The 60,948-nt window shown below is 44.9% G+C and overlaps 3 protein-coding genes and 1 long non-coding RNA gene across 6 annotated transcripts in view; 3 read left to right on the plus strand and 1 right to left on the minus strand.

Moving 5' to 3' along the window:
* Positions 1 to 19,347, plus strand: part of ahdc1 (AT hook, DNA binding motif, containing 1) — a 19,470-nt gene extending 123 nt beyond the window's left edge. The window contains exons 1-6 of the mRNA XM_020507277.2: positions 1 to 28; positions 11,211 to 11,372; positions 11,858 to 13,376; positions 13,514 to 15,261; positions 15,522 to 17,409; positions 18,169 to 19,347. The exon at positions 1 to 28 is cut by the window's left edge and continues 123 nt beyond it. Coding sequence (XP_020362866.2) covers positions 12,021 to 13,376; positions 13,514 to 15,261; positions 15,522 to 17,403 — 4,986 coding nt within the window. The 5' untranslated portion in view covers positions 1 to 28; positions 11,211 to 11,372; positions 11,858 to 12,020 and the 3' untranslated portion in view covers positions 17,404 to 17,409; positions 18,169 to 19,347. The remainder of the gene's footprint in view (positions 29 to 11,210; positions 11,373 to 11,857; positions 13,377 to 13,513; positions 15,262 to 15,521; positions 17,410 to 18,168) is intronic.
* Positions 19,348 to 21,754: 2,407 nt separating this feature from the next.
* LOC109907333 (methyltransferase-like protein 24) lies at positions 21,755 to 40,293 on the plus strand. 2 transcript variants are annotated; one of them, XM_020505238.2, is made up of 5 exons: positions 21,755 to 22,298; positions 35,189 to 35,287; positions 35,999 to 36,129; positions 36,534 to 36,726; positions 39,092 to 40,293. In XM_020505238.2, exons 1-5 carry the CDS (start codon positions 22,029 to 22,031, stop codon positions 39,401 to 39,403), a joined length of 1,005 nt encoding a protein of 334 aa, XP_020360827.1. In that variant the 5' UTR covers positions 21,755 to 22,028; the 3' UTR covers positions 39,404 to 40,293. The 2 variants fall into 2 exon arrangements, with proteins under 2 accessions (XP_020360827.1, XP_020360826.1); XM_020505237.2 differs by having other exon boundaries at positions 21,761 to 22,298; positions 36,474 to 36,726.
* LOC109907334 (uncharacterized) lies at positions 25,872 to 31,235 on the minus strand. Of its 2 annotated transcripts, none has more exons than XR_002257521.2 (4): positions 30,971 to 31,235; positions 29,411 to 30,886; positions 29,111 to 29,269; positions 25,872 to 29,009 (listed from the first exon to the last, which is right to left on the minus strand). It is a non-coding gene; the product is annotated as an uncharacterized LOC109907334 (long non-coding RNA). The 2 variants fall into 2 exon arrangements; XR_004203563.1 differs by having other exon boundaries at positions 25,872 to 29,024.
* A 436-nt stretch (positions 40,294 to 40,729) lies between the features above and the next one.
* Positions 40,730 to 58,285, plus strand: wasf2 (WASP family member 2). Its single transcript, XM_031793281.1, has 9 exons — positions 40,730 to 40,856; positions 48,441 to 48,604; positions 49,101 to 49,235; positions 49,613 to 49,766; positions 49,856 to 49,973; positions 55,813 to 55,934; positions 56,138 to 56,299; positions 56,496 to 56,983; positions 57,071 to 58,285. The coding sequence occupies exons 2-9, from the start codon at positions 48,472 to 48,474 to the stop codon at positions 57,226 to 57,228; spliced, it is 1,470 nt and encodes a 489-aa protein (XP_031649141.1). The 5' UTR covers positions 40,730 to 40,856; positions 48,441 to 48,471; the 3' UTR covers positions 57,229 to 58,285.
* Positions 58,286 to 60,948: the final 2,663 nt, after the last annotated feature.

Below are 60,948 nucleotides of genomic sequence, written 5' to 3' on the forward strand. Positions count from 1 at the left end.
AGGCCATTGGCTGCCTTCATCACGAAGGGTATGTACTGGAGTTCTGATTGGTTCCAAGTTTAGCAGTTCGGCCAATTTGCCTAAGCAGACAGAATGTTGATATTCTTTTTATGAGAAAATGTGCAAGAATTGATGGTGCCAACAAATGTTATAGTCATCATAAAAATGTTTTATTGTCATATACAAAAAATCTGCTCCTCCCTTGCCGGGGATTGATCAACTTCACGTTTTTCGGCTTTGGCCCACCACCTGCAGTATGACTGACATCAGAGAATAACTGCTGGTGCCCAACCAAATTTTGAATTTGCACCTTGTATATTTTACTACTGTAATTCTCAACATTAAGTTGAGACCCCGACTGAGTTTTATTGATCTGCAGGCCTACAAAAGGGGGGCGTGGCCCACGGGCCACCAGTTGCCCCTCCCTGATGTAGAGGGATTAGATATAGAATTACAATAACTACAACTGTTTACCCACTTGGATAAATGAATACAGTGATTTTATCTATAGTTTACCTCATTACCCTTTGAAGACTTCAATTTAATCCTATGACACATGCCCTTACTCATAGAAGGCCTTAGCTCTCAGATATCAGCTTCATTAATCTCTCCATTAATCTACTCATCTCCTCATAGTGTCTGAAATGATAGATGGGTTAGAGATCTGATGCTCTGCCTCTGTCAGACTGACACTCGTCAACAAGGTGTTTCCAAGCCCTGTCATGGGACCCCCAGACGTGGCACATATTTTTCCCTTCCAGAACTAGCACACCTGACTCATTGGATCAAGGGCTTCAAACAATGTTCAATCAACATTCACACTACCTGAACTCATCTGAGCTGATGTTTAGTTGCCATGGTGAGTGGCTTCAGCTGATTGGTAGTGAATGACAGGTGGGGGAGTTTGATAGGACAACAAGTCTAGGAAGGAGTTTTTGATTGGCCGGCCAAGTCTGGGTGTTTGGACAAACCCCATGGAGCACAGAGGCTGTGTGTAGATTACTGTGTGTGTGTGTGTGTGTGTGTGTGTGTGTAATTAAAACTTGTGTCCCAAGGTTAGGCTCCTTCCTGTCTCTGGCCAGATAGAACCTTAATTAATGAATACTGTTAGTTAGAGAGTGAGAGAGAGGGGAAGGGAGACCGAGAGAGATGAAGGGAGGGCCAATGAGAGAGAGAGGAAGGAAGGAAGGAAAGGAGGGAGAGATGGTGTTAAAGGACAAGGAGAGGGAGACAGGGGTCAATATGACACAGAAGTAGTACCATAGCCAGAAATGTGTTGGCCAAAAGATGAATGCAAAAAATGCAATTTTTGGGGCGAAACAGCTCATTTCCTACAATTCTACAAATTTTACCATAAAGCTCATTAAAACTGAAATATATGTGTGTTTATTGTGATAAAGGCACTGGATTATGAGCTGTCTTGTTTGCTAAATGAACAAATGAAGTAGGCAGTGACATGGTGCATATAGCCATAGAAGCACAGTGACATGGTGCATATAGCCATAGAAGCACAGTGACATGGTGCATATAGCCATAGAAGCACAGTGACATGGTGCATATAGCCATAGAAGCACAGTGGCATGGTGCATATAGCCATAGAAGCACAGTGACATGGTGCATATAGCCATAGAAGAACAGTGACATGGTGCATATAGCCATAGAAGCACAGTGACATGGTGCATATAGCCATAGAAGCACAGTGACATGGTGCATATAGCCATAGAAGCACAGTGGCATGGTGCATATAGCCATAGAAGCACAGTGGCATGGTGCATATAGCCATAGAAGCACAGTGACATGGTGCATATAGCCATAGAAGCACAGTGGCATGGTGCATATAGCCATAGAAGCACAGTGGCATGGTGCATATAGCCATAGAAGCACAGTGACATGGTGCATATAGCCATAGAAGCACAGTGACATGGTGCATATAGCCATAGAAGCACCGTGACATGGTGCATATAGCCATAGAAGCACAGTGACATGGTGCATATAGCCATAGAAGCACAGTGGCATGGTGCATATAGCCATAGAAGCACAGTGACATATGCAGACATATTAATGGATTAATGGGGGTGTGGCTTTCAGTTAGTTATTTTTTGCCACCCATCCCATGAGAGTGAATGTCATTCCAGTGCACTGCTTGCTATGAATTCTATCTGATAGTATTTGCATGTTTAGGTAAAAAGACAAATCATGTCCCGTTTGTAACACTGACACGTTAAGAGTATGAAAAAAACTATCTGATTGGGTGGGCCTGGCTCCCCAGTGGGTGCACATAGGGCATTGAAAGTTGTAAAAGATCTATGGGTGTTATTGTGTCTTTGTGAGAGTGTGTGTGTGTGTGTGTCCCAGTTTTGCCAGGAATGTAGATGTTGTTTCTTGTATGCAACCCCAAACTTCTCTTTCCCTTTCTCTCTCTCACTCTCTTTTTCTCCCCTTCATTTAACCTCTGCATTGCTCTCTCTCTCTCTTCTCCCCTTCATAACCTCTGTGTTGCTCTCTCTCTCTCTTCTCCCCTTCATAACCTCTGTGTTGCTCTCTCTCTCTTCTCCCCTTCATAACCTCTGTGTTGCTCTCTCTCTCTCTTCTCCCCTTCATAACCTCTGTGTTGCTCTCTCTATCTCTCTACTCCCTCTACCCCCACCCCCTCTGTCAAGTTGCTCTCTCTCCCTCTGTACTATAATCAGAGCCATATGTTGGAAAAGAAGGCTGGCTGACGATCAATGTCAGGGGAAGCTACTCTAAAATCATAGTTTACCAAACTACCAATTACTTCACACTAGAAGAAGTTAAACTACACTAAAGCAACCCTTACGAATTGTAATTTGTTTAAGTAGTTCACTACATCCAAGCTACTTGGGAAAAAATATAATATCTAAATCTGAAATGTCATAGATTACAAATTCCAAGAACAAATCACTCTGGGGTCAGGTGTGTCAAACGTTCAGAAACAACATTCTGTGGTAATTTCAGTACTTCAACATAACGTTTTCTGGTTACCTTAGTCATGTTCTCAGAACATAAACAACACTTTCCATAAAAACCACAAGAAAAACATTAGTAACGTTCTAAGAATGTTATTTAAAAACAAATACATTCTGTTCTCAGCATCTACAAAACGCTTTTCTTCTTCTTCGGTGGGGTTTAACGGTGGTTGGCATGCAATATTAATGATGCACTACTGCCACCAACTGGACTGGAGTTGGTGGCGGTAATGCACCATTAATATTGGATGCCAACCACCGTTTAACCCCACCAAACAAGAAGAAAAGTGTTTTGTAGATGCTGAGAACAGAATGTATTTGTTTTTAAATAACACTCTTAGGACATTCTTTGAATACAAAAAGGGGAAAAGAGAAAGAATTATCCTGCCAACTTAACCTTACACTCATTAAAACCCACCACCCCATTCCACTATTTTGACCCCATCTAATCCTACACCAGGCCAATGGCCCTGATGGTCCCGTAACTCTTCTGCAATAAAATCTCGTAATCCCAAGTACTTCTCTGCACCTGCCACCACAACACTATTTTCGGTGACTTCGATTCCTGCAGTACAGTTAATAACCATGACAATGAATGCTACAAAGCCAACATTACTGAAGCACATTTCATTTGTAGGCATATCACTCTGTACTGACAAAAGTCTCCTACTCACCAGGAGCCTCTTAGAATCCCTCACACTTGACCCATCTTCTTCTACTTTCCTCACTGCCTCAGCATACGACACCTTCTGTACAACTCTCACCCTGGCAACCTCAACCTTCCTCTCGCACCGGACACTTCTGATCCCCAGCAACATGGGCATCCCTACAGTTAACACATACCGCTTCTTTCACCGATACTACGCACTCCTTTGTCCCATGCCCTCTTGCACACTTCTCAAATCTAGGAGTTGCCTTCCTACACACTGCTGCGGCATGACCGTGAGCTTGGCACCTGAAAACACATAATGGGTTTGGCACAAAAGCTCGTACAGGATAACTGATATTTCGTAACATTACTTTGTCGGGTAACGACTCAACATCAAAACTCAAAAGGACAGAGAGTGATTCTACTGTTTCACCACGCTTGCCAACGGGTTTGTGTCGCACCAAATGGCGGGCGTCACAGACACCTGGAATCTTCAACTTCAGTTGATCCACCTGCACCATTACCACTACCCCAGTAATCACCTCAAGTAACAGGTCTTGTCCTCTTCCACGTGATGCGGACTGCCTGCTCCCTCTGGGCGGAAGAAACACAAAAAAAAAAAAACATAAATCCACTTCGGGTTATCTTCACCGTTTCAACAGTACCCAAAAAAGGGCAGGGGTCCACTTTCTCCAAAGATTTCATTCCTACTGGACCAGATTCATCTTTATCATGACCATCGAGATCTTCACCACACTTGCCACTTCAGATAATTCATCCTCATTCTCTTCCTTTACAAAGAAAGGGGATATCTAGTCAGTTGCACAACTGATGGCATTCAACCGAAATATGTCTTCCGCATTTAACCCAACCCCTCTGAATCAGCTCGGTCTGGAGTATAGCTCATTCTGGTTGTACTTGACACCAATCTTCCTCAACATACTTTTTCCCTCGTTGCTATCTTCATCAGATTCAAACTTATCATCTGCTTTCTACACTCTTCTTATGCTCTTCTTCTTTTTCTGTGGGGTAACTCTCCTCATTGACCTCAAGCCTGGAAATATACAGTGCATTCAGAAAGTCTTCAGACCCCTTGACTTTTTTACATTTTGTTACAATACAGCCTTATTCTAAAATGGATTAAATAATGTTCCCCCTTCATTTAACTAGGCAAGTCAGTTAAGAACAAATTCTTATTTCAATGACGGCCTAGGAACAGTGGGTTAACTGCCTTGTTCAGGGGCAGAATTACAGATTTTTACCTTGTCAGCTCAGGGATTTGATCTTGCAATCTTTCGGTTACTAGTCCAATGCTCTAACCACTAGGCTACCTGCTGCCCCTCATCAAACTACACAAAATACCCCATAATGACAAAGTGAAAACAGTTTTTTGTATTTGTAATAAACACATTTATAACAAATAAAAAACATATATCTTATTTACATAAGTATTCAGACCCTTTGCTATGAGACTCAAAATTGAGCTCAGGTGCATCCTGTTTTCATTGATCATCCTTGAGATGTTTCTACAACTTGATTGGGGTCCACCTGTGGTAAATTCAATTGATTGGACATGATTTGGAAAGGAACAAACCGGTCTATATAAGGTCCCAAAGATGACAGTGCATGTAAAAAAAAAACAAGCCATGAGGTCGAAGGAATTGTCTGTAGAGACAGGATTGTGTCGAGACACAGATCTGGGGAAAGATACCAAAACATTTATGCAGCAATGAATGTCCCCAAGAACACAGTTGCCTCCATCATTCTTAAATGGAAGACTCTTTCTAGAGCTGTCCGCCAGGTCAAACTGAGCAATCGGGGGAGAAGGGCCTTTGTCAGGGAGGTAACCAAGAATCCGATGGTCACTCTGACAGAGTCTCAGAGTTCCTCTGTGGAGATGGGAGAACCTTCCAAAAGGACAACCATCTCTGCAGCACTCTACCAATCAGGCCTTTATGATAGAGTGGCCAGACAGAAGCCACTCCTCAGTAAAAGGCACATGACAGCCCACTTAGAGATGGCCAAAAGGCACATAAAGGACTCTCAGACCATGAGAAACAAGATTCTCTGGTCTGATGAAACCAAGACTGAACTCTTTGCCTGAATGCCAAGCGTCATGTCTGGAGGAAACCTGGCACCATCCATATATGGGGCGGCAGGTAGCCTAGTGGTTAGAGCGTTGGGCAAGTAACCGAAAGGTTTCTAGATCGAATCCCTAAGCTGACTAGGTGAACATCTGTCATTCTACCCCTGAACAAGGCAGTTAACCCACTGTTCCAAGGCTGTCATTGTAAATAAGAATTTGTTCTTAACTGACTTGCCTAGTTAAATAAAGGTAAAATAAAAAAATCCCTACAGGGAAGCGTGGTGGCAGCATCATGCTGTGGGGATGTTTTTCAGCAGCAGGGACTGGGAGACTAGTCAGGATCAAGGGAAAATGAACAGCGCAAATTACAGAGAGATCCTTGATGAAAACATGCTCCAGAGCGCTCAGGACCTTAGACTGGGGTGTTGTCCAACAGGACAACGACCCTAAGCACAGAGATGAAGACAATGCAGGAGTGGCTTCGAGACAAGTCGCTGAATGTCCTTGAGTGGTCCAGCCAGAGCGCAGACATAAACCCCATCTAACATCTCTGAAAATAGCTGTGCAGCGATGCTCCCCATCCAACCTGAGAGTATCTGCAGAGAATTGGGGGGAAAAAACATTTTAGAATAAGGCTGTAACAAAATGTGGAAAAGGTGAAAAAGGGTTCTGAATGCCCTGTATATACTGAACAGAAATATAAATGCAACATGCAACAATTTAAAATTATTTTACTGAGTTACAGTTCATATAAGGAAATCAGTCAATTGAATTAAATTCATTAGGCCCTAATCTATGGATTTCAAATGACTGTGCAGGGGCGCAGCCATGGGTGGGCCTGGGAGGGCAAAGGCCCACCCACTGGGGAGCCAGGCCCTGACAATTAGAATGAGTTGTTCCCCACCAAAGGGCTTTATTACAGACAGAAAATCTTCTCAGTTCACCAGCTGTCCAAGTGGCTGGTCTCAGACGATCCCGCAGGTGAAGAAGCTGGATGTGGAGGTCCTGGGCTGGTGTGGTTACACATGGTCTGAGGTTGTGAGGCCGTTTGGACGTACTGCCAAATTCTCTAAAACGGAGGCGGCTTAGTGTAGGCGGCTTAGTGTAGAGAAATTAACATAAAATTCTTTGACAACAGCTCTCGTGGACATTCTTGCAGACAGCATGCCAATTGTGCACTCCCTCAAAACTAGAGACATCTGTGGCATTGTGTTGTGTGACAAAACTGCACATTTTAGAGTGTCCTTTTATTGTCAGCTTCTTGATATGCCACACCTGTCAGGTGGATGGATTAGCGCAGCTGGCGCTGTAGTACAGCGCCCTTAACCACTGCGCCACCTGGGAGGCCCTATCTTCACTTTCTGAAGATGTTTTGAAATCAGTGGAATTAGAGTATGATAGGTGAGGAGATTAAGAAAACACCTGTCTCTGGATTACATCTTCAAACTAAGGGCAACCATGGCATCCATGACAGGGAGAAGCATCCACCAATGATGTATACAGGTAAGATAGTCTAGCTAGCTACATTTTCAGATATTAAACGTTTCTAATTTTGACAGAAAGTCGTTTTCATTTCAAGTTAAAGTGTACTGTTAGCTAGCCAGCTAATGTTAGCTGGCTGGCTCGCTAGCTAACGTTATGTGTATGATCTTATTATTTGTATCTCAGAGCCAATTGCTTTGCTAGATATAGCTTAATGTTAGCTAGATAACATTGAACCTGGTTGGTTAGCTACCTGCAGATTCATGCAGGGTTATTACATCATGAGTTGGGATTATGGTTCATTGTTTAGCTAGCTAGCTACATGCAAGTAACCATTTCAATAGAATGTCACTGCGAAAACTGTTGATAGACGTAGCTGGTAAATTCGCTCTGGCTATCTACTCCGAATTCAGGGCTTGAAAACTATTACAGATTACAAAGGGAAACCCAGACACAAGCTGCCCAGTGACGCGAGCCTACCAGATGAGCTAAATTCCTTTTATGCTCGCTTCGAGGCAGGCAACACTGAAGCATGCACGAGAGCACCAGCTGTTCTGGATGACTGTGTGATTACGCTCTCGGTAGCCAATGTGAACAAAACAGGTCAACATTCACAAAGCTGCTGGGCCAGACGGATTACCAGCACTTGTACTCAAAGCATGTGCGGACCAACTCTCAAGTGTCTTCACTGAAATGTTCAACCTCTCCCTGACCGAGTCTGTAATACCTACATGTTTCAAGCAGACCACCATAGTCCCTGTGCCCAAGGAAGTGAAGGTAACATGATTACCGCCCTGTGGCACTCACGTTGGTAGCCATGAAGTGCTTTGAAAGGCTGGTCATGGCTCATATCAACAGCATCCTCCCAGACACCCTAGACCAACTCCAATTCGCATACCACTCCCAACAGATCCATAGATGACGCAATCTCAATCACACTGTACACTGCCCTTTCTCACCTGGACAAAAGAAACACCTATGTGAGAATGCTGTTCATTGACTACAGCTCAGCGTTCAACACCATAGTGCCCACAAAGCTCATCAATAAGCGAAGGACTCTGGAACTAAACACACCTCCCTCTGCAACTGGATCCTGGACTTCCTGACGGGCCGCCCCCAGGTGGTAAGAGTAGGAACAATACTTCTGCTACGCTGATCCTTAACACTGGGGCCCCTCAGGGGTGTGTACTTAGTCCCTTCCTGTATTCCCTGTTCACCCACGACTGCGTGGCCAAACACGACTCCAACACCATCATTAAGTTTTCTGACGACACAACAGTGGTAGGCCTGATCTCCGACAACGATGAGACGGCCTATAGGGAGGAGCTCAGAGAACTGACAGTGTGGTGCCAGGACAACAACCTCTCCCTCAATGTGAGCAAGACAAGGAGCTGATCGTGGACTACAGGAAAAGGCGGGCCGAATAGGCCCCCATTAACATCGACGGGACTGTAGTGGAGTGGGTCGAGAGTTTCAAGTTCCTTGGTGTCCACATCACCAGCAAACTATCATGGTCCAAACATGCCAAGACAGTCGTGAAGAGGGCATTCCAAAACCTTTTCCCCCTCAGGAGACTGAAAATATTTGGCATGGGTCCCCAGATCCTCAAAGGGTTCTACAGCTGCACCATTGAGAGCCGCCTGGTATGGCAACTGCTCGGCATCTGACCGTAAGGCGCTACAGAGGGTAGTGTGACCGGCCCAGTACATTACTGGGGCCAAGCTTCCTGCCATCCAGGACCTATACAATAGGCGGTGTCAGAGGAAAGCCCATTAAATTGTCAGAGAAAAATTGTCAACCAAGTTATAAACTGTTTTCTCTGCTACCGCACTGCAAGCGGTACTCGCTGTTTATTATCTATGCATAGTCACTTCACTCCCACCTACATGTACAAACTAATCTGTACCCCTGCACACTAATTCGGTACCAGGGCCCTCTGTATATAGCCTCATTATTGTTATTCTTTTTGTGAAACCTTTCATTATTACTTTTTATTTTAGTCTACTTGGTCAATATTTTCTTAACTCTTCTTGAACTGCACTGCTGGTTAAGGGCTTGTAAGTAAGAATTTCACGGTAAAGTCTACACTTGTAGTTTTCGGCGCATGTGACAAATAAAGTTTGATTTGATTTGACAAGTTTATACATTTTCAAAGCAGAATGACTTTCCCATTGTTCCTCAGATGCAGTGTATGATGTACCATGTTGTAGCTCTGTGTCTCTGCTTTTATCCAATGTAAAAAACACAATTTCAAATTTTGCTACATAAGACCGAATCAAGGCGGTCGGTCACATATACATAATGCCCTTGACTGCTAATCTGCCTGCAAGGAGCTTGACCCATGAAACAGCCAAAAGGGCAGAATCCTGATTTATCAGCCTCTAAGGCTGCTACTGTATCTGATCAAGCACTGAGGCTGCTACTGTATCTGATCAAGCACTGAGGCTGCTACTGTATCTGATCAAGCACTGAGGCTGCTACTGTATCTGATCAGCCTGTCAGGAATGGAGCTCACCCACTTTGTACTTTTAAATATTATCCATAAAACATGGTGTCCCTTACAATTATACACATACTGTATCAGTTAAGCAAGCTAGATAACAAGATAGATTACAAGCTCGCTAGCTAACAAAACTACCTAGCTAGCTTACCCAACCACAAGACTAGTCAAGTTAGTTGTGTTGTTGTTTGAATGCGATTGGCTGTGGTTTTGGGGTTGGCACACAGACTGGGAGACAGGGCTGCCTGTCAGCCATCATTCATGGCTTAAATGCCCCACAAGGGTTTAGATGCCCCAAGAGCTCTTAGCTCAAGGTGAGGGACATTTAACTTGCTAACATTCTAACTTATAAACTGATAATGAGCTCCAAACACAAATGAAAGCATGATGTTAGCATGAAATGTACCATCCCTTAGTGTAGCAATCAATAAAAATGTATGTGCTGCCGTCTCAGCCATACTGTCAATCTGTCATCAATACGTCCACTCCTATTTATAGTTTATCTTGTGATCTCGACAAAACAACTTTTGTTATGTCGTGATAATGAGATAAATAAGTTGTGATCTCGACATAACGTGGGAATAATTGTTTCATTCATATGTCCTCTCTGGACTTCCGTACGCTGACGCCGTGCCACAATAAAAAAATATGTGTTTGCATGATGAAGCAAATTCATTTAATGTGTCCTGTGCTTCGAGTTCAAAACAGTTAACCTAAGCTAGCAGTGTTATTAAAAGTATTTTTGAAAAGTGTTTTTTAAACGTTCTGTTTTACCGGTCAGGAAACATATGGCTTCATTCCCAGAACCAATGAGAAACCAAAAACAGACGTTCCCCAAAACTTCCAAGAAACCAAATGTGCTAACTAGGAGGTTTGTAAATATGAAATAAATAGTCTTTTTCACTCATATTTTCTTATCTTTTTTTGCAAAACCAGTAGTGTGTACAGTCGTTCCAGCTGTTAGCTGCACCACTACATGGCAAAAAGTACTTTTGAAACATATAACTTATTATTATTATTATATTATATATAATAACTACTAAGATTTTTATTTAGTTCAACCACCACCAAGCTACGAAAAAAATGTATTTTAATTACTAGTTGAACTACATGTAGTTCACTACTCCCCAACACTGCTGACAATGGAAATGATTGTGTGTGAATGTGGTTTTTAAGATACCATTCCACTCTCATTTGGCTTTTCATTTTTTTTCCACAAGGTCTTACTGTGTTTCTTTTGTATACATCCCTCCATCTCTCCCTCTCCACCAAACATAATCTGACTTATATTCATCATTTCTCTGCCTCCCTCTGCTGGTTATTCACACATTTCTCTTTCCCTGTTTGGGACTGTAAATTCACAATGTGTGTGTGTGTGTGTATGTGTGTGTAACCTTCTAGTCAAACATCACGGTTGTCCTGTTAATGGCTGTCCATCTCCCTCTTCCTCCTTTTCTCTCTCTCTCTGGCTCCCCCCCCCTTTGTGCTTTCTCTTTCTCTCTTCAGAAGTGATGGGCAGTCAAGAGCATCAGCTGAGAAAGAGAGGAGAGTTTATAGTGTGTGTTAGAGACGAGTGTGTAGTATGTGTGCATGAACTGTACTGACATACTGGCGACCCAAAGAACCGCAGCAGACAGACAGCCGGCCTGGATAAACTCTACCAGAATGGTAAATGACAGCACTGGGATGTTATGATGTGTCAATGTTCGATCAACGTTACTTCTTGGTAACAGTAGAGGAACACTTCACCCAAAAATGAAACTATCATACATCAAAGTTACTGATTTGTTACATTAAAGTATTTGTGGTCCAAACTATAGGCTCTATTCAATCTAGATCGCTGAAGCCTTACAGATTGCTCGATAAAAATGTAAAAGGTCATTTTCGATTGAGCAGACATATGCCGCCTGTACTGTGAATGCAGTCTCCGCTAATGTGGGAACATTGCCTTTAAATTTCAGTCTCGCTGTAAAGCTAAACGTCTGAGATATGGATTGATTGGAGCCCTAAATCTGTTTACAAAATGATCCCAATCCTATATGAATGAGAATGATTGACACCTAATCCCAACTTCTCCCTTTAACATTACGTTAATTCTCTGTTAGAATCTACTGTTCGGGGTGTGTTGATCTTATGTATCTCGCTCTCCTCAGGTCCCCAACCCTTCAGGATATAGGTCTGTGACTTCAGAGGAACACACATAAACACAGACAAACAGAGAGAGGGAGAGAGCTCCCTAACCTCTCCGAAGAGGATCACTGGGGCCCAACACTGACACTCTCACTTTGACATTATCATCGCTGTCGCCCTGGGTGGATGAGCCGCCTGTCCGGACGCCTGCGGTCGGGGGGGGGGGGTAGGGTAGGGTGCGACGGCAGGGCCGTAGTGGAGGAGCAGGGGTGCGAGGGGTCGCGGGTGGCGTTTGAGGGGGAAAGGGCTGTAGGGGTACAGGAGGAGGTCACAGTGGAACCCAGCGCTGAGGCTGGAGCTCAGGAGACCCTTGAACTTTTACCCTCCCCCTCACCCCCCTCCCTGTCTAACGGTCTTCACCTGCACAGGAGGCCTGTCCTTGGAACACGCAGGCGGAGGCAGACAGAGACACACACACTCAACGACGCTCCAACACACACACCTGGACAGACATTCATAGGCATGCAGACACACAAGGACATCCAAATGCAGACACCTGCAGAGACGTGCATGGACGCTCACACACACACAAGTGCTCACAGACAAATGGATGCTCACACACACTTGGACTCTGCCGGTCCAGAGCAGCCCAGAACTGATTCATCACCAGAGACACACACCAGATCACCTCAGCGACAGGTCCTCCTGCCTCTCAATCATTCAGCCTGCACCAATCAGCAAGCTGCTTTCTCTCCCTGCAGCCCCGCTCCTTCACACTCTGCAAACAGAGACATGCCCCAAGCCATTAGCCCTGCCCCTAATATTAGTTCAACACCTCTAGATCTCTCTAAACCCTCAAGAGCTACTGGTCCAAATCCTCCAGGCCTTTCTCCTATCGGTCCAGCCTGTCCAGACCTTTCTACTATTGGTCCAGCCCCTGTAGACCCCTCCCCTGTACCTGTCGAAGGTGAGAGAAAGTATGCACTTCGTAGCTCCGGTCGACCTCGCTTCCCCTGCCAGCTACGCAAGTCTTCCCGCATCCGCCGATGCACTGAGGATGGAGAGAGGAGGGGAGGGAGGGAGAGCGAGAGGGAGGAGGAAGAGGAAGAGGAGAAAGAGAGGGTGAGTGTACATGTGAAGGTAGAGCGCCCCACAGTGGAGGAGTGTCTATCTGTAGCCTTCAAGCCTGCAGCCTCCAAGCCTGCAGCCTCACCTGCACCAGTACCTGTAGCACCACTCCCCTCAACACACCCCTCATCACGCCCCTCCTCTCACTCCGCCCCCCGGCCATCGCCCAAACCCCAACATAGAACTTCAACCAAACCCCAACCCAAATCTTCAACCAATGCCAAACCAAAATCCCAACCCAGACCATCAATGAAAGCCTCGCCCAAACCTTTGCCCAGATCAGCAACCAATCCCAGACCAGCAACCAATCCCTCGCCTCGTCCATTGACCAATACAGGAGCCCGGCCGGCAGTGAAGAAGGAGGAGCCTGGTGAACTAGATCCCCTCACCAAACGGAAACGCCGGTTTGTTGGTGTAAGTTCAAGTTCTGTGATATTATTAATCACATAGCAGTCTAAAGAAACCAAAACCCATCTTGTCATGTTGATTTGACATCACTTGACAACTAGATTTCACCCGGGAAATAATATTTGTTTGTGTTTGTTCCCCAGGTGAGGCGTATCGTGGTGAAGGTAGCTCGTATCCCAGTCAACCTCAGCCGACGCCAGAAGAGCTACAAGATTTCCTCCATGGAGACAGTTGAGAAGGGCGGGGCAGGTGGTGATTGCAGGTTGGAGGGAGCCGAGGGGGGGACAGCGGTAGTCCGAGAGCCGACTGCGCTCCTCCGTATGAAGAACAACGGGAAGAGTGTGATGGTCATGTTCCCGCCTGGAGAACTTCCTGTGATCCTGAAACGTCGCCGTGGCCGACCTCCCAAACAGGTTGTACCTGGAACGCCGGATAAAACCACCGGTGGGAATGGCGAGCCCAAGAAACCTCGTCGGCGCCGGCGGGCCAAGCTCCCGTCTCCGCAACCGTCGTACGTGAACGACACCAACGACGTGAAGACGGAGTACGGAGACGTTCTGTCCAAACTGGCATTCCTCAACCGCCAACCGCCGGCCACTGGCCGCTGCTCCCCACCACGCTGCTGGACACCCAGCGAACCGGACAGCTTTCACACGCCGTCCGACAACCCTGGGATCTCCGCCCTGCTCCACCGACTCACAGGGTTCAGACGCAGGGGAGGCAGGGGGGGAGGTGTTGGAGGCAGGGGAGGAGGAGCAGGGGGAGGAGCAGGAGGAGCCGGCGGAGAGGGCTTCAAGAGCTCCTTCAGTGACTTTTTTGAGACGATCGGGAAGAAAAGGAAAGTGACCCCCGCTCTGTCAGAACCAGGGTTACTCAAGAAACGTGGGAAGGGTGGGGGAGGCAGGGGAGGAGGGGCTGCAGGAGGGGAGATGGGGGTTGGGGGTGAGGGGGGGAAGGCGGTTAAGAAACGACGCTCGCGCAAGAACGGGGTTCTAAAGGGGGAGGCAGGGGGGCAGCTGGAACAAGACTGGTTTAATGGGGGAGGTGTCTGGGGGGAGGAGGGGGGAGGCATGAGGGAGAGAGGGCCAGGAGGGTACCAGGTCTGTGGCTCCCCGAGGGGGGGCTTCCTGTCTTGTGAGGGGGGGAGAGGGAGTGCGTACAGCAGCCCTGGCGGAAGCAGAGGCGGTGGAGGTGGAGAGGAGGCGCAGGGTTTGTTCGCCGGATATTTCCGCTCCCTGCTGGACTCTGACAACTCCTCAGACCTCCTGGACATCTCCTCCCCTCGCCCCGACCCCAGGAAACCTCCTCCCACCCTGAGCTACGACTCTTCCAGCCCTGCCCGCGGACCAGGCCCTCGCTGGTCCCCAGCCTGCCCCAAACGCAGCCCCAAAGGAGAGCCAAGGGAGAACCCAACCCTACATCATCCCTCTTCCTCCTCCTCTTCCAGACCTCCTTACAGTTATAACCTGTCCCAGAACTCCCCCACCTCTTCCTCATTCCCCAAGTCCAACCCTCCCTCCCTCCCTCCGTCCCGCTCCCCCAGCTCCCCCCATCCCTCCTCCTCCTCCTCCTCCTACGGTCACTACACGCCTGGCTATTCCTCCTCCACTCCTGCAGGGGGCAGCGCAGTGCCACAAAGACCCGCAGACTGCAGCTTCGCAGCCTATGGGGCAGCCGGGCTGAGTAAGGCCTCCACGGCATCCCCCGTGGGCCAGGGTCAGATGGGATATTCCAGTTTTTCCAAGCGGGGCTATGGGGGCTACCTTGGGCAGGTTGGACCATCTTCTCCAGGAAGAGGGGGGTATATGGCCATGGCCAAGAACAGCCCTTTCCCCTCCCCATCTTCCCCAGAGGGATACAGACACTACCCCTCCAACCAGTGTAACTACAGGTAAGTAGATTCAGGTAGGTCTAAATGACCTGGAACCACAAAATTTGGATTAGAGAACTCTACTACAATCCTACCCTAACCTCTTATAAGTGTGTATTGTGTTTGAGATACATTACGCTATATTGCAGTTGGACTGCTCAGAACCCTGATCTACAAAATCACCTTGGGTTCCAAATAAGTACTTATGTCATCAAGGTTAGAGTTTCTGTGGTTTGCCTTGCTAAAACTGATCCTCTGCTGTGTGTGTGTGTGTGTTGCAGGCCGGGCTATGGTGGCTACCCAGGAGGCTGCAGTGACCCAGGCCCCAGCGAGCCCAAAGACATCCTGGACATCTCCAACTACACCCCCCAGAAGGCCAAGCGACAACCCTTCCTCGAGAGTCTATCAGAGTCCTCCTCTGACTCCTCCCACCTAGGGGTCACCGGGTCAGGAGGTGGGGTCAGTGGCGGAGGCTCGGGGTCAGGCTCCGGAGGTGGGGCTTATAGGCAGGGTGGAGGGAGGGAGTCTCTTCCTATTGGTGGAGAGGGAGGTCAAGGACAGTCCAGCCTATCAAGTCTGGAGAAGCTGATGATGGACTGGCATGAGAGCGCCTCAGGCCCCTCCTACAACTGGAGCCAGAACGTTCTCTTCCAGGGGCAGGGGAAGCCCAGCCGGGGGCGCAGGAAACGGAATGCTGCCGAGCCCCAAACGGAGAAGGAGGGGGGTGGCGGACCAGGAGCAGGACCAGGGACCACCCCAGACTCTCCCAACAGCCCCCCAAGCCAGACCCAGCCCTCCACCCCAACCCAGGGTTCTGGTGGAAAACGCAGTGGAATGGGGGGACGGCAGGTCAGGGGGGTAAGAGGAGGCAGAGGAGGGGGCCTGTCCCCGTCCCCTGGAGAGCGCCCCCCAGGGTGGAAGAAGGGTAAGGCTACTGGGGGTGGGGTTGGAGGTGGAGGTGGAGGGAGTGCTGCTCAGGGGGGGTTGTTCCAGGAAGGCCTTGACTACTACAGTGGAGACAGCAGCAGCCTCTCCCCCCTCCCTAACCCCACCTCACATCTCGGCTACCCCACCGAGCCCTGTGAGTACCCCTCCCCGTGCCCTTACTCAGCCCATCCCTCCACCCCGTCCTCAGAGGAGCACTACCCAGCCCTCTTCCCTGGCGAGGCTTCATCCTCCTCTCTCTCCCCTGGAATGACTTCCACATCCTCCTCCTATCCTCCCAAACTATCCCCCGCTCCCCAGCCCTACCACCCCCCTCTCACCCCTGCTCCTCCCCCCGCCTCCTTCTCCCCCTCCTGCTCACCATCGCCACGGTTACTGCCACACTGTGGAACAGCGCTGAGCCCCCCCCATCGTAACCTGGCAACCGTTTCCAAGGACCACTTCCCCTCCCAGTATGATTCTCCCAGTTACTGTAGCTCCCCCTATTGGTACGGAGGGGCATCGCTCAGCAGCCCCCACGCTAACACACACACCACTACACACGCACATGCTAATGCACATGGCAATACACATGTACACGCTAATGTTAACCCTCACGCTAGCCCTAACAATCACCCTAACACTCACACTACCGCACACATCAACACACACACACACCCTAACAGCAACCCTCATGCAAACATGAGTCCACACACACCTCAGACAAGCTTGAGCCCACACACACACCCTAACCCCAACACCAACCCGCACACACACACCAACCCCCACATCAATACACACCCGCACATCAACACACACCTTCATTCAAACCAGAACCAACATCCACATCCACACCCCCACCCGAACACTTACCCCAACCCCCATCCCAACACCACACAACACTCCCACCCTAACCTCTCCCCCCACTCCCACACTCACCCCCTACTTTATGAGGAGCGCCCCCCTCACAGCGCCATGCCCACGCAACCTCACAAACGGGACCTGCCTCCCCACCTCAACTCAGGGCTGCGACCAGCCCCCCTGCAGCTCTCCCCGTACCCATCCCCCCACCCCAAGCCTCCCCTGGTGTCCTCGCCACATTCTGAGGACATGGGTTACCCCCCGTACCCTGGGATGCACCCCCGCTACCACCCACAGCCCCCGCCTCGAGGAGGAGGGGTGCTCTGTCAGCTACTAGACCCCCCCAGCGATGACAGCTTCAGTGTCACCAGCTTGTAGCTGCAGGTAATACACAAGAGGATCTACTCTCTCTCTACTGAAGGGTTAGACACAAGGGGATCTACATTCTCTCTATACTAAAGGGTTATACACAAGAGGAACCACTCTCTCTCTCTCTACTAAAGGGTTAGACACAAGAGGACCTACTCTCTCTCTCTACTACAGGGTTAGACACAAGAGGACCCACTCTCTCTCTCTACTAAAGGGTTAGACACAAGAGGACCTACTCTCTCTCTATACTAAAGGGTTAGACACAAGAGAACCTACTACCTCTCTCTACTAAAGGGTTAGACACAAGAGGACCCACTCTCTCTCTCTCTCTACTAAAGGGTTAGACACAAGAGGACCTACTCCCTCTCTCTACTAAAGGGTTAGACACAAGAGGACCTACACTCTCTCTATACTAAAGGGTTAGACACAAGAGGATCTACTCTCTCTCTACTAAAGGGTTAGACACAAGAGGATCTACTCTCTCTCTACTAAAGGGTTAGACACAAGAGGACCCACTCTCTCTCTACTAAAGGGTTAGACACAAGGGGACCTACTCCCTCTCTCTACTAAAGGGTTAGACACAAGAGGATCTACTCTCTCTCTACTAAAGGGTTAGACACAAGAGGACCCACTCTCTCTCTCTCTACTAAAGGGTTAGACACAACACCTAAAGAAATTTTTTAAACATCGGTTTCATCCATTTAGCTATGTAAAGGTTTTACTGTCTTAACAATCACATCATAATTACGGTTTCTCTCTCTCTTTCTCTTTCAGGCGCATTAAATCTCAACTTTTTTCAGATTTGTAAACTTTTTTTAAGGAGAGACTTTCAGAGACAAGATGATGGATCAGAATTTATCTCCTAACTCTGGACAGTAGATCTTCAGTTCTCCAGCTATGACAATCAAAAGCCAACTGCAACACACACACAAAGGCGCACACAGACACACAGACACAACTGGAAAGAGGGAGTGGCCTAGAGGAGCTGTGGGAGGAGTGACAGACGCTGAGGAACAGAGAGGCGGGGCCTAATGTAAAAATTCCGCCCCCAACGCTAAACACACTAATCCCCTATCCGCGAAACCATACACCCTTCGCTCTGTGTGTGCTCTATGAGAGAAGTGGACTACAGCATCAGCTCTTGAATTACCAGCATCTGTACATAAGACTCCAACTCCAGCCACAGACCCATAACCTCACCACAACATTGAAACAGTTAAGACAACGTTACTAATGTTCCATCAGTGTTTTCTAACATTCAGGCTTTTAGCCAGGACCACAGACCCACAACCACACCCAGGGGCGGACTGGCCATCTGGCATTTTGGGCAAATTCCAGATGGGCTGGTCCATTTTAAGCTCAGTGGGCCTATCTAACTTTTTTCACGCAAAAAGATCACTATTTGGCTAATAATGGGTGCCTCAAGGGAAAAAAGGGGCCAGTGTGTGGGCCTTGAGGAAAGAAATGGGCCTATGTGTTAGAAATGCCAGGGCCAATTTCTGGTCCATGTCCATGCCTGACCACAGCTGTGCTACAACAGCTCTACACAACGTTCCATCATCACTTCTCTATTGTTCTGCCATGGTCTCTGCTCTGATGGAAGGACTCCAGCATGGAGACTCTACATCCTGTGTTTCACTGTTTTTACTAGGAGGGAAAGAGACCCGACACACACTCTGACCCCAAAGAGACTGACGTGTGTTTATTTGTGTGTGTGTAACCTCGCGGATGGACTTCTGTATGTATGTATGTGTGTGTTTGGGGTCTAAAGGGGTAGAGCTCTACATCTGAAATGGTGGATGGATGAACAGGGCTTCTCTTCCTTCTTTTACTCTCCTTTTTTCCGTGGTCTTGTGTTGTTTGGTGGTTTTTGTGATGAACAGTTGTATATGTCTGTTAATGTCATGATGTATCTACAGTGCCAATATTTAAATACACTCTGATCTGGCCATTGGTAAACTGCCTGGACTCCTAATGCTTTATAGGGTGGGGGGAGGGATGTGTGTGTGTGAGCCCCTTGGTATTCAGCGCTGCTCATGCAGTGCAGGGAGCGAGTTTAGACAGGGACACGGCTGGGAGGGAAGGAGGCGGCGAGAGAGAGAGGGAGGGAGAGCGAGGAGGAGTGAAAGAAAGGGAGTTAAGAGAGTGGCACAGAGAGAGGAAGGGACAAGGGGAAATAGAAAGATGACAGGAAAACAGAAACTTGTTGGGATTGAGACTGGGGTGAAAGATGAGAAAGACTGGCTACATTGTTCATGAGTCCATAATCGGTCTAAAATTAATCCTTAGAGGGCCTTTAAACCCTGAGGGGCAGTCACGCTTCCCCACCCACTGGATAGTCTGCCAATGTGTGTGTGTGTGGTGTGTGTGTGTGTGTGTGTGGTGTGGTGTGTGTGTGGTGTGTGTGTGGTGTGGTGTGTGTGTGGTGTGTGTGTGGTGTGTGTGTGTGGTGTGGTGTGTGTGTGGTGTGTGTGTGTGTGGTGTGGTGTGTGGTGTGTGTGTGGTGTGGTGTGTGTGTGGTGTGTGTGTGTGTGGTGTGGTGTGTGTGTGGTGTGTGTGGTGTGGTGTGTGTGTTGTGTGTGTGTGGTGTGGTGTGGTGTGTGTGTGGTGTGTGTGTGGTGTGTGTGTGGTGTGGTGTGTGTGTGGGTGGTGTGGTGTGTGGTGTGGTGTGTGTGTGGTGTGGTGTGTGTGTGGTGTGTGTGTGGTGTGTGTGTGTGTGGTGTGTGTGTGGTGTGTGTGTGGTGTGGTGTGTGTGTGGTGTGGTGTGTGGTGTGGTGTGGTGTGGTGTGTGGTGTGGTGTGGTGTGTGTGTGGTGTGGTGTGTGGTGTGTGGTGTGGTGTGTGTGGTGTGTGTGTGGTGTGTGTGTGTGTGTGTGGTGTGGTGTGTGGTGTGGTGTGGTGTGTGTGTGTGGTGTGTGTGTGGTGTGTGTGTGGTGTGGTGTGTGTGTGGTGTGTGTGTGGTGTGGTGTGTGTGTGGTGTGGTGTGTGTGTGGTGTGTGGTGTGGTGTGTGTGTGGTGTGTGTGTGGTGTGGTGTGTGTGTGGTGTGTGTGTGGTGTGGTGTGGTGTGGTGTGGTGTGTGGTGTGGTGTGTGGTGTGGTGTGGTGTGTGTGTGGTGTGTGTGTGTGGTGTGTGTGTGGTGTGGTGTGTGTGTGGTGTGGTGTGGTGTGTGTGTGGTGTGTGGTGTGTGTGTGGTGTGGTGTGTGTGTGGGTGGTGTGGTGTGTGGTGTGTGGTGTGTGTGTGGTGTGGTGTGTGTGTGGTGTGTGTGTGGTGTGGTGTGTGTGTGGTGTGTGTGTGGTGTGTGTGTGGTGTGTGTGTGGTGTGTGGTGTGTGTGTGGTGTGGTGTGTGTGTGGGTGGTGTGGTGTGTGGTGTGGTGTGTGTGTGGTGTGGTGTGTGTGGTGTGTGTGTGTGTGTGTGGTGTGGTGTGTGTGTGTGGTGTGTGTGTGGTGTGTGTGTGGTGTGTGTGTGGTGTGGTGTGTGGTGTGGTGTGGTGTGTGTGTGGTGTGTGTGTGGTGTGGTGTGTGTGTGGTGTGTGTGGTGTGTGTGTGGTGTGGTGTGTGTGTGGTGTGGTGTGTGGTGTGGTGTGGTGTGTGTGTGGTGTGTGTGTGTTTGTGATGGGCTTTACTGTATTTGTATATTTGACCGTGTTTACATATGAAGCAGTTTGTCAACAGGCTGACTGGACAGTGTTGATGTTCCTCATCTGTTGATTGGACGGAAGTGAAGGGGGGGGAGGGTAGTCTATGGGACAACTAGTAGAGGGAGAGAGAGGGTGGGTGAGAAAGGAAGGAGGCAAGATAGAGGGAAAGAGAGTGGATGGGAGAGGGCAGGAAGAGGGGGGGGGGGGGGGTCACTGTTCAGTGTTAGGAAAGATTCCACAGTAAAGTAATTACACTGAGCCCCCGATTTTTCACTTTAAATTGTATATTCCAAACAAAATCCATTGATTTCAAAGTAGATCAGAACATATGACTCTATGCACAATGGCTACTTTGAACTATTTATACAGTAATAAAAAAAAAAGTATGCAAAAGCTGTGTAGATGCAACGTTTGTATCTTCCTGTAAATTTGTTTTTGTAAAATCCTCAATGGAAATTGTTTAAAGTAGTCTTTATGCATAGAGTTGTATGGTTTTTAAACTTTGAAAACAATGGGTTTTGTTTGGTATACATTTTTAAGTGAGGCTCAGTGTAATTCCGTTACCATGGCCCTGCTACTTTTCTATTCCGTAATTCCCATGAGACTTCACTTAGCTTGTTGATGAGAACGCCAATGGGCTAATAAAGGTCATATTTGGAGCTTGGTCTGTTTTCCTGTGAGAAACAGACTTCTAAAAATACCGTAATAGGCTAGATATCAACCAATCGGCCACTGACCCTGGAGCTCTGCGTCACCACTCTGCCCTCCGGCTGGTCACAGAGCAGGAGAGAGGGTCTGGAGCCTCCAGTTGGAAGTGGGCAGAACAAAGGGAAGCGGACTTCTGGAAAGGCTAGCGACTGCCTCACGCTACTGTTTTTAACTCCCCACAGTTCCGCAGCAGCCATTCGGTCAGTTGACTCCCACGAGGCACCAGACCGGTCCAGTTGGGAAGGAGAACAAAGGCACGAGATGCTCACCGGTTTCCCGGAGGAGGCATGTCAGCCGGTAGCGGTGTGCAGCGCGTGCTGCTGTTAATTATCCCGATGTTTCTACTCGCGCTACAGCTCCTGGTCGGGCTCCGGTTGCCGCGAGCAGACCACGCAGGTAGCCCAGGGGCCTTTAAGGACGGGGTCGCCTTCACGGTGATCAGCATAGAACCGGAGAGAAGGAGCGCGCGCCAAACGGGATCTTTGGAATTTTTACGGGATGAGTCGGGAGCGAGCCGCGTGTACGAAGATGAAAACGAGATGCCCATTGGCGACCGGGTGAGAGCAAACTACGAGCGCGCAAACACACACAGTTGAGACGAGGACAAGATAGGGCAGACTGACCCCCGGCAGCTGTAGTGATCAGCTGCGTGTGTGTCAGTGGTCAGGGAGGAGCAGGTTTCAGCTGCTCGTTTTTGTTGGTATGTCAATAATACATCTCCATCTCTCCACTCACCCCCTCTTCTCCTTTCCTGTCAATCCCCCATCATCATCTCCCCTCTCATTTATGATTTTTCGCTTCGGCTCTCTAATTCTCTCCCCTCCTAAGGCTAGCTCCCAGTCAGTCTGGTGAGTCATCATCTACTCCTCTCCCTCCTCCTTCCTGGGTTGCCATGGTGACCACAGTGGTCTCTAGGGGTGAGGTGGCCTGTGTGTATATGTGTGTGTGTGTTAGTATGCCTCAGGCATGCATGTCACTAGCAGGGCTGGAGTTAGCCCTTGACCTGTCTGTACATCTCCCATACCTGAGGGGCCAACGCACGCTCGCTCGCGCACACACATTCCTCTACATGACCTATTCTATGCTCTTTGATCTCCACTGACACCTAAGTGGCCCCTCAACCTATGGAGTATGTGTGTGTTTCATTTACATTTGATTCATTTACAAATATTGAGCTGACATGTATTGACTAGCTGTGTTTGAATGTTCATACTGACCGTACTATTTGTGACATACATTGATTATGTAGCATGCTTAGTGGTCAGTATGGATAGTTAGTATGGCAAAAGTTCCAGGACGTTGTACTACATTCACCAAAATACGAAGTATACAAGCAGTGGACAATATTTCTGTGCTTTTTGGGCCCATAATGAAATTCTTCAGAAAATGGGCTTAGCTTCACAACATTTTTAGATTTAAAAAATGCCGGTAAAATATGCAGCAGGAGTCCTACGAAAGTGGATACAAATGAATTGCTTTAACTAATTATGACAAAGTGTTGAGCAATGTAATAAAGTAATGCGTTTTCAAATAAGTTACGTTACACGTTATGTTGGCTGACAATTTGTTAGCTACGGTAGTAGCCTTACGAACCGCATAGCATTTCATTTCAGCCATTGCTTGTATGCAGCGATTTTAGCATGTAAATCTTGGTGGGGCAAAGTCCAGGAAAGCCATTACACAACACAATACATGTATTGCACTATGACGGTGACAAGCAGTGCCCACAAACTGTTAGAGCCTACATAAAGCTGTCCCAACAGCAGAGCTTTCTTTTCAGCACTATGGAGTGAATCCTTACCACTGCTACACCTGGCTATCAGCAGAGCCTTGTCTGGCAGTGAAACAGTTAATTCAGCCTAATTTACTGCCTTTTAAAAAACATAGCTGATATGGCTGACTTACTTAAACAAATGTGGTTTCTATGGAGATGTACAAACTATGGCATAAGGGGACGTTAAGCGGAGAAGAGGCAATCCGTAATTTCGATTAAGACACCACCAAGTCAGAACAGTAGGCTAAGTTATGAAGGGGAAAGGTACCGAATTATTAGGGTGAGGTACATGGGCTACTAACAGCTTACTACACAACATACATTTAGTATTATTTTCTTAGCCAAAGTACCCATATCTCCCTGGCATATTGCATCACTTATGCAGCAGCAAACAAAATATTTTTGGACTCACGTTGTTGTCTTGTGCTCACTTGAACAGGAAGGTGGCGCGGCGGTCCTTTTGTGCAAATTTTGTCATCAAAGTCTGTCATTCTCTGGATTTATGGTGCTTTCAAGACAACTGGGAACTTGTAAAAAAACAAGGTCGAATCATGACGTTAGTGATCTTCAGTTCGGAGCTCTAGAAAGAGGCCAGAGTTCCCAACTTGGAATTCTGAGTTGGATGACCATTCAAAATGTATTTTCCCAGTCGGAGATTTTTTCAGAGTTCCAGAGTTTCAGAGTTTTGAACTCACTAAAGTCTGAGATTTCTGAGTTTCCAGTTGTTTTGAATGCAGCATGCTGGATTGACAGCATGGCCAGTGTGTTCAACCTTTTCTGGCCCATGGTGTTGCATGTGAATGTTTATCCTTTTAAGCTTGGAAAAGAGACCCTTAAACCCAGACTTGAACCACACACACCCACCCATTCCACTGAATATCAGGCTAGTGATTGCTTTGTAATGCTTGCAGTTAGCCACCGATTCCGTCCAAACCTTTCATTGTTGAATTTGCGATTTACATCTTGTTGTGTAATGTTTATGTTCAATGGCCGATGAGCACCTATATATTTTATCTAGAATTTCTCTTCATATGACAAGGATTGAAAAGGATTTGCGAGTAGATTGTCGACTTGATTCACGATGACTGCTTGTCTAGCTTGCTAGCTAAGATTTTGATAGTGTGATGTTGACATGATCAGTCCAATCAAAGCTACGGTAGATATAACGTGATTTGACATTTTATCTGTGGCCAATGACCTTGAGCCTTCTTGGATGGGCACTTCTAATGCAACTATGGCAGCACCCAAGGGGCTTGAATTTGAGCTCTCCCTGTGGATATTGCGGTGACGAAGGGTCCACATGAGTGACAGAACATTGAGCCAATCATGGTGCAACTAGAGAACATTACCAACCCCTGCACTCCGAATTTCTGCTGGCTGCCCCACCACCACAGAAAGCACTGACCTAGGCTGAAACACCTGCATTTTGGAGCTGCCTTAATAAAGCCACATTGCTTTGAGTAACTCAAAAATCAATTTTTTTTTACATTGTTTGCAAACTCATATGTGGCACGTATTAATGTCAAAATGACATGCAAAACAGGCAAAAAATAAATTGTTTTCTTTTTTTAGCTAAACAGGTAGAGCTCAAAACAAGAGGGTGCTCTGCCCCGAATGACAGGTCACCACTGCTTGCTTGTATGTACCGGTATGTCAGTGGAGGTCTGTGCTGTTTTAAGATGGAGGGCAATGTTGTTGGGTTTTTTTATGAGCATGGCCTTATTTCTATTACAGCATATTGGATGACTGTGATTCATATTCCATTCATCCAGCTCAATGTAACATCGGTAGGTTTAGACTACTACATGATACTCAAATGTTCCCTAACATGAGGTTGCTACAAACAAGCCTATGAATGAAAGATTACAACGTAGGTGCACACAGGTCGAGTGAAAATGTTGTGACAGACAGTGACACAGCCTTGCCTGCATCTAGCTGATCTAGGGTGTAATCATTAGTACACCAGTTGCAAACTGTTTGTATTGGACAAATTCGGGTATGTTTGTCCCCATTTTGTTTAGTTTGCTTCAGTTTAAGAAATGTTTAACAGAATGAATAAACCCCTGGATACACATTAACACAATTGACATTTATAGCATCCACGTTGAATTTCTTCTCACATATATGCACTCCTCTTCTCACCTTTTCCCTTCGTTTGTGGACTTCTACACAGTACATTTGAAAGTGTTAAATCAACACTATCAGCGAGTACATATGGTCCCACTCTACACAGAGTAAAAAGTACATTGATCCAAGTGTTACATTTCTAGTGTTGATTTAACACTGAGGAGTGCAAAAAGTATTTTGGAAAAGCACTTGGAATTTCACAATAAACTCAAGCAAAGCTGTTTCAACATTCAATTATGTTTATTATGACCAAACCACAAGTCCCAGCCCTGCCTTAAACTGTTATCAAGTGACAGTAGAATGTAGTCAAAATAATCTTGCTCCATATGACATGAGCAAATCAATAGGTTTGTTGGAAAATGCTGACATTTACATTAAAAACATGTTTCTCACAACCTAACCATAAGTCTCAGCCCTGGCTTAAACTGTTATCAAGTGACAGTAGGGGACAATGTAGTCAAAAAAATCACTTGCTCCATATGACATGAGCAAATGAAAAGGTTTGTGGTACATGTTATTTACATGAAATATCTTGCATGGTGGACTTTGCTTCAAAACTTTGAATGCAGGCAAATGATCATCAAAACATAAGGTTTCAAGAGCTGACCCAACCTAAAATAAACATTTTCCTCTTTCAGAATAGCCTTAATTTGGTAAAATAGTGGCATTTCAATGACTACTTCAGCACATATGACCAAATCAAGATGATATTCTGTACCATGGGGCTTTACCCATTTAAATGACAAAACATGTGTGCGCACTGAGACATTCAACTTGGCAGCAATCTCATGGCTTTCTTTCAGGTCATTGAGCCTTGACATCTTTCCTGGACCTATAGATAGTCCATCCTGGCTCAATGTTTCCCAGTTATATGCCATGTCATTTGTGTTTCTTGATTAAAGTCATAGTGACATTCTTAAAACACTTCAGTTGCTTTTTAAAGAAATAATGTTTAGCCTTGTAGCGCATACACCACGAATGAAGAATGGGCCCGATGTTCCTTATACAACGACGATAATGTATCATGAAGTGGTGTTTCGGTAACAGATTTCTGTCAGGAAACAAATACTTGAAAAGCCTATGATGTTCAGCAATTAAGTGCTTCAGATAGATAGTCATGCCCTCTGTTAGTATAGGAGAAAACACAATATTTACAATTTGTAGTAGTAACAGAAGCAGCTGCCAGTATTTATCATATTTCTGTACCAGATCACCAAATATCAATGGCAAATTACGGAGAAGACACCAAGATTGAATAGTATTTAGACCCAAATCATTGCTCCGATCATCCAATTTGAGTGCAGGTGGACGATTCCTCCGCTCTGTGTAGCCATAGTTAAATTAACGAACTCTACCGTGCACATCTTTAGCAGTCACAAAGTTGGCTTGTATATACTGTAACACAAGTTTTACCTCAAATTGTGCAACTTCTAAAATGTCATGCATTATATCAACAGAAAAGCTGTCTGTAGTATTGAAGTACTGGAGAGAGTTCAATAAGCAAGCATGCTTCACACCGTGTTGGGTTTGACTGAATAGTTTGACAATAGTCTGAGTTGCATGTGTTTCGTTCGTAAAGTCACTCTTGGGTCATCCTCAGAAAACACAGTTTGAAAATCCACTTTCTCAGTGAGGCAAAAACGGCAACAATAACGAGCACTAAATGATTCCACAAAACCAAACAGGCAACGTATACCAAGATTATCTCCAGTTACTTGGACAATACTGCCATGTATACAACCACATAAGAAGGGAACTTCAATACCCTCAGTCTCAAGCACTTTCAAATAGCTAAATATTTGCTCAAGAATGGAATCAAATCCCTACGTTTAAGGTCCTGGGTATGGAAGAGTGTACATAAGTTAAGGTCCTGGGTATGGAAGAGTGTACATAAGTTAAGGTCCTGGGTATGGAAGAGTGCACACAAGTCAATATTTACCAACATTGAATTAAACTTTGGAGTAAATTTCTCAAAGTAAAGTATGTAACTCCCAACTTGTGAATTCACTTTTTTGATCCCAATGGATTAGCAGTGTCAGTCATCATAAATGCATTGGAAATTCAACTCTTTACTCTTTAGAAAAGAGAGGATGTCTCTTCATATATAGTCCAGCTTTCAAATCAAAGTAAACTCAATTTTTAAATTGTCCCCCGAGTTAAACATGCCACTTGTATTTGGGTTCTTCAAAATGAACTGCAATGTCTGGAGAATTGGAAAGTAAGAAAATGGATCAGTTATGACCATTTGATCATAAGTTCCAGTAGTGTTGTTTCTTCTATCGTCAAATCTAACACCAAGGACTCTCAACTGGTTGAGTTGTTCCCCATTTTTGTATAAAATAAGCACTTTGTTTTGATACTGAATTCAACAATGTGAAAGGATTTTCAATATCCTGAAAATGATGTTGTATTTTTCTGAACAATTTGTGTGTCTTTTGAAGATATACATGTAAGAGCAGTCGCATTAGCTTGACCCTGTATCTCTTGAACTGCTTCCTCCATGGAAGATAGAAAACTATTTACAGTCTGACCTATACCTGCAGCTGTGCAATAGCAGACACACACATATCAAGTGTGTTCTTGTTAGATATTGGTACATGGTTACAACTAGAATTTGAAGGAAAATCAGCATTACTTGGCTAATTATCAACAGCTGTATTAGCATTCAAGTTAGCGTTTAACAAAATTTGACAGTCTCGGGATTGTGCCCTGTTCAAATGCTTCCTAAAGTCTGAAAATACACGACAACCAAATACACGACAACAATCTGCTTGACCACATTTTATTCTAAGAGTTCTACCAGGGCACATTCCATGTATCAACTTGAGATGCCTTACGAGCAAGTTGGTACTTCCATGACTAGCATGGCAAACAAAACATATCAGCATTAGTGCAGAGGTCTAGCTCTGAGCTCACAACCCTTGGAGTCTCCTTAACCTTCCCAATGTCTATGATGTACACAGTTGTCTGTATGAAGGTGTACATGTTGCGCAGCATTGTATTGTAAGCAGTACCAAAGACAAAGTGAGTCTTGAAAAGCTCATTGAAGCACCAAGAGCGCTCGTTGACTTGCAAGGCGCTCTTGTCCAGGATGATGAAGTAAGCATGGATGCTGCTCTTCCTGGTCCCGATTGCAAGAAGATATGGTTGGCGGCTCTGGTCAATCGCATCAAGGTGCTCCTGGATACTGGTTTCTGCCTGAAGACGACAAAAACAAACACCATCATTAGTTCATCATAGCGGCTGAATATCACAAGATACTGTTTAGCTTGAGATGCAGACATCTTGCCTGGTCTTTTGCGGCCTTGTGATGAAGGAGGAATCAAATGGAGCAGGAGAAGGATGGAGGAAAGGTCACCTTCCCATCCTAATCAAAGAGATCCTAATTAAAATGGTAAATTCCATCATCAGTGACATTAACATTTCAGAGTTATTTGAAATATAAATGATAAATTATGATCATCTAACCGTAAGCATTCATGTCAGTTCCCTCATCAACTGCAGATTCTGCCATCTAGATCAGCTCCTGAAGTTCAGCTTAGGGCCTTGCTTAGCATGATGATCTTTTGCTTGAATGTAGTTGGCCACCTCTCCAAACAGCAGCACAAAATCCTGTTCAATCTGAAACTAGACAAAAACATTCCACTTTAACCTCCAAATCAAGTTTGAGTAAATCACCAGCCTACACATTAATTGAACTACTATTACTGGCCAACCTGAATTGGCATCTAGAGATTAAACAGAATTTATACAACTTAAAACTCTTACCAAGCCCTTCACATCCAGAACGCTTGGAAATTCAGTTAGGATGGTGGAGCCATGTTTCTTCATCAGAAGAATGCTTCATAAGAGAAATGGCCTCTCGGCACTGGTCTTCACTCAGGGTAGCCAAAGTGGATGGACTGGACTCCCTCTCAGCAGTTGGCCTTCCAGAGTATAGTTGAGTGGGCCGTTTCTCTGATGAAACCAAATTCCTCTGAATGGTTTTGATTCAATACGAGAGGTACCCTTCTCCACTATTAGGGTTGTAATAATGTTCCTTATAAAAATGAACATGGTTACTAATCTTGAAAGAAAAAACATAACCAAGTCCCATTTGCTCAGATACCATACTAGACGAATTAAACGCAGATGCCCTTTATCAGTCGTAATGTACACTTGCATATCCATTTTCAGTGTAGGGATCCTTCAGGTTTGGGAACAAGGAGACGATGCCTTGTGCAAACGTTTCTCTCACACTGCGCGGTGGTGATGTCCTGACAAGAATATAATGTTATGTTTAGGCGGCAATCAGAATCTCCATAAGCAGCGTTGGTCACCAGTCAGCTAAATATCAGGAGTGATTTTTGAATCAGTATCATGCCCATTGAATTTGATACAAGAGAAGTCTTCTACCAATAGCAGTGGATGGTCAGCAGTAGCCTAACCAATTATGTGACTGAGATACTGATACAGAAGTCATTTTTAACATTCAGCAGATATGGGAGCAAGTAATGCTCAACCATTTTCATTATGAATCTTTCCTTTAAACTTACGCATGAGTCTCTGTCATCGCCGAAACAAGAATGTTGATCATCTTTCGTCTGGTGCAGTCAGTCAGGCTTTTAGTTTTGGATTATCCCTTGATGACAACCTCTCCACCTGGCTTTTAGTTTTGGAGTATCCCTTGATGACAACCTCTCCACCTGGCTTTTAGTTTTGGATTATCCCTTGATGACAACCTCTCCACCTGGCTTTTAGTTTTGGAGTATCCCTTGATGACAACCTCTCCACCTGGCTTTTAGTTTTGGAGTATCCCTTGATGACAACCTCTCCACCTGGCTTTTAGTTTTGGATTATCCCTTGATGACAACCTCTCCACCTGGCTTTTAGTTTTGGAGTATCCCTTGATGACAACCTCTCCACCTGGCTTTTAGTTTTGGAGTATCCCTTGATGACAACCTCTCCACCTGGCTTTTAGTTTTGGAGTATCCCTTGATGACAACCTCTCCACCTGGCTTTTAGTTTTGGAGTATCCCTTGATGACAACCTCTCCACCTGGCTTTTAGTTTTGGAGTATCCCTTGATGACAACCTCTCCACCTGGCTTTTAGTTTTGGAGTATCCCTTGATGACAACCTCTCCACCTGGCTTTTAGTTTTGGATTATTCCTTGATGACAACCTCTCCACCTGGCTTTTAGTTTTGGAGTATCCCTTGATGACAACCTCTCCAGCTGGCTTTTTCTTCAGTATGCTCTCTATTAGCTGTAAAAGTATATATATATATATAAACGGCAGTGTGAAATCCATTTTATGCCAAGTTAATTGAAGAATGAATTACAAACGTACATTTTTTGCTTCGTCATCAGATCTTTGATACTTCCGTGAGGGGCTTCCATCCTCACTCAAAATGATTGTATCAACCGACTCATGGTCTGAACCACACATCACAGAACTGGCAGAGACAGGACTCATCAGGGAAGATTCTGAAATACACAAAGACAACAATACAGGCATGTCAAATGTATGGTTATATTGAAAGTGATGCCACAGGTAACCAAAGACTTGAAAACCAGCACACACCAAGATCTGTCCGTTTCACCACCTTCTCAAACACATCCCCATCAACTTCAGTTCCAGACCCATCATACAGCTTTGTATTTTATAAACTAGTAAGTGGGATCTCAAATTTCAGGAAAACTGTGACAAACATTAAGACAACAACCTACAATTAGAATTGCAATTGTAATGGTATGAGTAATCAGACTGACTGGTATGAAAACAATACATTTATTTCCAATCAAAAAGGTTTTCAAGTGTCAGGTTAATGATCTTGACATATTTTTGTTCACCATTGAATTTCACTCTGATCAGCATGACTAAGTCTGAAAGCAGGAGATAAGGTCAGCATGGATGAAAAGCATTACATTTGTATTTCAATCATGACACATTATATAAGGATGACTACAAACATTTTCACCAATACTCCTTTACTTAGCAATGATAATTTCAAAGTATATTTTGAAAATATTGGATCATGACCACAACTTTTCTGATATTACTTGAAGCAGGTCCCAAACTACAGCAAACAGACCATTCAACTCACATTCACTGTCCCAAAATATGGACATGACCTAATTAGTCCAGTAAAATACACTCATAAGACTAAAATGAACTGGTTGCAGAGCGAGTGCGAAACGCAGTTAGCTTGGTGCCGATGCAATGGCCACAATATTTAAAAGCATCACGCACATATCGAAAATGTAGTTATTATTTGGATAAATAAACAACTGACCTTAATCAGATTAGTCCTCAATATACACAGTTGAAGTCGGAAATTTACATACACCTTAGCCAAATACATTTAAACTCAGCTTTTCACAATTCCTGACATTTAATCCTAGTAAACATACCCTGTTTTAGGTCAGTTAGAATCACCACTTTATTTTAATAAATGTGAAATGTCAGAATAATAGTAGAGTGATTTATTTCAGCTTTTATTTCTTTCATCACATTCCCAGTGGATCAGAAGTTCACATACACTCAATTAGTATTTGGTAGCATTGCTTTTAAATTGTGTAACTTGGGTCAAACGTTTTGGGTAGCCTTCCACAAGCTTCCCACAATAAGTTGGGTGAATTTTGGCCCATTCCTCCTGACAGAGCCGAGTCAGGTTTGTAGGCCTCCTAGCTCACACACTTTTTCAGTTCTGCCCACAAATTTTTTATTGGATTGAGGTCAGGGTTTTGTGATGGCCACTCCAATACCTTGACTTTGTTGTCCTTAAGCCATTTTGCAATTATGGTTGGGGTCATTATCCATTTGGAAGACCCCTTTGCGACCAAGCTTTAACTTCCTGGCTGATGTCTTGAGATGTTGCTTCAATATGTCCACATAATTTTTCTTCCTCGTGATGCCATCTATTTTGTGAAATGCACCAGTCCCTCCTGCAGCAAGGCACCCCCACAACATGATGCTGCCACCCCTGTGCTTCACGGTTGGGATGGTGTTCTGCGGCTTACAAGCCTCCCCCTTTTTCCTCTAAACATAACAATGGTCATTATGGCCAAACAGTTCTATTTTTGTTTCATCAGACCAGAGGACATTTCTCCAAAAAGTACAATCTTTGTCCCCATGTGCAGTTGCAAACCGTAGTATGGCTTTTTTATGGTAGTTTTGGAGCAGTGGCTTTTCCTTGCTGAGCGGCCTTTCAGGTTATGTCGATATAGGACTTGTTTTACTGTGGATATAGATACTTTTGTACCGGTTTCCTCCAGCAGGTTCACAAGGTCCTTTGCTGTTGTTCTGGGATTGATTTTCACTTTTCGCACCAAAGTACGTTCATCTCTAGGAGACAGAATGTGTCTTCTTCCTGAGCGGGTATGACTACTGCGTGGTCCCATGGTGTTTATACTTGCATACTATTGTTTGTAAAGATGAACGTGGTACCTTCAGATGTTTGGAAATTGCTCCCAAGGATGAACCAGACTTGTGGAGATCTACCATTTTTTATCTGAGGTCTTGGCTGATTTATTTAGATTTCCCCATGATGTCAAGCAAAAAGGCACTTATTTGAAGGTAGGCCTTACACCCACAGGTAAACCTCCAATTGACTCAAATTATGTCAATTAGCCTATCAGAAGCTTTTTAATAAGCCATTACATAATTTTCTGGAATGTTCCAAGCTGTTTAAAAGGCACAGTCAACTTAGTGTATGTAAACTTCTAACCCACTTGAATTGTGATACAGTGAATTATAAGTTAAATAATCTGTCTGTAAACAATTGTTAGAAAAATGATTTGCAAGAAATTTGTGGAGCGGTTGAAAAACAAGTTTCAATGACTCCAACCTAAGTGTATGTAAACTTCCGACTTCAACTGTAAGTACTCAGACCCTTTGCTATGAGACTCGAAATTAAGCTCAGGTGCATCCTATTTCTATTGATCATCCTTTATGTTTCTACAACTTGATTGGAGTCCACCTATGGTAAATTAAATTGATTGGACATGATTTGGAAACGCACACACCGGTCTACATAAGGTCACACTGTTGACAGTGCATGTCCGAGCAAAAACCAAGCCATAAGGAATTGTCTGTTTTGTGAGGCACAGATCTAAGGAAGGGTACCAAAAAATGTTGGGAGCATTGAAGGTCCCCAAGAACACAGTGGCCTCCATCATTCTTAAATGGAAGAAGTTTGGAACCACCAAGATTCTTCCTAGAGCTGGCCAACTGGGCAAACGGAGCAATCAGGGGAGAAGGGCCTTGGTCAGGGAGGTGACCAAGAATCCGATGGTCATTCTGACAAAGCTCCAGAGTTCCTCTGTGGAGATGGGAGAACCTTCCAGAAGGACAACCATCTCTGCAGCACTCTACCAATCAGGGCTTTATGGTAGAGTGGCCAGACGGTAGCCATTCCTCAGTAAAAGGAACGACAGCCTGCTTTGAGTTTGCCAAAAGGCACCTAAAGGACTCTCAGACCATGAGAAATAAGATTCTCTGGTCTGATGAAACCAAGATTGAACTCTTTGCCTGAATGCCAAGCGTCACGTCTGCAGGAAACCTGGCACCGTCCCTACGGTGAAGCATGGTGGTGGCAGCATCATGCTGTAGGGATGTTTTTCAGTTGCAGGAACTGGGAGACTAGTCAGGATCAAGGGAAAGATGAATGAAGCAAAGTACAGAGAGATCCTTAATGAAAACCTGCTTCAGAGCACTCAGGACCTCAGACTGGAAGGTGAACCTTCGTCCCAACAGGACAACAACCCTAAGTACACAGCCAAGACAACGCAGGAGTGGCTTCGGGACAAGTCTCTGAATGTCCTTGAGTGGCCCAGCCAGAGCCCGGACTTGAACCCGTCTCTGGAGAGACCTGAAAATAGCTGTGCAGCGATGCTTCCCATCCAACCTGACAGAGCTTGAGAGGATCTGCAGAGAAGAATGGGAGTTAGAGGTGTGCCAAGCTTGTAGAGTCATACCTAAGAAGACTAGAGGCTGTAATCGCTGCCAAAGGTGCTTCAAAATACCGAGTAAAGGGTCTGAATACTTATGTAAATGTGATCCGCTTTTTTGATACATTTGCTAAAATGTCTAAAACCTAGTTTTTGCTTTGTCATTATGGGGTATTGTGTGTAGATTGATGAAAGAAAAACTATTAAATTCATTTTAGAATAAGGCTGTAACGTAACAAAATGTGGAAAAGTCAAGGGGTCTGAATACTTTCCGAATGCACTGTAAGCGGTATAGTCATTGTGCGTTCTCAATGGACATTTTTTCTGAAGTCGTAAGATGTCTAGCTAGTAATTTGTTACGTATGCTAACAAGCTAGCAAGAAGTTGCATAGCAACAGCATCAACTTCCGGTAGACCGGCGAAGCGCTAGTACACTCAACTGAAAGTATACTCTTCGTTTACAATATACTAAAATGAACTAATAGCATGTAGTATATACTCATTAAGTATGTAGTACACAGTATGTTAGTATGGGTATTCGAACACAGCTTATGTGTGTTTGTGATTGCGAGTGGCGTGCATGTGTTACCCTGCTGACTCGTGTGTCTACCCACAGGAGAGAGGTAGAGGGTTTGAGCTGCAGCAGTGGGCATCAGGTGAGCCCTCCTTCACTGCAGAGCTGGAACGTGTCATCGCCTACATTACCACACCACAGGTACATAACCATGCCCACTTTACACCTTGGCCCACACATCATAAATAATTCAGATAGAAATGCACTGTATAGAACAGACCTGGGCCCGTAGTCATGAAGCGTCTTAGAGTAGGAATGCTGAACTTTTTCATTATATAATATTTTTAATTATAAAACTGATCCTAGATCAGACCTAGGTTTCAAATACTTGCAACATTTTATTGTGTGCCTGTTAAAGCTCGCCTGGCTTAATAAACTCTTAAAACTGCGAACCCTGCCTGTCTGGCACTCCAGACAGACTCAAGCAAACACTCAAAGTATTAGAAATTATTGTTCAAGTACTTGAACCCAGGTCTGTCCTAGATCAGAACTCCTACTTTGTGAGGCTTGACACATACAGCCTAGGTTCTGAGATATTTCAAAGACGCTAGGGTCAGAGAGTAATGACAGTATGGTATTTGAGACCAGACACTTAACATGTCACTGTAAACCATTGTATATGTTTGACCTAAAAACCTCTGACCCAGGGTTTCCCAACATGTGAGAGGTCAGTGGAAAAAAGCCCTCTAAAAAGCAGATTAGGGGCAACAGGCCGCATTTTTTCCCAACATCCCCTCTCTCGCTCAGACAGGAAATCTGTGTCACATGACTTTCTCTGGGCCTAATGATAACTCAGCACTTCCATTCCTTCTCCAGACAGGCCCCTCATTACTCTGTCCTGTTCCCCTGCAGGTTAACTGTTCCCGGCTGCTTCTACCAGGTGAGTCCCAGGCTTCACAGGCCTCTGGAGCTCTCTGGCTGCTGTGTGTGGAGGGCTGGAGCCTGCCAAGCCAGGGTCCTCCGTGTGTAGCATACTCTTTCAGGTGTGTATATGCATCTATGCGAGAGGTGTCAATGTAGTCCCTGGTTCGAATCCAGACTGCATCACATCCGGCCATGATTGGGAGTCCCATAGGGCGGCGCACAATTGGCCCAGCGTCGTCCAGGTTTGACCGGGATAGGCCGTCATTGTAAATAAAAAATTGTTCTTAACTGACTTGCCTAGTTAAATAAAGGTTCAAAAAATAACATAATTGACATGCTCCCTTCCCCAAACTTGTACAAGTAGTTAATAATGTAAAACAGTTTTAAACAAATCCTAATCTCTTCCTCATTCACATATCTCTCTCTTATCTACAACTCTCTCTCCGTCTGTCTCTGTGTGTAGTATGGATGAGGGTGATACAGGGTTTCTGGAGGCTCTCTCAAAGGCCTGTGATGTCCACAGATTTGACCCCAGTGGTCAGCATGGTGACAGAGCCAGCAGTGGTTACCGTGACGATGGTTCTGGTGGGTTTCGACAGTACCGGGCATGGCTGGACTGGCGAGCAGCGAGAGGACGCAAGCAGAAGAAGAAGGGGGTTCTGTGTAGCGGGTCCCGGACACTCAAGGACATCATGGAGACTCTGGGACATCACACGGTAAAAGCCGATTTATGGTCAATCCGTGTTCTGCAGTGGCCATACGGCATTTACGGCAATGCGGCCTCTGCAGAAGTCAGAACATTCATACTTCTTGCACGTCGGGGAGCTGTCATTACTCACCAAATAAATGAGTCTGCACCACTTCAAACGCTCCACTCATAGTGATTCAGGTCTAATCTCTATAGCCATCTAGCTACACTGAACAAACATATAAACACAACATGTAAAGGGTTGGTCCCATGTTTCATGAGCTGAAACAAAAGATCCCAGAAATGTGATACTCACAAAAAGCTTATGTTTACATCCCTATTAGTGAGCATTTCTCCTTTGCCAAGATAATCCATCCACCTGAGAGGTGTGGCATATCAAGAAGCTGATTAAACAGCATGATCATTACACAGGTGCACCTTGTTCTGGGGACAATAAAAGGCCACTCTAAAATGTGCAGTATTGTCAAACAACACAATGCCACAGATGTTTCAAGTTGAGGGAGCGTGCAATTGGCAAACTGACTGCAGGAATGTCCACCAGAGCTGTTGCAGTCCAACTGGCCTCACAACCGCAGAACACGTGTAAGATGTTGTGGGGCGGCAATCAGCGGTTTGCTGATGTCAACATTGTGAACAAAGTGCCCCATGGTGGCAGTGGGGTTATGGTATGGGCAGGCATAAGCTACGGACAATGAACACAATTGTATTTTATCTATGGCAATTTGAATGCACAGAGATACTGTGACAAAATCCTGAGGCCCATTGTTGTGCCATTCATCCGCCGCCATCACATCGTGTTTCAGCATGATAATGCACAGCCCCATTTCGCAACGATCTGTACACAATTCCTGGAAGCTGAAAAGGTCTGTTCTTCCATAGCCTGCACACTCACCAGACATGTCATACATTGAGCACGTTTGGGATGCTCTGGATCAACATGTACGACAGCGTGTTCCAGTTCCTGCCAATATCCAGCAACTTCGCACAGCCATTGAACAACATTCCACCAGTGTTAACCCAGCTTAGTGTATAAGAGCTGTGTGCTGATCAGCTCTATGCGAAGGAGATGTGTAGCGCTGCATGAGGCAAATGGTGGTCACACCAGATATTGACTGGTTTTCTAATCCACGCCCCTACCTAGAGTAGTTGATTGTGCGCTAATCCAGAACCCACCATCTGCATTCCATTGACGTCTCTACCACATCTAACCCCATTACCTTCCCATTCAAATACATTTTCGTGAACTTGTCCTGATAGCATTTCGTCAAAGTTCTGCATGTTTGTTGTGAAGGAAGTTGTCAAGGAAGTGAGCTTGTTTATACAGGATGTACAGGCCCTACCTACCATCAACCGATCATGTCAATGAGGAGCTATATGGCACTCTGCGAAGCTCTACGCATTGTTAAAAACATTTTGGAGGTGCACGGCATCACAGTACGGAACTGGATTTGGCCTCCGCAAGCCTCCAGAAGCTACGCAATTGCGTCACACCCTCCGGACCACATTGCCAGATCAAGCATGAATCTTTGTTTTTTTTACTAACAGACACACACCAACACAGTAACACATACATTAACTCACACTACAGTACACAACAGATATACACATGTAACATTCACAGTACTCACAGACACTGTTGCCTGCACTTCCATTTCCATGGCAACAGGGATGAGCTGACCCTGGCTACCATAGCAACAGTGAATCACACCACTGCTGCAGTTACACACTGCAACCACTGGAGGGGAGTGAGATTCACTTTCTTCTCCTAAATGGATCCCACTAGCCCATCGTTTCCCAACTCGGTCCTCTGGACCCCAAAAGGTGCATGTTTTGGATTTTTCCCTAACACTACACAGCTGATTCAAATGATCAAAGCTTAATGATTAGTTGATTATTTGAATCAGCTGTGTAGTGCTAAGGCAAAAACCAAAACGTGCACCCCTTGGGGTCCCGAGGACCGAGTTTGGGAAACCCTGCACTAGCCCCTGTGTACATCTCCGACCATTGATTAGGTATAAGCAATATAGTAGAATGTTCCTTTTATTCTCCATATTGCTTATCTAACCTCTCACATCTCCACAAGTGCATAGGAGGTAGGAAATAAAGAGAGGGCAGATTTAGGGTGTCATCCCCACTAAGAATGGGATTCATACACCGACCTTCCAAACCCATTGCTGTGCTCTGTTCACCTGCTCTGGAGCATGGTGGTAATTAGAACAAAGAGCCATATATACTGTATATATACACACACACTGATGAAACATAGCCCTAAGCTGTCTTTTCATTGTTTTGCTGCTTTTTAATGATGTCAAAAGTGTGTTGTGACCAATGATGTGTATATATACACACACATGGTTGTCTGTTTTTGCCAGGTGGACTTCCTGTATGCTGACCTGCTGAGTGCTGAGTGGAGGGTTCTGCAAAACTGGGCAGAGCTCGGAACTCTGGGGCGCATCCGTCACCTGGTTGCCACGGTGCACCTCCAGTGGGCCGGCTTTGAGGTCGGCGGGACAGAGGCTGAGGTGGTCCGCTATTGGTTCAGCGTTCTACAGGGGCTCCAGGACGCTGGGTTTCGATTGGTCCATAGCTCTCCGGGGGTGGGAAAAAGCGTCCTAAGGCACAAAGTGGACAACGCACACAGCTCTTATACACTAAGCTGGGTTAACACTGGGCCTATACACTGAGACAAACACATGCGCACACCTTGTGCACGGCTTACACACGAACACACACATCAGAATAGTCAGTGGCTATGTTCAAGATCATCAAGACCATGATGTGTCATGGGTAAATTGTGACTGACTGATCTACAAGTAATAATGAGTCGTTATTTATGATGCAAGGTCATTTGTAGATCAGTCAGCCGGCAGTCGCCTGCACTGTCGCAGGCAATGTCGAACTAGCCCAGTCTCTCACTGTCTGTCAGTCAGTAAAATTCCACTGCAGTGTGTCCCTCTGGTGGTGAAAAACTACCCAGTGGAAGGGTCTGGAACTATTAGTTGGTTGCAACCAAAACCACTCCCTATTGGGTCAGGGCTTTATTTTGAAGGTTTAGGCAGGTCCCTCACCTAAAACCTAATTGAAGCCTCCCAGCAGCCAAAAAATACAAATAAATAAATAAAAGTCTGGGCAGTGGGCTCCACAAAATTCTGGGAACCAGCCAGGCACTGCTAGAGATTAGGCTGCCTATTCTATTAACCCAGTACAGGCAATACTGGCTGGCATAGCTTGGCATTGAGCACACCCCTGACAACTGTTGAATGGTAATAAAGTAATCTATTCTATCTGGGACTTCACACTGCAGAAATACAGATTAGGGGTCAACGTCAGTCCTTCATTCAAACACTTTAGTCACCTTTGCTTTATTTATCATTAAGGTTTTATGTACTTTTTATAAATTTGTATAATCTACTTATGTGAGTTGAGCATGAATATAATCTTTCTTTGTGTTATAATTACAGTGTTATGTGGGGTGGGGTTGATTATCTGCCGACATGTGCAATGTAAAGACATATATTGATTTCAAAGATGTTTTCATATTTTTACAAGTGCAATAAAAACAGTTGATACCCCATTTGTCCTGTATGTCTTTATGTAGAGTCCGCTACATTGTACTGGTTTCATAATGAGTGAGTGTTCTATGTGTATAATGTTCTACGTAGAATGTGCAATTCTACTTAGAATTTTCAGCACACTCGAACATTTCACATTTCGTACACTACACATGTCGTTGACACGGGGATGTTATAAACCGTCATAACTTCGTATTCTGCATTATAACCTTCTTATTCAATATTCACTCATAATTTCTCGAACAGGTTGCAACCCGCTTGGGCAGAATGGAATGTACGTTACGTATCTCCACCCTTCCCTACGCAAACTGGACAGATGTTTACGACTAGACTGGGTGGAGTTACCTATTGTACGTCCACATTTCCATGTCCACGCCGCTGACACAGACGGACAGTGAGAGGAACCAATCAGCGCCTGGAATGTCGAAGCCTTGTCCAATCAGAAGTTTAACAAATCTGGGACTACTCTGTGTTATCCCAAGTCTCCCCACCCTGGTTACAGTAAACCGTCATTTTTGTTTCTACTGAAAGACTCAACCGAGCAACAAGACTGATTTGGCTGACGGTAAGAGATCAGTGTTTAATTTGCACCTTTTTCAGAAGTTACTAAATAAGAATAGGTTTTCCAGACGATTTTCGGACATAATGAGGGGCGTTTTCAACTTCACTTCCTGCTACATTGACAAGGCCGAGAGACGAAGTTTCATGTCACCTACCCTCGCCCTAATTATTGTAATGCCGTTTCTGAGCTTGAGATGTAAAAATAGCTCTCATTTAGACGAGTTTTATCATGATAAATAAATTATTTGTCAGGCACAGAGTTGGGATAGGCTTTCTTGTTTGTTGTGTCAGTGTAAAAGTGAAGTTGTTGTGACTCACCGGTGCATTCCACTGTGGCCGGGTAATAGGGTGTTGGTAGTACAATGTTTCAATCTCCCTGCTACATAGTTTGGGCGATGGAACATCTGGGATCATCTGACTACTTTAACGTTCTGTTTGGTCAAAGGGCGTTTTTCGTGTTTACATCACATCCAACCCGTTTAAATGAACGATTAAATAGTAAACCAATGAGCTTGCCTGTCAAGTGAAATGCACTTGTAAAGCTAGTAACTTTACTCCGCTAGAAAGTTGGCTATTTTTTAAGCCAATAGAAGCGCTGCATAGTTTATAGACTCCGGAGACGGAGCAAAAAACAAAGCACTTTATTTTTAAAGCCGTGGATAATTCCATTAGGCTGTGGTTGTTATAAAGGGAGTTGGTGTTGACTAGAGCGATGTGGGGCTGCCCGGTACATTACAGTATTCTGGTGCTAAAGTTGATGTAACATCTATAAATCCTTAGTCTTCTCTGTGTACGTTGATCCTTGACCACCAGTCCACCATATTGTCTTCACTCCTCTCAGATGTGTACAGTGTACCCATTGAAGGGGCATGACCAGAATAGAACTAGGCTGTGGTTTTGGTTCTGCTTTAGTTAGCCCTGCTGTGTGTCTGAATGTACCTTTTTTTTAAACAGTAACGGTAGATATAAATGGAGCGTACAAAGACACATGTCTGTTCTAGGCGATACCTTTCCACTCCGTAAGTTAGGGGCCATTAACGTTACATTCATTCACATTTGGCTCAGTGTAAACTTTCAATTCCAACGCTGTTTTAACGTTAAACGTCAATAATCAAACGGTTTTCGAAAGATATGCTGACATGCCTCTTATCTTTGTCAGCAAAAAATAAGCTTGCAAATAAAAACGGTATCAGTTTTTCACAGATCAATATACTGTGTGTGCCTCCGGTTGACCAACTACACTTCCTCCCAGTTAGCTTACACACAGGTGTTCGGAGCACTCAAGATGGCTAATTAGCAAAAATGGCGGCCTGTCTTCCGTAAACACGCGCTGTAACATGGAGATATGGCCGTGTGGAATCATTAACCCTAATCCTATAAAGGTGTATACTAATTTACCTTAGTATACACCGGTCCTCTTCAGTATTCGACATACTTATAATGGGTATTATTATTATTCCGCCGCCACATACTACTCATACAGCATTTGAGCTAGAAACGCCATTCCAAGGTCAAAACGTGCAGAACGGTCTCGATCGAGTTGCTTGTATACAACTTTTTACGTTATTCAATTTTTCGTCAATTTTCCCCCCCAAATCTGGTAACATGGGATTTCTCAAGATTTTAATCCTCTCCGTTGTGGCATCATCACTTCCAACTGTCATTTTCTCACGAAACTTTTGACGCAAATCAGCTAATAATTGTTCTTGCAACCACTAAGACAAAATATTTCAGGCTTACCAGCTTCGTATACTTCTCTACTACTCAAATCTGGAGTTTGGACAAAAAAATAATATTCGCATCAAGTTACAGCAGTTTAAGTAACCACATCAACATACATTTCTGTAACATTTTGGCAAACGTCTGTTTTCACAACTACCGCAACAATAGACAAAAAGTTTGAGTTCATGGGATATTCCTCTACTTCTGTTTTTCATAGCTGTGCGCGGAATTGAAATATTCCATTTTACTGCACAGCTGTTTTTGTAACTGCAATATCAAATCAAATCAAATTTATTTATATAGCCCTTCGTACATCAGCTGATATCTCAAAGTGCTGTACAGAAACCCAGCCTAAAACCCCAAACAGCAAGCAATGCAGGTGTAGAAGCACGGTGGCTAGGAAAAACTCCCTAGAAAGGCCAATACCTAGGAAGAAACCTAGAGAGGAACCAGGCTATGTGGGGTGGCCAGTCCTCTTCTGGCTGTGCCGGGTGGAGATTATAACAGAACATGGTCAAGATGTTCAATGTTCATAAATGACCAGCATGGTTGAATAATAATAAGGCAGAACAGTTGAAACTAGAGCAGCAGCACAGTCAGGTGGAAGTTGAAACTGGAGCAGCAGCATGGCCAGGTAGACTGGGGACAGCAAGGAGTCATCATGTCAGGTAGTCCTGGGGCATGGTCCTAGGGCTCAGGTCAGTTGAAACTGGAACAGCAGCATGGCCAGGTGGACTGGGGACAGCAAGGAGTCATCATGTCAGGTAGTCCTGGGGCATGGTCCTAGGGCTCAGGTCCTCCGAGAGAGAGAAAGAAAGAGAGAAGGAGAGAATTAGAGAACGCACACTTAGATTCACACAGGACACCGAATAGGACAGGAGAAGTACTCCAGATATAACAAACTGACCCCAGCCCCCCGACACATAAACTACTGCAGCATAAATACTGGAGGCTGAGATACCATGTGTTTTTCAAACGTTCCCAAACAATGGCCGTTTTGACCACTTTCGGAGTGTTTTAAAGAGAGAAAAAAAGTTATCCTACCTAAAATATTCCCCTACTTCTTTGTTTAGTAGTCGGTTTTTAAATCGGGGCTACCAATCTGTAACTGGAGCCCCCCGTCTTCCTGAAACAGCTCTGAATACTGAGATTCCAAAAAGGAGCCGTTGCTAGGATACTCGCACACATTGCCACAAGTCATGAGAGAGAACAGAGACTCCCCCTACACGGTTTAAGCTAGAAACGCAGATCCAATTTTTTTAAATCCCGAAACGGTCTCGATCGAGATGCTTGTATACAACTTTGATATCTGTTATACTTTTTCCGTTATTCACTTTCTTGTCCTCTTTTTCTCCTCCACCCGCTTTCATTGGATTTCTCAAGATTCCAAAGTTCCCAATTGTGACATCATCACTTCCAACTGACATTCTCTTTAAGTGAAATCATGCAGCTTTTGACACAAATCAGCTAGTAACTCCACTTTGCAACAACGTAGACAAAATATTTCAAGTTTACCAGCTTTGTCTACTTCTCTGCTACTCGAAGCTGGCGTGTGGACTAAACATACCATTCGGATCAATTTATAGCAGTTTAAGTAACGGCATCAACAACATTTTCTGTAACATTTTTGCAAACAACGTCCGTTTTGACCACTACCGCAATAAGTTAGACAAAAATATATAGTATATGGGATATTCATCTACTTCTCTGCTATTCATAGCTGTGAGCAGAATCAAAATAGTCAATACGGAACTTAGGGTACAGCTGTTTTTGTAACTGCATTACCAAGTGTTTTTCAAACTTTCCCAAACAGCTGCTGTTTTGACGACTAAGACTATTACATACCACAACCTTACAACTTCTGACAGCTACCACACAACTTCTGACAGCAACCACAACTTCTGACCACAACCGCACAACTTCTGACCATATCTAGTGACCACAACCACACAATTGCAAACCATGACCACAAAACTTTTGACCACACATCTCACTACTTACCATTTACACACAACTTTTTACCACAACCACACAACTACTGAGCCACAACTACTGAACACAACTTCTGACCACATCTAGTGACCTCAACCACATAACTTCTGACCGCAATCAAACAAATTCTGACCACATGTAGTGTCCATAACCACACAACTCCCGACCTCAACCACACAATTACAAACCACAACAACACAACTTCTGACCACACATTTAACTACTAACCATATCCAAACAGCCTTTGACCACAACTACTGAACCACATAACTACAGACCACTACTACCACAACTTCTGACCAAAACTCTTGACTTTCGATGGGAATTAAAAATGACATTTCTTCACTTCTTTCACTACCGCAAAAGTTTAAAGAGCTTTAGCTAGCCCCACCAACTTTACTTGTAAAGTTACCATCTAGTTTTTATAATTAAAAAATATATGTTTCCAAAACAGTACCAGAGTCGGGGCTCTCAACAACACTCACTCGGTCCGAAGATAGTGATACAGTCGTCAATAGGCACTAAAGTAGTTAGAGTAGCATCTTTTGAGCTGTCCCAGACTAAAATAAATATTTTAAACGTGTATTTTTCCATATACAGTACCAGTCTAAAGTTTGTACACACCTACTCATTCAAGGGTTTTTCTTTATTTTTTATATTTTATACATTGTAGAATGATAGTGAAAACATCAAAACTATGAATTAACACATATGGAATAGTAACCAATAGTAACCAAAAAATTGTTAAACAAATCAAAATACAGTTAATATTTTAGAATCTTTGAAGTAGTCACCCTTTGCCTTGATGACAGCTTTGCACACTCTTGACATTCTCTCAACCAGCTTCACCTGGAATGCTTTTCCAACAGTCTTGAAGGAGTTCCCACATATGCTGAGCACATGTTGGCTGCTTTTCCTTCACTCTGCGGTCCAACTCATCTCAAATTGGTTGAGGTCGGGTGATTGTGGAGGCCAGGTCATCTGATGCAGCACTCCATTACTCTCCTTCTTGGTCAAATAGCCCTTCCACAGCCTGGAGGTGTGTTGGGCCATTGTCCTGTTGAAAAACAAATTATATTCCCAATAAGCGCAAATCAGATGGGATGGCGAATTGCTGCATAATGCTGTAGTAGCCATGCAGTTTAAGTGTGCCTTCAATTGTAAATAAATCACCAACAGTGCCACCAGCAAAGCACCATCAAACCTCCTCCTCCATGCTTCACGGTGGGAACCACACATGTGGGGATTATCCATTCACATACTCTGCGTCTCACAAAGACACAGAGGTTGTGGAACCAAAAATCTCAAATTTGGACTGATTTGGAAATTTGAACATCAGACCAAAGGACAGATTTCCACGGGTCTAATGTCCATTGTTCGTGTTTATCGCAACAAGTAATTCGACCATGAAGGCCTGATTCTCGCAGTCTCCTCCGAACAGTTGATTTTGAGATGTCTGCATTTATTTGGGCTGCAATCTGAGGCTGGTAACTGTAATGAACTTATCGTCTGCAGCAGAGGTAACTCTGGGTATTCCTTTCCTGTGGCGGTCCTCATGAGAGCCAGTTTAGTCATAGCACTTGATGGTTTTTGTGACTGCACTTGAAGAAACTTTCAAAGTTCTTGACATTTTCCGGATTGACTGACCTAATGATGGACTGTCGTTTCTCTTTGCTTATTTGAGCTGTTCTTGCCATAGTATGGACCTGGTCTTTTACCAAATAGGGCTATCTGTATACCAACCCTACCTTGTCACAACAAAACTGATTGGCTCAAACGCATTAGGAAAGAAATTCCACAAATGAACTTTTAACAAGGCACACCTGTTAATTGAAATGTATTCCAGGTGACTTCCTCATGAAGCTGGTTGAGAGAATGCTAAGAGTGTGCAAAGCTGTCACGGCAAAGGGTGGCTACTTTTAATAATCTTAAATATGAAATATGTGTAACTCTTTTTTTGGTTACTAGATGATTCCATATGTTTCTTTCATAGTTTTGATGTCTTCACTATTATTCTACAATGTAGAAAATAGTCAAAATAAAGAAAAACCCTTGAATGAGTTGGTGCGTCCAGAACTTTTGACTGGTACTGTATGTGTTTAAATAAAATCAACTATATGCACTGAGCTTGTCTGATGTTTTACGTGCACTGTTTGAAATAATTAAGACAAAATGACTCTAGGGGGAGTCAATTAACCGAAATTGATTTGTTTGTGTTGTGCCAGGCTCACATGCTGACCAGACCGGACACGTCGCGTGCGCGAGCGGTGCAAATTAAATGTAGAAATCCATGTTATTCAATTATTGCACCCACACTGCTCGCGCGCACCAACGAGCGTCTGCGACACCAAGGGCTAAAATAGAACTAATTCCTATTTCTGACGCAGATCGCGCTGAAAGTCCTGCCTCTCCCATCTCCTCATTGGTTTATAGAAGCAGATACTCACGTGCCATCTCCTCATTGGTTATACCCACGTGGGTGACTGAAAGACGAACTGTTTGCCGGTAGTTGTGGTAAAACAATGAATGTTTAGATGCGATCACCATATAAGTTAAACGAAGAAAAAGCCTGGAAGGAGGAGAGATGACGAGAAACGATTCGGTTGGCCGTTTTATGTGTGGATTAATTTGTCTGAGTAGAGGTCCTTGTGCATTTCAGGTAAAATAACAACTCAATGTTTATATCCCAGGACAAATTAGCTAGCAACAGCAAGCTAGCTAAATAGGACAGATTAATTTGACCTAGCAAGTGCAAGCTAACTAGCTAAATTGCCATACATGTTTAATGATTTTCGACCTGTCCCCAAATTAATGTCATTGGATCAGAGTTTGTTTTGATATTTGTCGTGATCGCGTTTGGTGTGGGGGGCAAAATAAATTTATGCACGATGGCGCACGCGCGCAGCCGGTTTGGGTTTCGTGTCAGACTTGCTGTGTTAGAAAAAGACAGTGACTGCCTGTGTGACTAGCACCCCTTGTCTCTCTACTCCCTGCTGTAGCGAAAACCTTGTGAAGACTTACAGAAAACGTTTGACCTCTGTCATTGCCAACAAAGGGTATATAACAAAGTATTGAGATAAACTTTTGTTATTGACCAAATACTTATTTTCCACCATAATTAGCAAATTCATAAAAAATCCTACAATGTGACTTTCTGGATTTTTTTTTTCCTCATTTTGTCTGTCATAGTTGAAGTGTACCTATGATGAAAATTACAGGCCTCTATCATCTTTTTAAGTGGGTGAACTTGCACAATTGGTGGCTGACTAAATACTTTTTTGCCCCACTGTATAAGTTATACCAGAGAAGCTGTAGTAACAAAAACAATGTAAAGCATTTATTACAACATAACAAAGATTAAAAATGAATTTGTGAAATAGCTTTTTCTGACATGTTGTGGTTGCATGAGGCTCACGGAATCAGGCTATTAAGCAAACACTCAAACAGGTAACAGAAGCAGGATCTGTCTTATTTCTGTAGATATATATGGATGATTTATAAAGTCAGGCACATTTAAGTTAGACTATTGATTATAGGACTATTTAAGTTTCCTCTCTCTTCACTTTTAGACAATTAAGGCAAGGGCTGTTTTCTCATCTCCTCACTCCTCTGCTGCCTCTTCCACATTGTTCTCAACACCAATATCCTGGTTAACTTTGCTATTATGCACATAGCAACATGGTCTAGGAAAAGGCTCTAGCCAATTCAACAGCGCACTGATGTTTCAGAACCACAGACGGGGACCGTGATCCAACGCAGAAGAAAGCGCATTTGTTATAAAATAATTTAAAAAAAGATTGTGTTGCACCATTGTTCTTACATAATATAACCAAGTAGAGTGATGGACCTTTCTCACATGCTGCCCCCCCTCCAGGGAAGCCCCCCGCTACCCCTCCCGTCCCAGAATGCCATTGGTGACGAGGAACATCGAGCCTCGCTATGTGTGCCGCCAGACGATCCCCAACACCATCCGCAGCGAGCTGGAGTGTGTCACCAACATTAGCCTTGCCAACATCATACGCCAGCTAGGCAGCCTCAGTAAGTTACTAACTCTATGTGTTGAGTGAGTTTATACCTAGGGAAGCACTACATGCAAAACAGTGCAGTGTATTGTAATATGAGATTGTGTGTGTGTGTAAATTGCAAGTATGTATCTTGTGATATGTAATCATGTGTGTACAAAATATTAACACCTTCATAATATTGAGTTGCAGCTCCCCCTTTTGCCCTCAGAACAGCCTCACCTGCTACCATACCCCGTTCAAAGGCACTTTAATGTTTTGTCTTGCCCATTCACCCTCTGAATGGCACACATACACAATCCATGTCTCAATTGTCTCGAGGCTTAAAAACCCTTCTTTAACCTGTCTCCTCCCCTTCATCTACACTGATTGAAGTGGATTTAACATCAATAACGGATCATAGCTTTCACCTGGATTCACCTGGTCAACCTGTCATGGAAAGAGCAGGTGTTCATAATGTTTTGTACACTCAGTGAATTTAGGCCATAATATACATTTGTTTGTGTGTGTAGGTAAGTATGCAGAGGATGTGTTTGGAGAGCTGTTTGTGCAGGCGGGGGTGTTTGCTGTCCGGGTGAACACACTGGGAGAGAGAGTGGACCGTCTACAGGTCAAAGTCACCCAGCTCGACCCTAAAGAGGAGGAGGGTAAGAGACTGACTGACATTATATACGATGGGGTGATTTCCCGCATGCTGAGTAAGCCTATTAGATTTAAAAGCAATTTAAATGGAGAATCTTCATTGAACATGATCTTTAGTTTATAACTAGGCTCAACCTGTGTCTGGGAAAACCACTGTATGTTACAAGCAAACAGTGCCATGTATTTAGTATTCAAAGTGAGAATTCAGTGGACTTTAAGTATAATGTAATGCAACACATACTGGCACATACTGTATACCTTTGTCCCAAACAAACAGAATACTAACCCTAACTGTGTCTCTCTCTCTCTCCACATCGCTCTCTCTCTCTCCATATCTCTGTCTCTTTCTCACCATATCGATCTCTCTCCATCTCTCGCTCAGTCTCTCTGCAGGCCATCACCCAGAAGAAAGCGTTTCATAGTAATCTGACTCAGGACCAGCAGTTGTTCTGTAGACCCTCTCTACCACTGCCTGTACAGGAGACCTATCTGACCTGCAACCCACCTCCACCACTCAACAACCTCAGCCAGTACAGGTACACACACACGCACACACGCACGCACGCACGCACGCACGCACACACACACACACATTGATATTGTTTGTTGTTGTTGTCATGTCTAGGGATGATGGTAAGGATGCTTTGAAGTTCTACACAGATCCCTCCTACTTCTTTGATCTGTGGAAGGAGAAGATGCTGCAGGACACGAAGGACATCATGAAGGAGAGACGCAAACACAGGGTAACGGGTAACACACACAAAGTAAAATGGCGCTGCAGAGGATAGCAGCCGTTTTACGGGCTCCTGACCAATTCTTATATATACAGTGCCTTGCGAAAGTATTCGGCCCCCTTGAACTTTGCGACCTTTTGCCACATTTCAGGCTTCAAACATAAAGATATAAAACTGTATTTTTTTGTGAAGAATCAACAACAAGTGGGACACAATCATGAAGTGGAATGACATTTATTGGATATTTCAAACTTTTTTAACAAATCAAAAACTGAAAAATTGGGCGTGCAAAGGCAAGGCACTGTATATACATATATATATAAAAATTGTACATCATGTCTCCTCCATCATTTCATCAGAACGGGGATCACTAACCTGGATTTGGATGACAATTTCTACTTTAACGAATCGGCAGCTCTGGTCATTCTGCTTACTCCTGACCAGGCCTTAATCCCCGGGACTCGAAAGAGGAAGCGACGGTGCAAGAGAGGTAGAAGAGACTACGTTGATGAGACTACGATGGCGAGCAAATAAACCGCCTCTACCCTCCGTTCTATTGGCGAACGTACAGTCACATGATTAAAAAACTGGACGAGCTCCGTTGGAGAATATCCTATCAGCGGGACCTGAGGAACTGTAATATTCTATGTTTCTCGGAGTCGTGGCTGAACAAGGACACTGTTTTTTTCAATCCATTGTCTAGACCAGGAGCCTCGGTGAAGACGAAGAGGGGACCGGTGTGTCTCTTTATTAACAACATCTGGTGCGCAATCTTTAATGTTAAAGTAGTCTTGAGTTTTTATCGCCTGTGTTAGAATACCTGATGATAAACTGCAGACCATACTATTTACCAAGAGAGAGTTTATCTATATTTTTTGTAGCTGTCTATTTACCATCACAAACTGATGTGGTCACTAAGACCATACTCATCAAGCTGTACAGGGCCATAAGCAAACAAGAAAATGCACATCCATAGTCAGCGCTTCTCGTGGCCGGTGATTTTAATGCAGGGAAACTGAAATCCGTTTTACCAAATTTTTACCAGCATGTCACCTGTGCAACTACAGGCAACAACTCTAGAACACCTTTACTCCACACACATAAACACATACAAGGCTCTCTCTCACCCTCCCTTTGGAAAATCTGACCATAACTGACCAAACTCAAACAGGAAGTACCAGTGACACGCTCAATATCGAAATGGTCCGATGAAGCGGAAGCTAAGCTACAGGACTGTTTTGCTAGCACAGACTGGAATATGTTCTGTGATTCATCCAATGGACAGGACTAAGATCGAATCCTACTACGCCGGCTCTGACACTCGTCGGATGTGGCAGGGCTTACAAACTATCCTGGATTACAAAGGAAAACCCAGCTGCTCAGTGATGCAAGCCTACCAGACAAGTTAAATGCCTTCTATGCTCGCGTCTAGGCAAGCAATACTGAATCATGCAACCAGCTGTTCCGGACAACTGTGTGATCTCGTTTTCCGTAGCCGATGTGAGTAAGACCTTTAAACGGGTTAACATTCACAAGGTTGTAGGACCAGAGGGACTACCAGGACACATTCGGAGCATGCGCTGACCAGCTGTTAAGTGTCTTCACTGACATTTTCAACCTCTCCCTGACTCAAGTAGACCCAAGAACACCAAAGTAACCTGTCTATTGGCACATAGCACTCACATCTGTAGCCATGAAACACTTTGAAAGGGTGGTTGTTGCTTACATCAATACCATCATCCCAGACATCCTGGACCCACTCAAATTCACCCCAAGATTACAATTACATTTTAGGTATTTAGCAGATACTTTTGTCCAAGGCGTCTTGCTTAAGGGCACATTGGCAGATTTGTCACCTAATCAGCTTGGGGATTCGAACCTGCAACCTTTCGGTTATTTCACCTATTTGAGAATGCTGTTAATTGAATACAGCCCTCCAAGCTCATCATTAAGCTCAGGATCCTGAGGCTGAACACCTGCAACTGAATCCTGGACTTCTTGACTGGCCGCCCCCAGGTGGTGAGAGTAGAACACGGGGGCCCCTCAAGGGTGCGTGCTTAAGGCTTCAGAATGCTTCATTTCGGGTGGCCTGAACACGAGTGCTTGCATACTCCCATAAAATACCTTCGCTTGAAAAACAAGGGAAAAAAACGCAATAGTACTGTTTGTCCATTTTGAGACGCTGTAGCCAGTATACACAAAATAGTCCAAATGAATCTTAGTCAATTTAAGAAAATTGTTATTCATTTTGACAGTTTTTGCCAAGGAGATCTTAGTCGTGGAATTTTACATCTAAGTAAGATGTTTTGGTGCAGTGTTTCTCAATGAAAGAATGTGCATGAAAACGAGTCATCTCTCGTTGATTAAGACTATATTGAAGAATCCCTACTGTTGACCAATCACCGACTTTGGCTTGCCTCAATTTGTTTGTGTCCCCGAACAGCCGAAAGAAAAACCTAGCAGAAGACCAAAACAAACCAAAAACGGCACAAAATGTTGTTTGTCTCTTCAGAACTGTTTTGGCTGAGAAGCATGCGGACGCCTTGTCCCCTCCTGTACTCCCTGTTCACCCACGACTGCGCTGCCACGCACGACTCCAACACAATTAAATTAGCTGACGACACGACTGGTAGGCCTGATCACCGACAATGATGAGACCACCTATAGAGAGGAGGTCAGTGATTTGGCAGTGTGGTGCAAGGACAACAACCTCTCTGTCAACGTCAGCAAGACAAAGGAGCTGATCGTGGACTACAGCAAAACTGAGGACTGAGCACGCCCACATCCACATTAGTGGAGTGGGTCGAGAGCTTCAAGTTCCTCTGTGTCCACATCACTATGGAATTAACATGGTCCACACACACCAACACAGTCGTGAAGAAGACACGACAACGGTAAAGGTTTGGCAAGGGCCCTCAGATCCTCAAAAAGGATGCAGCCAGTCAAGAAGCTCTCAATGGAGCATCACAGCTTAGTTTGGCAACTGCTTGGCATCTGACAGCAAGGCGCTACAGAGAGTAGTGGACACGGCCCAGTACATCACTGGGGCGGTGCTCCCTGCCATCTAGGACCTCTATATCAGGCAGTGTGAAAGGAAGACCCTAAAAATTGTCAGACTCCAGGCACCCAAGTCATAGACTGTTTCTCTGCTACCGCACGGTAAGCAGTAGGGATGCACCAAGTCTGGAACCAACAGAACCCTGAACAGCTTCTACCCTCAAAGCCATAAGACTGATAACCAAATAGCTCCCCAGGCTAAATATTTATCTATATTGACTAACTCTTGACTCATCACATACCCCGCTGCTATTGTTTATCTATTCTGTTGCCTAGTAACTTTACCCCTACCTACACTGAGTGTACAAAACATGCTCTTTCCATGACAAAGACTGACTAGGTGAATCCAGGTGAAATGTATGATCCCTTATTGATGTCACCTGTTGAATCCACTTCAATCAGTGTAGATGAAGGGGAGGAGACTGATTTAAAGATGTATTTTTAAGCCTCGACAATTGAGACATGGGTTGTGTTGGTGTGCCATTCAAAGGGTGAATGGGCAAGATAAAAGATTGAACTGCCTTTGAAAGGGGTTTGCTAGTAGGGGCCAGGCGCTCCGGTTTGAATGTGTCAAGAATTGCAATGCTGCTGGCTTTTTCATGCTCAACAGTTTCCTGTGTGTAGCAAGAATTGTCCACTATCCAAAGGACATCCAGCCAACTTGACACAACTGTGGGAAGCATTGGAGTCAACATGGGCCAGCATCCCTGTGGAATGCTTTCGACACCTTGTGGAGTCGTGCCTCAACAAATTGAGGCTGTACTGAGGGCAAAGGGGTGCAACTCAATATTATAAAGATGTTCTAGATGTTTTGTACACCTACTGTATATGTACAGTATTCAGATCCCTTCCATTTTTCCAAAATGTGTTATGTTAGAGCCTTATTCTAAAATTGATTAAATCACAATTTTTCCCCCATCAATCTACATCCAATACCCCATAATGACAAAGCGAAAACAGGTTTGTATACATTTTTGCACATTTATAAAAAATGAACATACCTTATTTACAGAAGTATTCAGACCCTTTGCTATGAGACTCGAAATTTTAGTTCAGGTGCATCCTGTTTCCATTGATCATCCTTGACGTTTCTACAACTTGATTGGAGTCCACCTGTGGTAAATTCAATTGATTGGACATGATTTGGAAAGGCACACACCTGTCTATATAAGGTCCCACAGTTGGCAGTGCATGTCAGAGCAAAAACCAAGCCATGAGGTCGAAGGAATTCTCCGTAGAGCTCCGAGACAGGATTGTGTCGAGGCACAGATCTGGGGAAATGTACCAAAACATTTCTGCAGCATTGAAGGTCCCCAAGAACACAGTGGCCTCCATCATTCTTAAATCGAAGAAGTTTGGAATCACCAATACTCTTCCTAGGGCTGGCCGCCCGGCCAAACTGAGAAATTGGGGGTGAAGGGCCTTGTTCGGGGAGGTGACCAAGAACCCGAGGGTCACTCTGACATAGTTCCTCTGTGGAGATGGGAGAACCTTCTAGAAGGACAACCATCTGTGCAGCACTCCACCAATCAGGCCTTTATGGTAGAGTGGCCAGATGGAAACCACTCCTCAGTAAATGCACATGACAGCCCACTTAGAGTTTGCCAAAAGGCACCTAAAGGACTCTGACCATGAGAAACAAGATTCTCTGGTCTGGTGAAACCAAGATTTAACTCTGGCCTGAATGCCAAGCATCTCATCTGAAGGCACTATCTCTACGGGGGAAGCATGGTGGTGACAGCATCATGCTGTGGTGAGTTTTTCAGCGGCAGGGACTGAGAGACTAGTCAGGCTTGAGGGAAACATGAACGGAGCAAAGTACAGAGAGATCCTTGATGGAATCCTGCTCCAGAGCGTTCAGGACCTGAGACTGGGTTGAAGCTTCACCTTCCAACAGGACAATGACCCGAAGCACACAGCCAAGTCTCTGAATGTCCTTGAGTGGTCGTCCAGCCTGAGCCCAGATTTGAACCCGATCGAACATCTCTGGAGAGACCTGAAAATAGCTGTGCAGCGACGCTACCCATCCAACCTGACAGAGCTTGAGAGGATCTGCAGAGAAGAATGGGAGAAACTCCCCAAATACAGGTGTGCCAAGCTTGTGGCATCATACCCAAGAAGACTCAAGGCTGTAATCGCTACCAAAGGTGTATCAACAAAGTACTGAGCAAAGCATCTGAATACTTAAGTAAATGTCATATTTCATATTTTTTCTTTATACATTTGCAAAAGTTTCTAAAAACATGTGTTTGCTTTGTCATCATGGCTATTGTGTGAAGGTTGATGAGGAAAACAATTTATTTGATCCATTTCAGAATAAGGCTCTAACATAACAAAATGTGGAGAAAGGGAAGGGGTCTGAATACTTTCCGAATGCACTGTACAAATCTAACTCAATTTGCCCGTACCCCTTCACATCGTCTGGGTACTGGTACCCCGTGTATATAGCCAAGTTATTGTTACTCAGTGTATTTATTCCTTGTGTTATTAATTTTCTATTATGTTTCTATGTTTATCTCTGCATTGTGGGGAAGGGCCCGTAAGTAAGCATTTCACTGTTAGTCTACACCTGTTAGTTTACACGCTCACACACGTCCTTCAATGAGACTGGAGTTTGTTTTTGGCCTGTTGGGAAATGCATCCCATCTTCTGCTTAAACAAAACAAGGAAGTGCACTTATAGCGCTGTTAAATGCCTTTTCTTGTTTCTCTTCTCTTTCCCTCTGTCTTTCTCTCTCCCTCCTTCCCTCTCTCTTTGTCACCCTCCTCACTTTGTCTCTCTATCTGAGTAGAAGGAGAAGAAGGACAATCAGAATATGCGGACTCTGAATCCCAGGAAGATCAAAACCAGGAAGGATGAGTGGGAACGGCTAAAGATGGGAGAGGAGTTTGTGGTGCCCAAGAATGACATGGGGTGAGAGATGAGAGAGAGAGAATGAGAACAGGGCGAGAGATGAGGGTATAAAGAGGATGGGGTGAGAATGTATGAAGTGGAATGAGGAGAAAGAGAATATGAGGGAGGGAGATTGTATCAGGGAGAGTGATGTCCTATAGAATGATTTTAAACTGTTTAATTGTGTTGTTATTGATGACAATATTCACTCTTTTTGTGTGTAGAGAATCTCTTGAGGGTCTGAATGGCAGTATTGGTTCAGGAGAAGGCTGTTACTCCCCTGATGGTTTGGACCAGAGTACTGGGTCGTACGCCTTCGATCCTGGCTCCCCCCTCCCTCCCCCCGCCCCGGACGACTTCCTGCCCCCTCCACCCTCAGACATGGCGTAAGTAATGGAGATGGAGTGGTGTATATACTGTAGTTTTTACACACATTTTATGCTAATTTTGCATTTTTGGCATTCGTGTTTACTCTCCAGTCAACACCCTTCATCTCAAGTGGACAAAATCGTTTGGGAGACAGTTGTGTTTGGAGAATCTGTGTGCTGACCTTTAATCCTTCCCCTGCTCTCTCATTGGCAGGTATCATGACGGACAGTATGGAGCATCAAGCCAAAAGCGCACCAGCGTTCTTAGCCCCACACACCCCCCTCCAGCCCCTCCCATGCCCTCTACTGCTCCCATTGGCACACGGCCCAACCTGGCCCCTCCTCCTGCCCCACCTCCTCCTCCCCCCTCCCCTGGCTTCGGAATCCCTCCCCCTCCCCCCTCTGGATTTGACTCTTCCCCTCCCACTCCCCCCTCTTCCTCCGCCTATCCCTCCCCCCCTGCCCCACCTCCTCCTTCCTATCAAGCCTCCATCTCTCCGCCTCCTCCCCCCTCTCTCCCCCAGGGTGGTGGCGCACCTCCTCCTCCTCCTCCCCCTCCTCCCCCAGGCCCCCCTCCTCCCACTTCTGGCCCTCCTCCCCCCTCCTTCTCCATTGGGGCTCCTCCTCCTCTTAAATCCACCCAAGCTCAGCCAGAAGCCCCCGCTGACGCTCACAGTGACCTCCTGTCGGCTATCCGGCAAGGTACGACACACATACACACAGACAAACCGATATGAACACACATAAACACACACCCTAATCCCCCATCTCTCCCTTTCTCTCTGGCAGGTTTTAACCTACGTAAGGTGGAGGAACAGAAAGAGCAGGAGAAAAAGGATAACTACGGCAACGATGTGGCGGCCATCTTGTCTCGCCGTATTGCTGTGGAGTGCAGCGACAGCGAGGACGACTCCTCAGAGTTGGGAGATGACGATTGGTCCGAATGAGACCTTCATCACCTCCACCCTCATGGTCTTCCTCGGTCCTCGTCAGAGAGAATGCATCATATCCTTATCCCATTACTTCTTTATAATCTATGATCTAAGGAGTAGAGGTCCAAAGATAAGTGTGTGTCTGTGTGCGTGTGTTACTGCTACACTCTTCCTCAGTATTCCCCACTCCTGTCTAAGCCAATCACATTCCCTGTATGTTGTATGTAGAACTGAACTGAGAAGCCAATGATTTAATTATGAGAACAGTCCAAATATCAAAAAGCCAATTATTAATATAAGGGGCACAGGGCCAAAGGTAATGATAATTATACCCTCATAGGCTACACACAGATATCAACAAACATACAGTATACCGTACAGATATTGATTCTTACATGCATACACAGACAGTACAATTATGGTATGATTGATGAACTGTATTAATATTTTACTTTAAGATAATTATAAGATGTGTTAAATAATACCAAGAGCACAAAGAAAGGTTTTTATTGCTGTTTTCTCCTTTTTCTTTTTTTACCTGTCTTTTTCTCTCTGTGGTTGGCATGGGAATGGTTACCTGGGCGACAGAGGGTCTCATTCACAGATGGGGGGGGGGGGGGGGGGGGGGGGTTCTGAATCTTATCTAAAATGTCTGTAATGTTCCGAGTCAGCCCTAGATGAAAACTGAACCTATGCTGCCCCCTATCAGTCAAAACATTATCTGACCTATCAGCGATCCCTCTCTTGCCCTAGTCCCGCCCCTCCATAAGTGCCTTTGCTTTTCATGTTTATGTGCGAGGAGGAGAAAGTTAACCTTAGACACTGATCTAAGGTCTGTTTCTTTCCCATCATAACCATAGGATTGGATGAAAGGTACCTGATCCTAGATCTGTGCCTAAGAGACAACTTGATCCTCTTCTGTTTAAGTGCCTTCTGTTTGTTTTGAAGCCAAAGTGTAATGCCACAATCAGACCTGAGCATGTTAATGTCCAACCACCTGTTTCTGCTTGTCCTGTCTTTCTCAACTTTATCAGTGACGATTATTATAATAATAAAGATACAATGAACTATACTGCTGTTTCAAGTGCATTTCTGTGCTGTGTAAATTATGTATATGGGTGAGTTCCAGACCGACTAGCTATGGTGCCTGCACAGTTGCCCCTCCCTCCCTCGCATCCTGGCACAGCTTAAGAGATCCCTGTTTTTCTACAGTCAAAAGACTACAATATCCACCATGCTGTTGAAAACCAATACATACATTATTGCAGTTGTTTACATAGTAATAAACGTATTCCTATAGTCTCAAAAATGACTAAATGTTTTGTTTCATGTAATGATGTTTATTTTTGTTTTATACAACGGGTTTGTCTAATCCTGAATGCTGATTAGTTAAAGGCTCATTTCAGCAAGTATTTATTCCACAAGTTACCACAGGCTAAACGTATGAGGTTAAAGGGAAATGGAAACACTAGGATTTAGAATGCCAGCTAACTGTTACTGTAAATCGCCGTATTGGCATTGTTGCGTCACTGGCAGGAGAGACAATTTTGGAACTCCCAAAAATGGCTGAAATTACAGAGTAGCTCCGAGACTGCGAATGAGTTTATTACAGATAATGAAATAATGTTAGTTAGGGAGACGATACACCTACTGAAACTGTTCATGTTTGAGCCGATTGTTGCCTCGGATCAAAGAGTTTGTTCTCGTAGCAGTAACAACACAGGCATGCCGCCTGAAACACCTCAGCTAGAGGGTCGACGTAGCCAAACACAAACTGGTGTCAATGTGGATTCTGCCAGATAATGGCAAGAGAGTATGATTATTTATATTTGTATTTATTATGCTGCTAAGGCAGCAGCTAATCTTCCTGGTGTCCAGCAAAATTAAGTCAGTTTATACAATTTTAAAAAACATTACAATACATTCACAGATTTCACAACACACTGTGTGCCCTCAGGCCCCTACTCCACCACATATCTACAGTACAAAGTCTGTGTGTGTATGTGTCTGTACCTATGTTAGTGTTTCTTCACAGTTACTGCTGTACCATAAGATGTTTTTAATCTAATTTTACTGCTTACATCAGTTACTTGATGTGGAATAGAGTTCCATGTAGTCATGGCTCTATGTAGTACTGCATGCCTCCCATAGTCTGTTCTGGACTTGGGAACTGTGAAGAGACCTGTTGTGGCATGTCTTGTGGGGTATGCATGGGTGTTGTCAGGGAAATTCTAGAGGAACAGAGACTAAATTCTTCCAACAACAGCTTTATTATAAGATTTGCAAAAATGAAGCAATCAGCATCACCAAGAATGGTTCAGAGTTGAAAGCTTAACAAACATAGACAGGTCTCTCCTTTGATAGATACAACCCCTTTCTGTATACGTGGTAGTCAGCAGATAGTGTGTAAAAGGTCATTAGTTGTCTGTGCAGACTTTAAGAAAGACGGTTGAGCCCTCGTGCAAACTGCATTCACAACAACAAACACTATATTGTACTCCTTTCGGCAAGGTTCCATACATGTGACTTTCTGTAGATCGTAAACCCACAGGATTTCACATGCTGCGGTTGCACCCAAACGTCTCTTAGCTAGCTGTAAGCCCCATTTTATGACTAAGTCACACCAAGAGAAGTTTGGATCAGGTTAGAAAAACACTAGCATATAACAAGAGACTATTCTTTAAGCAGTAAAGCATGGGATAGCATGACTAATAATGTAATTTTCCATGACATTTCCTCCCTTTTGAGACTAAGTCTCAACCTAATATAAAATTACTTACAAGCGTTTTCATTAAACAAGCTTTAAACATGAGGAAAAAGGCAGAGGAGATGAGTGGTAGTGGGTAAAAGTTCTTAACCATAATGTCATTGAGTCCCCAGTTGTAAATGCACGGGCACAGGGTCTTGTCCTTTTTCTCCACGAAGAAGAACTCTGCGCCGGTGGGAGACGAAAAGGGATGGATAAATCCTGCAGCTAGGGAGTCCCCAATATAGCTCTCCATAGCCTTGGTCTCCGGTGTCAACAGAGAGTACAGACGTCCTACGTGCTAGGGAGAAGGTAAATCCCACAGTCATAGGGTCAGTGCGGCAGAAGCGATGTGACCCGGGCCTTGCAGAAAACCTCCCGGAGGTCCTGGTACTCCACGGGGATGGTGGAGAGGTCCGGGCACCTTCTGAGCCCCCAAGAAGGTGTCATGGGGTGAGCTGCGCTGACTTCAGACAATGGACTCCAGCCCATGATGGGACCCGTAAACCAGTTGATTAGAGGATTGTGTCGCTGGAGCCAGGAAAATCTCAAAACCACGGGAATCTGAGGAGACTTGACTAGCAGAAATGGAATAGTCTCGCTGTTATTCCCCGACGGTCCAGCTCTGCCTAGTTGCATAGGCTCGGGAAGCGGTGACTCAACCGTCTTCGGCGACTCTCGGGGGAGGTCGGGAAGCCTCGGGTTCTCTCGGCAACGGCACCGTCGGGGACTTCCGGGATGACTTGAAGGCAAGGTGGAAAATCTTGATGAGCGAGTGAAATTGAATTTCCTCTCCGTTGTTCCCGTAATCGCCCATCGATTCGGATGGTCAAAACGATGAGGGAATCGAGATCCGTAAGTAACTCCCAAGCAGCAAGCTCGTCCTTGACCTCCTCCGAGACGTTGTTCAGTAACATATCGAACAGCGCTTCCTGGTTCCAAGCACTCTCCGCTGCCAACTTGCGGAAATCCACCGCATAGTCTGCCAC

This window comes from Oncorhynchus kisutch, linkage group LG17, assembly GCF_002021735.2.
Source record: "Oncorhynchus kisutch isolate 150728-3 linkage group LG17, Okis_V2, whole genome shotgun sequence".
NCBI lineage: Eukaryota > Metazoa > Chordata > Actinopteri > Salmoniformes > Salmonidae > Oncorhynchus > Oncorhynchus kisutch.

Bases quoted from the DNA above. Each gene is read 5' to 3' on its own strand.
- LOC109907333 (XM_020505237.2), top strand. From the start codon at position 22,029: ATGTCAGCCGGTAGCGGTGTGCAGCGCGTGCTGCTGTTAATTATCCCG. The intron at 36,130-36,473 runs GTGTGTATATGC...CTCTGTGTGTAG, and splicing joins TGTGTAGCATACTCTTTCAG to TATGGATGAGGGTGATACAG. The intron at 36,727-39,091 runs GTAAAAGCCGAT...TGTTTTTGCCAG, and splicing joins AGACTCTGGGACATCACACG to GTGGACTTCCTGTATGCTGA.
- wasf2 (XM_031793281.1), top strand. From the start codon at position 48,472: ATGCCATTGGTGACGAGGAACATCGAGCCTCGCTATGTGTGCCGCCAG. The intron at 49,236-49,612 runs GTAAGAGACTGA...TCTCTCGCTCAG, and splicing joins CGACCCTAAAGAGGAGGAGG to TCTCTCTGCAGGCCATCACC. The intron at 56,300-56,495 runs GTAAGTAATGGA...TCTCATTGGCAG, and splicing joins CCTCCACCCTCAGACATGGC to GTATCATGACGGACAGTATG.